The sequence below is a fragment of the Elaeis guineensis genome, chromosome 5 (genome assembly GCF_000442705.2).
Source record: "Elaeis guineensis isolate ETL-2024a chromosome 5, EG11, whole genome shotgun sequence".
NCBI lineage: Eukaryota > Viridiplantae > Streptophyta > Magnoliopsida > Arecales > Arecaceae > Elaeis > Elaeis guineensis.
The window spans coordinates 124,103,778-124,175,866 of record NC_025997.2 but is presented as its reverse complement, the minus strand read 5'-3'; the positions used below and the strand labels follow the sequence as shown (position 1 = coordinate 124,175,866).

The 72,089-nt window shown below is 36.9% G+C and overlaps 5 protein-coding genes across 5 annotated transcripts; 4 read left to right on the top strand and 1 right to left on the bottom strand.

The window, feature by feature from the left end:
* The first annotated feature begins 17,466 nt into the window (after positions 1-17,466).
* Positions 17,467-22,478, top strand: LOC105045979 (probable serine/threonine-protein kinase PBL1). Its single transcript, XM_010924440.4, has 5 exons — positions 17,467-17,669; positions 18,512-19,187; positions 20,084-20,341; positions 20,940-21,059; positions 21,637-22,478. The coding sequence occupies exons 2-5, from the start codon at positions 18,549-18,551 to the stop codon at positions 22,264-22,266; spliced, it is 1,647 nt and encodes a 548-aa protein (XP_010922742.1). The 5' UTR covers positions 17,467-17,669; positions 18,512-18,548; the 3' UTR covers positions 22,267-22,478.
* A 16,156-nt stretch (positions 22,479-38,634) lies between these two features.
* LOC105045981 (taxadiene 5-alpha hydroxylase) lies at positions 38,635-42,063 on the top strand. The gene is made up of 4 exons (XM_010924441.3): positions 38,635-39,460; positions 40,387-40,955; positions 41,242-41,435; positions 41,564-42,063. The coding sequence occupies exons 1-4, from the start codon at positions 38,973-38,975 to the stop codon at positions 41,894-41,896; spliced, it is 1,584 nt and encodes a 527-aa protein (XP_010922743.2). The 5' UTR covers positions 38,635-38,972; the 3' UTR covers positions 41,897-42,063.
* A 1,079-nt stretch (positions 42,064-43,142) lies between these two features.
* Positions 43,143-45,291, top strand: LOC105045983 (taxane 13-alpha-hydroxylase). The gene is made up of 4 exons (XM_010924443.3): positions 43,143-43,546; positions 43,836-44,404; positions 44,686-44,879; positions 44,965-45,291. The coding sequence occupies exons 1-4, from the start codon at positions 43,143-43,145 to the stop codon at positions 45,289-45,291; spliced, it is 1,494 nt and encodes a 497-aa protein (XP_010922745.1).
* A 1,443-nt stretch (positions 45,292-46,734) lies between these two features.
* LOC105045984 (vicilin-like seed storage protein At2g28490) lies at positions 46,735-51,627 on the top strand. Its single transcript, XM_010924444.3, has 6 exons — positions 46,735-47,664; positions 47,877-48,061; positions 48,165-48,245; positions 48,338-48,742; positions 49,367-50,717; positions 51,177-51,627. The coding sequence occupies exons 1-5, from the start codon at positions 47,325-47,327 to the stop codon at positions 49,814-49,816; spliced, it is 1,461 nt and encodes a 486-aa protein (XP_010922746.1). The 5' UTR covers positions 46,735-47,324; the 3' UTR covers positions 49,817-50,717; positions 51,177-51,627.
* A 1,137-nt stretch (positions 51,628-52,764) lies between these two features.
* On the bottom strand, positions 52,765-61,804 carry LOC105045985 (uncharacterized). The gene is made up of 8 exons (XM_010924445.4): positions 61,060-61,804; positions 60,688-60,967; positions 59,425-59,506; positions 58,710-58,767; positions 55,099-55,187; positions 54,889-54,984; positions 54,741-54,811; positions 52,765-53,214 (listed from the first exon to the last, which is right to left on the bottom strand). Exons 1-8 carry the CDS (start codon positions 61,517-61,519, stop codon positions 53,088-53,090), a joined length of 1,263 nt encoding a protein of 420 aa, XP_010922747.1. The 5' UTR covers positions 61,520-61,804; the 3' UTR covers positions 52,765-53,087.
* Positions 61,805-72,089: the final 10,285 nt, after the last annotated feature.

The following is a 72,089-nucleotide window of genomic DNA, read 5'->3' as shown; positions in this document are numbered from 1 at the left end:
TGTGAATATATATTCACAGGAAGTCATATATATTTACAGAAAGTCATATATATTTATACGAAGTCGTATGACATCCTGTCGTATGGCAAGAAATCATATATATTCATACGAAGTCATATAGCAGGAAGTCATACAAGATATCAGGAAGTTATGAAGGATATTTTTATCATATAAAATTTTTAAACGAAAATACTTAACTTGTAGATATTAAATGTGCATCAGAAAGTGATGGCTATATTATTCAATCAAAGGAAATGGTGTACTCTACGTCAAATTTTCTACACTGCAGGCAGTGTACAAAGAATTCCTTTTTTGAGGGGCAGCCTAACAATTTTTTTTAGCAAACCATATAATGATTTACTTGAGAGAATTTACTAACTCTATTAATGCCTATATGTGATCAAGTTCTATTAGTGTCCTTAAAAGGTTCCCATGATTTTTAAATGAAAAAAATACCTCCCGAAAAACTTGATAATATTGTCTAGGAAGTATTTATACAGGACGTGGACCGACAACAAATTTCTCAAAATCTATTTATGGGCTTAGAGAGTGTGTTTTCTTTGCTTGTACGTCTTATCCTTCAGTCAAGACGAGGAAAAGTGGTGTCCATAAGAAAACCATTTGCGCCGGGACGGCCTAATAATCCTTCTTCATCCAATGTGATTATTAATTAAATTAATTTTTTATATATTATATACAGTATAGTAAAAATATATCATCTTAAAAGAAAAGCCTGAGAGATTCAGAAAAAGGAGGAGAAACATAAAAAAATGGAGAAGATATCTTTTTCTTATATTTCACTATGATATGTACATCCATATATAGAGATGAAGAAAAGAGAAACAGACAGGAAATTGGAGAGATCACGGTATCAATCACGTGATCTTCCTAATTCAAAAACATGCCATAGTAATTATAAAATATTCTAGACAATATTCTAGACAATGTACATTCCTAATATTCTGTAACATGCCATTGTAAAAAGATATTCTAGACAATGTACATTCCTAATATTCTGTATATTCCTGATATATGGGCAATGTACATTCCTAATAGTCCCCCTCAAGTTGGCGCATAGAGATTTCGAATGCCCAACTTGCATAGAATCTCTTGAAAATGATCACAGCCGAGAGCTTTGGTAAAGATATCTGCAAGCTGACAATGTGTAGGAACATATCGTGTAGCAATGTCTTGAGATTGTAGTCGCTCTCTGACAAAATGACAATCAATTTCTATGTGTTTGGTCCGCTCATGGAACACAGGATTTGCAGCAATGTGTAAAACTGCTTGATTATCGCAATAAAGGAACATGGGACCATGATGTGAAACACTGAGGTCGGATAAGAGGGCTCGAAGCCATAGTAATTCACTAATAGTGTGTGCCATAGCCCGGTATTCGGCCTCTGCAGAGGAACGAGACACTGTTGTCTGCTTCTTAGCATGCCAAGAAATCGGAGCATCTCCTAAGGAAACATAGAAACCTGTAGTAGAGCGCCTTGTCATGGGACATCCTGCCCAGTCTGCATCACAATAGGCATATAACTGAAAGGTGTTGACACTTGAAAAAAATATGCCTTGACCTGGAGACCCTTTCAAATATCGTAAAATACGGAAGGCTACGTCTAAGTGTGGTTGCCGAGGAGATTGCATAAACTGTGTCAGAATATGAACCGAGTATGCAATATCAGGCCTAGTGATAGTCAAATAAATGAGTCGTCCCAGCAATCGACGATATGGACCTGGATCATCAAGTAGTTTTCCATCATCCGCCGTGAGCTTGAGATGTTGCTGCATAGGAAATTTTGTGGGCTTGGTCCCAATCATTCCGGTCTCATGGAGAATGTCAAGAGTATATTTTCGTTGTGATACAAATATATCCGAAGGTGATCGTGCCACTTCTAATCCAAGAAAATATTTTAAGTTGCCCAGGTCTTTAATGTGAAACTTGTGTTGCAAATATTGTTTCAGTGCCTGACATTTCGAAGGGTTATTCCCTGTAATAATCATATCATCCACATAAATAAGAATGGCAATAAAAGAGTCCTCATCCTGTTTGGTGAACAGAGAGTGATCGGCTTTAGATTGAGTACAACCATATTGGAGCAAGGAGTGGGAGAACTTTTCAAACCACTGTCTTGATGCTTGCTTGAGTCCATAAAGAGACTTACGCAACCGACAAACACGTGTGTCACTTGGTTTTAGAAATCCTGGCGGAGGTGTCATGTATACTTCTTCATGAAGATCGCCATGAAGGAAAGCATTGTTGACGTCCAACTGATGTAACTGCCAATGTTTAGCGGAAGCAACAGCTAAGAGACACCGTACTGTAGTCAATTTAGCCACCGGAGCAAAAGTCTCAGTATAGTCAAGGCCTTCTATTTGTGTGTATCCCTTTGCCACTAACCGAGCCTTGTATCGCTCAATAGAACCATCGGCCTTGTATTTAATTTTGTATACCCATCTCGATCCAATGGGTTTCTTTTCGAGTGGTAGATGCTCCAAAGTCCAAGTGCCATTTTGCTGGAGAGCAGTGAGCTCAGCCCCCATTGCTTCTCGCCACTTAGGATCCTTAATGGCTTGAGAAAAGGTTTTAGGTTCTTTATGAGAGGTAATAGCTGAAATAAAAGCTCGATGGGAAGCATTAAGCTTAGAATAAGTAAGGTAGCAAGAAATAGGATAAGGCTTACCTGAGGTCACTGAATTGGCGGATGTGTCCGAGGGGTCTCCCCACTCCTGGGGCATCGACAATGTAGTCCTGTAATCGAACGGGTTGCTTCCTATCTCTGACGGGCCGTGAATTAGGTCCAATGGTCTTAGAAGGTGAAGCCTGCTCAGGAGAGATAGTGTCGATTGCATCAAGAGTCTTGTTCAAACTTGACATTTGGTTCGAATCAATGGAATTGGTTTGTGTTTGATCTGACTCATGAGAAAGAATAGGGTTTGAAATATGTCCTTGGGTCTGACCCAAATTAGGTACATGAGGTAAATTATTGGTTGCCAAAAGAAATCCTACATCATAATCAGTCTGATTTGGTTGTGAAAAAGAAGGTATAATAGAAAAAGAAGGTAATGTTTGAGAATAAGGAAACATCTTCTCATGAAAGATAACATCTCGTGAAGTAAATATTTCATGAGTTTCAAGGTTATATACACGATAGCCCTTTTGACCAAGAGGGTATCCAACGAACACACAAGCACGAGAACGAGGTTGAAATTTATCACTGGACGTCTCATGCACATAACAAAGGCTACCAAAAACTCTCAGATGATCATAGGTGGGTGGTTTATGAAATAAGAGTTCGTAGGGACTCTTGCCATTCAATTTTGGTGTAGGTGTCAAGTTAATTAAATAGGCGGCAGTCAAAACACATTCTCCCCAAAATGACACAGGCAAGTTGGCTTGAAATCTTAGAGCACGGGTAACATTTAATAGATGTCGATGTTTACGCTCAACCACCCCATTTTGTTCTGGTGTCCCAACACAAGAAGTTTGTGATATAATCCCATGTTCTAGAAGATGTGATTTCAATGGTCCGGCTACAAACTCTTGAGTGTTATCACTACGTATGTGTTTAATGTTGGCATCAAAATGATTTTTGACCATAGCATGAAAATTAACAAAGCATTGGTATGCCTCGGATTTTCTTTGTAATAGATAAACCCAAGTAGCCCTTGTGCAATCATCAACAATAGTGAGAAAGAAATGAGCTCCTGTGTGTGATGGGGTGCGATATGGTCCCCATATATCAATATGAACTAAATTAAATGGTGAAGCAGATTTATTAATGCTCAAGGAAAAAGGCTTTCTTGTCTGTTTTGCACGATAGCAAATGTCACAACAATTATTTATGGAATCAAAAGAAGTATTTGAAAGAAAAGGAACAAGTTTCAAATGCTTGTAAGAGCAATGTCCTAACCGAGCATGCCAGAGATTAATCGAAACATTGACTTTATTTGTCCGTGCAGGACGTATTGCCAAGCCTTTGAAGTAGTAAAGACCATCCCGGAGTTCACCCAATCCAATCAGCTTCCTCGTGGCAAGGTCCTGTAGAGTACAAAATGTGGGAAAGAAGAGAACAGCACAATTAAGTTCTCGAGCAAGTTTGCTTACTGAAACAAGATTGCAAGTAAAATTAGGAGCATATAAAGTACGATGCAAGGTAATATCATTGGTCAAAGTAACATCACCATATGAATGTACAGGCATATTGACTCCATTAGGTAAAGTAACTGGGAGTGCATTGTCAAGAGGTTCAATATCATGAAGAAAGGACTTACAAAAGGTTAAGTGTTCGGAAGCACCACTATCAAGGATCCAAGAATGATGAAAAGAATCAAGAGAGGCCTTACCAACAAAATTTACGGCACTTTGAGTCTTATCTTGTCCAAGAAAGAAAATAAGTTGCTGATATTGTGTAGGAGAAAGACCCGATATTGGAGAGATTCTGTCTGTATTCAATGGTGTAGTAGCATTCACGGCAACCCCTCCTTGGTGCTGACTACCGGTCTCGGCTCCATTGCCTCTACCCTTAACTCGATCTTTGGATTGCCATCCAGGTGGGTACCCGATTAGCTCGAAGCATCTATCACGGATATGTCCTGTCTTCTTGCAGTAGTCGCATCGAAAATATTTTTTATTCCTTTTCTTGGAGCCGATCTCTTTATTCGCCCTTTCTGTCATGGGCTTAACAGCGAGAGCTGCGGCTTCAGGTTGAGAAGTTCGAACAGCGGCGACTTCCTTCTGCTTTTCACCTCGAATCAATAAGGCATATGCCTTATTAACTGTTGGTAATGGCTCCATGGACAGCAACTGATCTCGCAACGTGTCGTAGGAGTCCTTGAGACCAAAAAGAAACTGATGTAGTCTCTCTTCTTCTTTCTCAACTTGGATCTCTCTAGTGGCTCCACATGAACAAGTCGGCACCTTGGAATAAGCCGTAAGTTCCTCCCACAAGCCACGAAGATGGGCATAATAAGTGGCAATAGTCATATCATTGCCTTGCCTGAAACTCCAGATTTGAGTCTTTAACTCATGAATGCGAGGAGCATTACCTTGAGAGTATCTTTCCTCAAGATCGACCCAAATATCTCGAGCACTTTCAAAAAAAGAGATGCTATCATAGATTTCTGGTACAACAGAGTTGTAGATCCATGACATCACCATTGAATTGCACGTATCCCAGAGAAAATGATCCCGCGATCCATCTATAGGTCGTGCAAGTGTCCCATCAACGAACCGAATTTTTCGTTTGGCTCGAAGAGCAGTGATAATGGCCCTTCGCCATGCAGGATAGTTCGGTCCCTTGAGTAGAGATGTCACAAGGGCATTCCCAGGATTCTCTGAAGGTGAGATGAAATAGGGAGATGCCGGATCATGCGCAGTATTTAAGGTCGATGACGAACCATCCACCATAGATTCGATTGTGGTGCTCTGATCGATTTGATCGGACATGTTGATGAGGACAAGATGTAGCAACTATTTGCCTCCAGCTACGTGCAAGAGGACGCTTCAGCAACAACCTGCTGTAAGCGCTTAATCGAGGAAAAGACTTGGATCAATGACGACCCCGCTCTGATACCATGTAAAAGAAAAGCTTGAGAGATTCAAAAAAAGGAGGAGAAACATAAAAAAATGGAGAAGATATCTTTTTCTTGTATTTCACTATGATATGTACATCCATATATAGAGATGAAGAAAAGAGAAACAGACAGGAAATTGGAGAGATCACGGTATCAATCACGTGATCTTCCTAATTCAAAAACATGCCATAGTAATTATAAAATATTCTAGACAATATTCTAGACAATGTACATTCCTAATATTCTGTAACATGCCATTGTAAAAAGATATTCTAGACAATGTACATTCCTAATATTCTGTATATTCCTGATATATAGGCAATGTACATTCCTAATATAGATCACATAATCATCACTTTTCAATACGTATTTAATGTTTATAATTTTATTTTTTGATTTAAAATTTTAAATAACGAAAATATTCATCTTTTTTTAAAAAAATTATAACATCCTGTGGTCATATTATAATATCCTGAGACCATATTAAAATATCCTGCGATCAAATTATAATTTTCTACGTAGCAGAAAGTTATAATTTTTTTTCTAAAAATTATAAAAAGATATTTTTTTATTAAAAATTTATAAAATTTTTAAATGATGAAAATATCTTCCTTCTTATATTTTATGATCAAATTATTATTTGTTGTTGTATAAAAAGTCATAATTTGACAGTAAGATGTCATAATATGACTACATGATGTTATAATTTTTTTTAAAAAAATAAAAATATTTTTATTATTTAAAATTTTAAATAAAAATTAAATTATAAATATTAAATATATATTAAAAATTGATCGTGTACAGGATGATATATTTTTGCTGCATCATATGCGGTGCACAAAGACTTCCACTTGTTAACCATGAGTCTATATATGGGCTTAAAGCGTGTCTTTTTTGCACTTATACGTCTTATCCTTCGGTCAAAATCAGAAAACCTGGTGTCCATAAGAAAGCCACGTGTGTCAGGCCCAATAATCCTTGTTCATCCAATGTGATTGTTCAACTTTGCACTGCAGGCAATGTAGAGGAGAAATTATTCTGTGCACTGCAGGCAACATAGAAAATTCTGATGTACATTATTATTTACGGTTGATTCATGTAACCATTATATTTTAATATATATTTAATTTTTATAATTTTATTTTTTTATTTAAAAAATTTATATGATAAAAATATTTTTATTTTTTAAAAAAATTATGATATTTTGTAATATATTATAATTTCTTACACGTAAAATATCATAATATGATCCAAAAAATTATGACATTCTATGTCAAATTATGACTTTTTACACACAGAATATCATAATATGACCCTAGATGTCATAATATGGTCTAAGATGTCATAATATCGAAGAGACATTTTTATCCAATCATTTTTCAATACGTATTTAATGCTTATAATTCTGCTTTTTTGTTAGAAAATTTTGAATGACGAAAATATTTTTATTTTTTAAAAAAAATTATGACATATTGTGACATATTATGATATTCTGTATCAAAATTATGATTTTCTGTATACATGATATCATAATATGAACATAAGATATCATAATTTTTTTCAAAGAACAAAGATATTTTCATCATTCAAAATTTAAAAAGAAAAAGTGAAACTAAAAGTATTAAATGCATGTCGGAAAGCGATGATTACGTGGATCAATTATGTAAAATAGTATGCTCTATATTGAATTTTTTACATCATCCACGGTGCACAAAAAATTTTTCTGACCAAGAGATTTTAGGACCACAGCATTAAAAATATAGGAACATCACTTGAATTCGGCATGTGGCTTGATTTGGCAATAGCATGTAACATTACACCCTTCCGGTTCTGGGCCACATAATTTTCTTGAGCTACCTAAGGGCCGGGACCACAACACGTAATTTGAGCCTAGCTTGATTTGAAATTAATATCCAGCTTGAAAGTTAATATCAAGCTTGATTTATTTATAACTATTTCAAGCTTGATGCGAGTTTAATTTTGGCAAGTTTAATTAATCAGCTTGAAAATGCTAAATCAAGCTAGAAACCAATTCAAGCTCGGTTCAAATTTGAATTAAAACTTTTAACAAGCTTGGTTGAAAACTGGATTGACATTTGATGGATTCAAAAATTCAAGCTTTAAACAATCCTAATAACAACCCTAATACCATGGGCCTGCTGATCTAAAATTCAACAACCACCATCTAATATATGTTTTGGTTAGGTTTACTGCCATCATGGGCACGGAATATTATGTCTCAGCTATAAATCCTTCCCAGCAAGTGCATGGTTGGAGCATTTTGGGTAAGGCCGGTAATCCATCCGAATCTGATCTATTTGTTAAATAGCTCAAAAATTTAGATTTAAATTTCTTTTATTTATTAAGATAATAATTCGATGTGATCTACTTAATTAATTTATTAAATAAATTAAATTAAGTTAAATAAATTAAATAGATTTATAATAAATTTAACGGATTGGATTAAACATGTTTTAAACAAGTCACACGTATGGTAAACTGGTTAAATAGATTAACAAATTATCTGACTCAAAATGATTTAAATAGAATTGAATAGATTAAATGAGTCAAAGTTCTGAAATTCAGATTATACCTAAATATTAAATATATTTAATAGATCAATCTATTTATAATCCAATCCTATTTATCCTAAATCCAAACCTGCTTATGCAACTTTAAATTTGGGAGCAGCAGGACTTGGGAGAGGCATTCAATTGCAATCTAATGTAAACCAACCGCAGGCCTATGCATTGCATGAGATTTGCTATGTATGCTTCTACTTGGTCATGTGCTCAAGCATAGGTTACATGCACTCCCATCTACTTGCTGATGTGGTAGTGCATGATTGAAAGTAATTTTTAAAGATAAAAATTTTTTTGTGCATCACGAGCTGTGTAGAAAATCCAAAATGGAGTGCACCATTTTGTCCAATTGATCCACGTAGCCACCGCTTTCCAACACGCATTGAATATCTGCAATCCCACTTGTTTATTTGAAATTTTAAATGACGAAAGGACTTCTTTTTTTTGAAAAAAAATTATATTATCTTGTGATATATTATGACATCCTACGTCAAATAATGATCTTTTGCATGTGAGATATTATAATATGGTTCAGAAAATTATAATATTTTGACATATTATGACATCCTATATGCAGGATATCATAATATGGTCCAGAAGATTATGACATTCTGACATTTATAACATTCTGCGTCGAATTATGACTTCCTGCACACAGGATGTCATAATATGGCCTAGGCTATCATAAAATGGGAGAGATATTTTTATCCAACAACTTTTCAACATGCATTTAATGTATGTAGTTCTGCTTTTTCGTTTAAAAATTTTGAATGACGAAAAATATCTCTATTCTTTGAAAAAATTATAACATCATGTAGCATATTATGACATACTGCATCAAATTATGACATCCTGCATCAAATTATGACTTTCTGTACGTAAAATATCATAATATGAACATAAGATGTCATAATCTTTTTCAAAGAGTAGAGATATTTTCGTCGTTCAAAATTTCAAATAAAAAAATAAAACTGTAGGTGTTAAATATGTATTAAAAAATAATGACTGCATGAACCAATAAAATAGGGCTGTAGGCTCTACGTCAGATTTTTTATACTGTTTACAGTACATAAAGAATTTCTCTTTTAAAGACTTTCAGCATGGTTATATTCTCTTAAATCTTTCCCGACTCATCGTAGTCTCGGGGGTCTGGGCGGTAACCTTATGAAAAATCCTACATAACTCTTGAGTGAGCATTGTTTGAGGTTAAGCAATGTACACAAGTAATATGCAACCCCTACTGGAATGCCTGGTCTTTGTATTATATTATATAGATATATGCCAAATTTAGCATAGCTTAGGCTATACATGGCTAGTCTCAAATACATGCAGCAACTAGTGTAATTAAGAAAATTTGAATATTTTTATGAATGAACTTTTACCCTCAATATTTATACTATGTATCTTTCTAGATTTTCTCTGCGTTATATATCACGCTAGAAGGGTTTTATGGCTGGCTGGGAGATCTTAATATCATGCTTAATTTGTACATGTAACTATAAATATTTACAGTCTTTATTATAATGATGGAAACTTTAGGAATTCATAAAGATCAACTCTTTTCACTCCAGCACAATGTGTTACAAAAATACCAATGACGCATTTATGAGAACCAGGGATGGCAATGCGTTGGCATAGGTTGGCATTGAGTTATATCAGATTAAAACAAAGCATTTGAAAGCATGACCAGTAGCCGACAAATCCGACATCAAGACTCTTCAATGGTTCAACCCAAATTTGCTGGTGGCCTGTCGGATCCATCTTCTCCAAAGAAAGAGGCGAGTGATACCTACTGTCTGTTGGTTTTGCTCTGGCGTGTTGGGACTGCATGTTATCCTTGAGAGCCTGCTGCTGAGGATATTGAGTCACTGCATAGTTTGGTCGTACTAGGATTATTTCCTAGTTTGTTATCTTTTTACAGTTTTTAGTTTTTTATTCTAGTGCTATTCTAGTTGGAATAAAATTAATTGTCTTGGATTTGAGTTGGAATGGAATGGTGCCCTCCATGGTTTGTGAGAGAACAACAGCATCTTTGTTCAAGATTTTATCCTGCAGCGCAGAAGAGAGGCTGGCATGTTCCGGAGAGATTTTGCACCCAAGGACTATTGAGTCTTGCTGCTATATTTTTCTAATAAGGATTTGGGCCGAGATCTTTTTTCTTCCCATAAGATTTGGGCCGGCCCATTCTCAAGCTATTCTTTGACATTTTATGAATATAAACCTAATCCAACATGTAGGATATATTCTTACTGGTTGTATTGGACTAGGTCTAATGTATAAATCCTACAGGATTCTTAGTATAATTTTATAGAACAATCCAAACAGGCTCTAAGAAAATCATTTTTTTCCTCCAAAATTATTATCCCCAAATTATTTTCTTCTCAATTTTTCTTCTTCTTGTATATAAAGTGTTGATGGTTGTTTTGGTGAACCTGGTCCGGCCAATCGTATTCCAAGAATGATCCTGTTGTTATACAGATTATAGGAAAATCTATAAATTTCCTATAATGGTGTGTTTGTGGTGTTAGGTATTATTAATTGTTTAGATGTATGGTTGTGCCCCTGCAGAGATTGGTTTAGTTGTTGTCTTTTGGAGATAACCCAACCTTAAGACAGCCGTGATTAAGCTGAATGACACAATCAAACCTGATGGATTTCCAAAAGTCGCCTCGGCTCAAGTCAATCATTCAACATGCACCTAATTTATCAATACTTGGGTTGAAAAGTCTAACACAAAACTAATCAAAACTTAAAAACTCATCGTAACTAACCCGATGGTGCGGACATCAGCCATCAAAAAGTCGACAATATGATTTAAATTTGATTTAGACCGAAGAAGCCTCATTAAATTGATTATACTTTAATTATTTATTTTCAGTCAATAAATTTTTAATGTATTTAGCTTTGGGTCCATAGGGCCATATTTGGATTTATCCACGTCATCTTTGGAGCCACCACTCTCCACATGCCAAGAGAAGAAATATGCATGCCAGCGTGTGCCGTGCTCATGCCAAATTGTATCAAGCATCAAGCACCCACATGGAGTTCCATTTCTTCCCTAAAATTCCTTAAGAGTTCTTGACTACTTACTTATTTTGTTGAAGGTTGATTTTTTTCCCATAGTAGATTGTTTTATCACATATAATGCTTTACTTTTTTGTGGAGGGCTGATTTATTTCTTGTAAAAGATAAAAGATTCTTAAAGAAACAGAACCCTTAGAATCCTATATAAATCTTTGTATCTTTCATGAAGAGGACGATGAATGATTTTACAAACTCCACAAATACTTGTGTCAATCACTAAGGAGAGGGTGTGAGACCCAAAATTGCCTCACAAGGAGAGGGTGTGAAGCCCACTTTCTATCCTACTTCTTCTACTTAAGATCCAATGTTCCTGCGACTCTGATTCGACTCCACCATCTACCCATGCAAGTCTATCCCGCCAAGAGAAGATCTATCTCCTCCAGAATTTTCATCTATCTTGAGAGAAGGAGTGATTTCTTATTTTACAGATCATATGCTGTCAAGGACCTTCGTTCCTTATCAATTGATTTTTGATTTTTTTTTTTAATCCGATGTTGGTAAAGACCTAGTTCTTTATCGATGGATCTGTTTAGTTAAAAGATTAAGAGCCCTAATCAGAGTAATTCTTAACTACCACGATTCGGATTCTTATCATCTTCTTGAATTTTTCTCACGGATTTAATGTTTTATTTTCTCTCGTTTCATTCTTCTTTTTTTTTTGCATTTACTCGTGAGCATGTTTAATTTCTGCTATCTGTTTATGAAATTCTCTATTGCTAGTTGTTTACTGATCTCTCGAATGGCATTCGTCTGTATCATTTAGATTGATCTTGCTTTAGTTTCGTATCAATCAATCACGCCTCCTGAGTAGAGTATAGGCAACTATACTGTCTGTCATGGAAATAATGAGCCCATGGCTGGACGTAATTTATTGTTGATGAACAGAAGAGAGCTTGATTATTAGAATTGATTTTTTTTTCTCTTCTTTAGGATTGTCCCGCATCACCCGGCCTAAACAGATTTGGCTGGGTCAGATCAATTTTTGCCATCATTGATGCAAGAAAATAAATTGTAATTATGCAGGGACAAGTTGGAGCCTTTTGAAGCTAAATCATGTATTGTGGTGTAGAGTAGAGAGTTTCATTAGTCCTATATTAGTTGTAAGTCAAGAAAAATTCTGGTTTATATAAGAAAGAACCATCCTTCTCACGTGAGACGTATTTTAAAAGATAAAACTATGAGGTCCATAGGTTAGAACGGACAATACCTCATATGCGAAGCATGAGCTCTTGACCATAACATTGACACCTACTATGGGGCCAATGCATCTCCTTTGGACAGTGAGGCTCCTCCTGTCCATGTATCAGTCTGTAGTAAAAATAAAAAAAAGAGCACCTCCCATCCATACACACTCCCAAAGGCTGTGGTAAAAATGAAAAGAGCACCTTCCATTTATACACGACTCCTCTAGAGACTATGGTAAAAATAAGGACTTCTCACATGAGGTATTTTTAAAGGACAGAATTGTGAGGTCTATAGACTAGAATGAACAATACCTCATATACTGAGCCATGAGTCTTTGATTAGAATACCATCTATTCTACGTAGCTGCATCATCTTTACGCCTTCGCTCTCTCTCTCTCTCTCTCTCACACACACACACATGCACAAGTAGGGGTTATGCCCTTCTCACGTCTATTCAAAGATTATTAATGAATGTTGTTACAAAAGGAGCCTCACACGGTCCGGCGTAACAAATTAAACCTGACAATATCTGAGTTCATTTCATCCCCATAGCCAAAACAAAGAACCCAAAAATCATAACTAAAAGCAGAGACATTAATTGTAAGAACCCAGTGAGAAAGATGCCACAATTAACCCAGTAGTCAAATGAAGCAGGTTCTTACAAATATGCTCACCAGTGAATTCTTTTTGAATAAGTGAAGGACTTCCTAGGTTTTCCTCCCATGATATCATCTTCCTGCTGATATTTTCTTGCGGAGAGACTCCAAGTGCTTCATCTTCTCGTTTGTCATTCATATAGATCTGGACCTGACCTTACTTACATTAAAAGAAGTCTTTGGGAGACCAACACGTCTTTGATTGCAGAAACTTTTGGCTAAAATTCAAAAAAAGGAAGTCGACCCAAGGACTCTCGTACTAAATCCAAACATGACGGTTCTTGCAAGCCAAACCTACCATGTTCACATTTTTGCCTAGCTGCCTGAATTAAAGGCGTGTAAAACCTAGATTGTGGAAAATTGGACGATGGCAAAGTACACCTAGCTCTCATTATTCTTTCCTTCGGTAGATAGCGATCATTATTCTTTGATACTAAAAGACTTATAGTGCTTTGGATTCAAACCTCAGTTCGAGCTTTGACTTAGGTTGATGGAACTTTGAATTGGACCCATGCAAGCCTTGGCAGCTGAACCAAACGAAACTCTGTGGTCTACTATATGGCGCTGGAGATAGGTGATCTTTTGCTCATCGCTTTTATTAAGTATTCATTATGGGGGTAGGTGAGGATGATGCATCCATAAGTTTTTAGTATTAGTTGATATATTAATCAACAATTAGGGTTTTATGCATGTTGCCAAACTTCGCATCCCTTCTAGATGGACTTCTTAGATAACGTATATTTTCTTGGATTCATAGGCAATTTATGGACCACATGATAGGGTTTGCATCCTGCACTGACGTGTGTGGGGACTCAATCATGGGCTAGAAAATAAATGCTCAGAACTTGGCTGGGTATATCATAAGTGGTCAAAAACAGAAATGCTAGGAAAAATCCTTGTAATTAGACAAAACTGACATTTTCAAGGGACATCTATGATAAGGAAGAAGACTCTGTAGTACATGCATCACAAATTAATCCTCGTTTGCCAATTAAAACTATTCGAAAAAGTATGTCATTACTGTTACCAATTTGTCCATACTGCTCGCATTTCTATTGCTATATTTTGGAGAAATACTTCTAATACATTAAATATATTTTATTTATACATCAGTAATGTTTATAAAATTACAATGAACTCGTGACAAGCAAAAGGGAAAAGAGCAAAACGTACTATAGCCTAATTGTTGCATCGTTCCTCCAGTTGGAGTGCACTTTCAGGTTCAAATCATATGAGGTGTGCCCTAACGTTTCACTTAGGCTAACCTTCATCAATTGATGATTTCTTTTTTTTTAATCTAAAGAAATATAATTTAGATAATTTAAAGGCAGAAAACTTTAGCTTCCGTTATCTAGTTGCCAATTTCTCTGGAGCTATCATCATTAAATTTGATTGTTATTCAAAATTTAAGTGGAGAATGCATTCAAGATTTATACAAGAATAGCTAAAGGAGGAGGTAGGGTGGGGAGTAAGAGAGACATAAAAATGAGCTTAGGATAGCCGTATTACATTTTTTTTCTATTAAATTGTAAGACCTTTGATCATTGACTTTACAAGCCGTTGGAATTATATTCTTGTTATGCACATGTTCTCATTGAAAATATTGCTCGTTAATGATGTTATTATTTTAAACAAGTCATACTAGATTAACAAATTCTGAAATAAAATATTTTCGGAGAAAAAAATCTGCTTTCCACTGATAGAATACGGCAAGATCCAGTGACAAAGCCAAATTGCTCCCAAAATACAGTAATGTTGAGAAAGATAGAATTTTTAATAATATGATATAAAGTTACTTAGCTGTGCTTTCCGTAAAAATTTCTAAACTAATTTCTGAATTGAATTGAAGCAACATATCATGTATTGAAGGTCTCCTTTCCATAAGCATTTCTTTAGATTGAAATTAGCCATGTAACACCTGTGAGTGTATAAGAGAATTTGAAAAATTTAGATAATTATAATATGAAAATACTCCTTAAGTTAAAATCAGATCGATCAAATTTGGATTCAGATCTAATTAAACTAAAACTCTATAATAGAAGTCCTATATCGATGATCCAAACCGTTGAATCTGATCTAATACCTCGAAACTATTTGCTCACAAATAATTATACAATTTAAATATTTCTAATCTATACATAAATAGTTAAAAATTGGACAATCTAAATAAAATTGAATTAGATGTATTTTTTTGATCACTTAATGCATAAACTAGGAGTTTTCAAATCATATAATTTTTGAGGTACAAATATTTTTGGAGTATTAGATCATATCCAACAGCTTGGATTATTAATGTAGGACCTTCATTATTTAGTTTTGATCTGATTGAATTTGAATCCAAATCCGATCGATCTTATCCAAATCTACTCCTATATATATATATAATATTTTCAAAAAGTTAGGATGGCCGCTATCAAATGATTTATATGGTGAAGCTTAATTAACAAAAGAGAAGAATATGGTCATCTTTGACTTTTACTATCATGGAATCACTAGAATACATCCATTAATTTGACATAGAAAAATATCCATCAGCAACAACTTGCAGCTTGGAAGGGCCTTCTATTCAACCATAATGTCTCCCCACACAAGATAAATATAATATAGCTTGAAAATAATTAAATCCATCACAATCCTATGCATGTTCCTCGTATTATAGTGTCTACCCCATTTGCATTCTTCTCCCTACGACTGAAAATTATATTTGTCATTCTCTCTATCATATATGCTCTCTTATCGTATTTGAATGTATAAAATGTCTTATCAAAATTATAATAATAAATATCAAAATGATACCTATGAATAAAATAAAAATGCATGAAGATGGTGGTAGAAGCATAATCTTAGACCCTCAAATGATGACTCACCTCTCTCCCCTCAAAATTGGTCTGAAGGCTTTTCCACGCAAGGATACTTACGGCCAAGTAAGATACAGGTCATACGTATCGTGTCCACACGCATCTTCTTTGTCTAATTCCAGAGCACCGTATGCTCCAAGCGAAATCTATGGTATTAGAATGTAAGGTGCATACACCGATCTCAGATTTCCGTGCGGCACATGATCCATCGATTTGACGGCTGTGATCAATGTTACATCAACCGCTAATGATTAGATCGAGATTAGCTGGAAATTGTTTAAAATTTTGATTGATATAATCTAATCATGCTTGCATTGAATTGGCGGTGCCCATCTCGCCATCGTGAGACACACCGCTATTTCAGGCCAACTAAAATGGGTCCCACCGTGGACGATGGGAAGCCTGGGCCGTTGATTCCTCCGTCCGACGACGATCCAACGGATAGAAAGCGGTCAAAAACCATCATTCCTGCGTGGCTTTGACTACACCCAAAACGGCTTGCGAATATAATTTTCCGTCTTTGACTGGGTTGTCACATCAGCTGCATCGACCCCCGGAATATGTGCGGAGGATATTCCCTACGCCCTTCCCATTGCACAAAATTACAAAAATGGCATCTCCACTTCTTGTTTACCCTTCCTTCCTACTGCACATAATTACGAAAATGGCATCTTCCCTTCATATTTACCCTACGGTCCCTCATAAATCTAAATTAATTTGTACAAGAAAAAATAAAAATTACAATAGACTTGCTATAGTTTTTTATAAATTTAAATAAAATATTTTTTCCATAATATCAAACAACAGTGGCTTCTTATATCCCATAAAATATGATTAATGGATTATCTCACTTTCAATAATTTTTATATATTGTAAATATCCAATTGTAATCTTTATTTAACAATTAAGCCAGTTAATGCTCAAAACCTTAACAAACTAATTGTTTAAAATAAATTATTAATATTTTATAAAAATAATAATAAATTATAAGCTCTTGTGACTTTATATTTTTAGATAATATGTAATTTCAATAATATCAGTCAAATTTTAGTAGTAATTTTTTTCTAATTATTTTAATTTTAATTTTTTAATATTAAATATTTGATTATAATTTATAGGTCATGAGTGAACTAAATGCATCATAATAGTTTTAAAAAAAAATCTATACACAAATATTGATAATAGTTATTAGCTTTTTTTTTATGTCTAAAGTTTTGAATTATTAGTATTTTATATATGACTGTAATATTAAAATTTATATTAAGGTTAAAATCATGAAATAATTTTATGGCCACGCAAAATTATCCAAAAAAGAAAAATCTATCAAGTACACAGCGGATGGCATCGTTGAGATTCAGCGCAAGTGGTAGGGGCATTTTTCTGAGAGGGGTAGGAAGGGCAGGGATATAGCAAGACGTCTGGCTATTGCAAAATTTGCAATATCGCTGGCTTTGACCAGTGCCGCTGCGTCACCATCATCTTCGCGCCCCCCCCCCCCCCCCTCTCTCTCTCTCTCCTTTTCTTCTTTCCTTTTTTTTTTTCCCGTCTGACTACTACTTCCATTCTCCCCCAATTTAGTTTCAATTTTATTTTAATCATCCTCTCCTCTCCTTCTCCCATCTTCTTCTGTCTCGATTTGTCATCTTAGGGTTTCTCAATCCCTCCGCTGAAACATTTGCCTCTGGAACGGTGTCGCTTGGCGAAGCTGAAGGCCTTCCTCCAAGGTTGGATTCTTTTCTTCCCTTTTTTACTCTTTTTTGGCGACGATTCGGGGAATTTTGATCAAAAGAGAAATCGGGGTTTAGGAGGGATTTTTGAATGTTTTAAGGTTTTATTCGCCTGGTAAATCTATAAAGGTAGAAGCTTTATCTGGAATCTTGTTTGATGGGTTTAGGTTTTTATTTGTTTCCCTTTTTTATCTAAGACTTGCTGATGGGCTGGTCTGAATCATCGATCTTCTTGCGTAATTTTACGGAGTTTTGGGTCGAATTAGAATTACAGGTTTTTATTGATCGCTACTTAGAATTTTGTTGGTGGGGAGATTCGAATAAATATTTGGAGGCAGTTGGGGATTCGTCCAATGAAGATGCAGTAACTTGGTCTGGTCAATTTGAATAAGAATATGCATCCAATCGTCGATTATTCTTGAAATAATTATGGAATTTAGGGAAGGAATATAAATTGGTACTGAGTGCCTCTTAGACGCTGGGTTTCTTTCTTTCTTTCTTTCTTTTTCTTTTTGGGTGCGCGTGGGGTGGGGCGCGTGTGTTTTGGGGTGGAGCTTGTAGCATGACATCGTCTTTTGTTTGTATTATTATGCGGGATTAGCATGAAATTGTGTCCTTAAGTTATCATCATCCAATTTAGCAGATTCTATCCTTAAGTTACAGTGGAAGCCATGAAATTGTGTGTCATTAGCATGCAATTATACAAGTAGTTCTAATTGTTTTGCTGATGCAAACCAGCTGGGTTGGTGCTTTCTCTTAACTGGGATAACCAGTTTTCAATTTCTGTCGCCTTAATTAGTTCTAATTGTACTTGATTATGCTTCTCTTTGGTCTCACAGAAAGCAGGATAAATCTGATTCTTTAGCGCTCGACAAGATGGGCTGCTTCACCGTCTTGAAAAATAAGAAGAAGAAGAAAAGCGGGCACTTTGTGAACAAGAAACCTATTATCAGTCAGGAGAATATGGCTACCTCTCTTCCTGAACCAGAATCTCGTGGTCCATCGCTCCAATCGGCTCCTCCAAGTTTCAGGAACAGAACCGAATTGGCCCAATCAGCTAGCCGAGTAGCTAACAGCAGAGCCCGAGCATTGTCAGCTCCTTGTAGTCTTGTTGTGGTGGATCACGATGCGTTCTCATCGATAGAATTGGATGACCAAGAAGAATTTAAGGGTAGAGGAGGATCAGTAAAAGAACAGCGCTTTTCAAATCCCCTGCCTCTCCCTTTACCATCACCTCAAGCGACCTCTGGCTTGAAGAATAGGGGTAGTTTCAAATTGAGCAATGTTAGTGGCCCTATTCTGACTTCTGGTCCTTTGCCTTTGCCTCCGTCAGCAGGAGGAGGGCTTCGAAATTTCTCCTTCGAAGAGATTTCCTTAGCATGCCAGCAATTCTCTGTTGATCGGTGTGTGTCAGAAGGTATCTCATCCACAGTTTACAAGGCATCCTTTGGTGATGACACCACAGGCTTCAAGAGGATTGAAGCCACAGTCACTCGTTTGCTTCCTTCCTCGCAGGTAACATATGCTCAGATATCATACTTGCCCATAGTTATGTACCAAGGCATTCTTCTCATTTATACTTATTTTTTTGTCTATTCTGACCTTTGCCTTGAAGGTGCAATCCATCGATTTGAAAGTACCCTATTTATTGTTAATTATGAGGATTCATGTTAGTTACCTAGGACACTAAGACTAATTTGCAATAAACACAAAACCACATGCTTGTAAAGAGAATCATATAACAACTTGAATTAGCCAATGAAGACTTCATGGAACTTCTACAATATAACACAAGAAAAACCTCCACCATCTAGAGCCAGTTAATCATCATCATAAGTGTTCTCAACCATTCTGTATTTTGCCCAAAGACTAAGACTACTGCAATTTGCTTGATATCACTATTTGCTTCTTAAAGGACACCATATCAATAAACTCTGACAGTATACTTGCACGCCATGCATGTTCATTTTACACCAAGCAGCAATATTATCGTGACATCCTGGGAATCATAATCTGCATAATTGAATCCCTTTTGCACGTAATTTCCCGAATCAGAGTGCTAGTAGCAGTATAACTAATTTTTTTTACATGGTTATGTACGGTTTTGTCACACTGCCTGCAATGAATTTATTGATGAATTGTATTTTGCTTGAATTCAGCTGCAAGTGCCATGTTTAAGGCTGAAAGTACCACCTGTATTTAACATTCTTGTGATGTTCTGCATGATCTGACAATTACTATAGTCTAAAACTGGTCAAAGAGTTGGGAACAGATGCAAATTACTTGCTTCAGCTGTATGCATATCCAGTCGAAAGTTGTGCTTTTCCTACCTGTTTGCATATTTATGATCTGATATCTGATTGAATTGCCGGAGGATATCTGAAATAAGATGCATGCTTCAAATCTTCCAGGGGTTGAAGGAATTTCTGAATGAGGTGAACACATTAGCAACCTTACAACATCCTCAACTTTGTAAATTGCTTGGTTTTCATGCACGTGAGGGCTCTGATGAACGGATGTTGGTATATGAGAGGCTTTATTATGGAAGCTTAGATCGACTTCTTTATGGGAGATCTGATGGTCCTTCCATTGACTGGAGTACACGGATGAAAGTAGCCCTCTGTGCTGCACAAGGCCTTGCATTTTTGCATGAAGAAGGACCTTTTCAGGTTAGTGAACTTCATCCTTGACCTGTTTTATTGTTGATTTGAACATCATGATTTGAACCTTAGCTGTGAGTGCTATTTTTCCTGTAATACATGGAGCAACTTGATTTTATTTCAGTTGGCTTGCTCTGTATTCAAAAAAAATTCTGTTCATGACATATATTGTTACCAGAAATTTTTGAAGTGGTTTTACAGTATACAAGAATGACTTTATTTTTTGTAATTTGACTGCTAGACTAGTCTGTTATTCGATTTTTCTCTTCTAGTTAGCCATACTATCAGGTGAAATTTGAACTGCAACAAACCTGAAGTCCTTGATGTTAATTAAACATTAATGTAGAATTCAGAAAATATATTTAGAAACTAAATTTACCGTGAAATGACATAAATGCTAAATCATATAGCCTCTGAAAGGCAGGTTCAGCAAATTTTCATCTGATATAGTTAATTTTTTATCATCAAAAAATAGACGGGATTGTGGCGCCCTTTTCTTACATAGGGAATTGTGCATGGGAATCTAAGGATGATCAATTTTATTTCTGTTTTGAACTGTGGGTATACTTCTGATTCTTGTCTTATAATTTGTTGCTAATTTTTATAGGCCATGTACAACGAGTTCTCAACTTCAAATATACAAGTTGACAAAGATTTCAGTGCAAAGCTATCGGGATATGGATGTGTGAGCTCCAGTTCAGAGATAGAGATTACAAATGCAACTGCTGTAAGTGCCACTTCTTTATTATGATAACAAAATGATCACCAATTTGCGACACTCTAGTAAATTATGGCATGTGCAGATGCAATATCTTTTTGTATTTTAAGGGTGTATACTGTTTGTAACTGTTAAACATTAATTTTGTTTACATCCATAGATCAATTTACATCCCAACCAATTCATCTGCACTGACCTCATGGGTGCATATCTGGAAAGACTTTTGCACAAAGAATACCAATCCGGGCAACTCCTTGCACTTGAGTGATCCTGTTGACTTTGCAGATTAGCAATGCATTTTTCTTATTAAATTAGAACTACATTTACCCCTATTATTTCTCAAAAAAATCATTACCTTTTATTTGTTCTGATTTCTTTCCAGAGATACGTTATTTTCTCCATCTGCTTGGAGTATGTCAACTTGCAACACCATAAGAACTTTGGAAATCAGATTATAGGGAATTTAATTATGATTTTGTATGGTTATTGCATTTGTGAATAATCTAGAAATTATTTAAGGAAAAATTCTCTTTTTAGTTGTGCTTTCTCCCTGGTTTATAATCTTGGGTAAACCTCCACCCTTCAGGCTACTGCAAATCTATCCGTGGAGACCTTGGAGAAAGGATTGCTTACTCCCAAGAGTAATGTATGGAGTTTTGGCATAGTCCTCCTTGAACTGCTGACTGGCAGGAAGAATCTCGACGCTCGCTATCAGAAAGAAGAACGGAACATCATCAAATGGAGCAGACCTTTTCTCACTGATGATTGCCGTCTATCCCTTATCATAGACCCCCGCATCAAAGGGCGTTTCCCTCCCAAAGCTGCCCGGACTGTTGCTGATATTGCCTTGAAATGCCTTCAGAAGGACCCCTCGGAGAGGCCTACCATGAGGGCCATCATGGAATCCCTTAAGAATGTTCAGGATATGAAATACCCCTGCCGCTATCCTCTGCAAGAACCATCTGCTGTGGCAGGCAAACAGATGCTGAAATCCCCTAGCCTCAATGGAATCACAATCCCGCCGCCACAATCAAATTTTTCACCTTCACCCCCCTCAGGATTCCAAACATCATCGTCACCAAGAACATCCATGAGCATGCCTCTTCCCCCTCGAACTTGTTCTTTAACCATCTCACTGGAAGAGAGTAGGATCAATGCTGTTAGGAAATCACCTTCTCCTGTGCTGCTACGGAGGCCTGGGGTGGAAGGGTTTTAATTGTTCATAGTTTTTTCTCTTATTATTTTTTTGGTATTTTTATTAGTTTGTTTACATTTCGTAAGTTGTATTTCGATTACTGATATACAAAGTGGATGATGTCTGTTCATCTGCCCATCTAACCCACAGGAATATCCATGGGGTTATGATGACAAATTGTGTATAAAAGAAGTGTAAACCTTCTCTTGTGAATGGATTTCAGCTTTTTACAAGGAGTGAGGTGGACCTTGTTTAGCCTCTCCATTGTGACCTGATCATGGGCCCTCCCTGTCTACAGATTCGTACGATCTCTGCTCATTTCTGGAGAAAAACTTGTATGTTGGCTCCAATCACCATTAAACACATCATGAAACAAAGCAGTCAGGTTCAAGTTAGGCACAGATTCTCCCTTTTTATGATAAAAGATGTGGGAACGCTCTTGATTTCAATGTTCTCAGATTTCAGCTATCCGTAATGCCCAACGAGTACTCGTGAGTACTGAGTGCTCTTGGTTTGGTCTGTGGAGATGTCATTGTTGACCTATGCCGCTGCTTTTCCATTTGCCACTTTGTTCTTGTTTTGGTCCACAATTGAGGCAGCCTCCATGCTTTTCAGTTCCTTTGGGCCCCATTAATGCCTCAAGGTTTTGCATTAATGTTCATTAGACCTTTCCTTTCTTCTTTGGCTTCGCTTGGCTGCAAGTTAGACACGCAACCTCCATGACCGAACTACGTCTTCAGTGACCGCTGTCTTGCTTACACGTACCATAGCTAGTCTTTCCTTTATTATCTGGACCTTCTATGGTTTTCACTCAACTTTGGGTGTCATTTCTGGCAAATATGTTAATCTTGGCCACCTGAATAACTTTACGAATCTCCAAATCATACAAATTTTTAGTACCGAGTATTTCAAAGATGGTGGGTCACATACAGTAGCTGGAAGTATCAGTTTCTTGTCCAGGTCTGACCTTTCCCGGGATAGTGTGCGGACTCCACATATTAGCTTTATACTCTCTCTTTCTCTCTCGGTATATATGCACATGTGTATGTATACATATGTATGTACGTATGTGTGTATCATTACAAGATCTGTTTCTATTAGAGTTGGTTTGATTACCCAGCTGTGATCATGCAGTTCTTTTAACACCTATCCTGTTGGGTGCTTATCCTTTGTAGTGCTCGTCCAATCTTGTAACTGTCTTATACTATTCATTTACCAATAATAATAAATATGTGACAGAAATTTTACATGAGATTAGGATAAGAACATCATATTATTACCTTTGAGCAAGCTAAAACAAGAAGTAATTACTTCTTGTTAGCAACATCAAAAAAAGAATATGCTAATTTGTTTTTGTTCTGCAGGTATAAATTTCTGGAAGATGGTATCGTTTGTTAAACACCTACTGCTCGGTGAAACAAAGGGGAAGTTGGTGCCATTTATGAAGCAGCTCACTTGACGTAACATTCAGCATATTCTTTGGGTGGCACCATAAGCCCACAAAGGAAGCCTTGTTCGAGGATTTCTGCCAAACCTTCAGAGGTTTGTCGCCAAGGACAGCCTGCTGGTGAGCTTTAATTACACACGCCAGATCCCAAATCATGAGGCTTGTCCTGCCCTTCTTGCAGAGCAGAACGGAGCAACCTATTGAGGGGACTGTGAGGGCTAGCTGTCGATGGCTTAGTTTCTAAGTCTACTCGCATTGAGGGATGAGAATGGCGAGCCCTCGAGTGATGATCAAGGTGATGGAAGATAATTTTGTTTCAGTAATTATCTCTAGTCATTATACAATGGCCATCCATTTGACTTTGATGTTTTGGAAGGTGGCTGGAGGTACGTAGCAGATAACATTTTATGGTACCATATATAGAGTTCTCATGCCCTCTGATCAAATTTTTTCCCCTTGTAGTAGATGTACTTGTTTAGTAGGCTAAATATGATAGCTATGATATATCTAGGTTGTAATGCAGCTGATGGTACTCAAGCTGCAGTTGTTATATATAGACATTAAGTTCTCAGAACGAGATTTAAAACAAAGCTGATTCCTATTATTCTTTGTATATTTCTTCCTTGATACCTTTTGTTCTTTTCTACGTATTAAAAATAGGACCTTTAGATCTTTATATTTTATATCTTTATAAATTGCTAAAAACTGTACTTTTCTTTAGAAAGAGAAAAAAGGGGATAAATTTCATATGTCAAGGTGCATCAACTCATTTAACATTTCAAGGTTGCACAATTCATCATTTGCTATATTCTTTCTAGATCAGGCCACAAGGCAATTCTCAATTTGATTTCGGAATTTAGTCAATAAATGCTTGTCTCTCTATGATCCAGTGCATGCTAAACTGAATGGATGGGCATCTTAGTAATAATTAACGAGAATAATACCCACACAAGACGCACTTTTTCTAAGATTTTCCATGGCTTCCTTGTTTTTACTAGGCATGGTGACATTTCTTGAATTTTTTTTTTTTTTTTATTGTGCATGGATGATTTTTCTTTCTAATTTTCCTGAATTTTGGAGAGAGGTTGAGTTTTCTCTCTCCTCTTCATTTAATAAGTATAGAGATGCTATTTTTTATTTCTTCACTAGTGCAAAGGGAAATTCTAAAGGAGACAATATGAAACACAAGGGATTGATGTGGAGTGAAATATAAAAGATGAAATTCACATGGAGAGTTGCTCAGGAGTTGATAAGAATCACCCTCCAATTTTGTGTTACTTTAGATTAGCTCGATAAGAGATCAGCTTTGGAGGCTATGACATCCCACAAAGTTAGCAGGTACTCCCCACTCCATTAAAATTAAAGTCTGATAAGCTTAATATTCAATTGACTAAGTGGTTGGTGTTGTTGTTTTATTATTTTTTCCCCTATTGGAAGTCTAATGGAACACACATGGAGAATCCTACCAATTTTGATCCATCTGGATTTGAGATTAATCCATCAAGACCTCAAAACTGATAGCACCATTTGCTTACATTCCCTCTGGAGCTGGGTCTCGTTTGTGTACAGGCAGTGAGAGTGAGACTGCTAGAGTTGAAGTCCTGACTGTTGTGTACCAGCTAGTCACAAATGTTCAATGGTCCCAGGCTCCCAGCTATTTCCTGAGGAGTCCATCACACATCCACCATTTCCCTGGCCATCCAAGGGTCTCCCCAGTCCATGGGAGCTCTCAGAAATCATCTAAATCATGTGATATTTATTGTAAGTTTGAAAAAAGAAAAAGTTGGCATGTTACATCATGCCTTCCAAGTTCATAAGCGGACCCAATTTCTGTTGATCATGCTTTTTGTGCTGCTATCTTGTTATAATAATGGTTATAATGGGGAATACTATTTACTGTTTCTACAATTTTCCTTTCTTTTTGGAATTTTTGTTTTGTTTCAATTATAAATTGATACTGCCATCATGTCATTTATTTATTGTCTCAACACAGAGCATCAAGTCTAGGAATTCAAATCATCAGCTTCAAATCGAAAAGTACATATTGTAGGTATTTAAGATGTTTCATGCTTTCCAAAGGTACAGAATCACAAGGTCAGACATTATATTCAAGGTGGAATTTCAATTCTCTAAAACCCTAGCTGTGGTCTGTTTTTAAAATCTGGTGACAATAACTGCTTCTATTAGACTGAAAACAAGTGTAATTTAATGCAATTCGCATTATTATACCAGTCAAAATGAATAATAGAACATCTGATCTTTGTTGTTTAATATGATCCAAATAGAAAGAATAGTTTATTATCCTACAATTTTGTGTCATGTATCAAAATCATTAATAACTGACGATATCAACAGGATCATCAGACTGATTGATCAGATTCTTAATAGGCACATATCGATGGTGGAAGCTATGTCTGATAGAGGATAAAGATTGATTTTGGCACTGCACTAGAGCTCTTCTGCGGCATATTTCAATCAAAATGTCTTTTGAAAAAAAAAATAATCTCAATGTATAGCAACCTAATATCTTTGAATTGCAACGTATAATGGTTCAGCAATATATCTAAACCAATTGAGTGCCAATATCTTTGAATTATTCACGCAATGAAAAGGTGGCGCAAGGGTCCCTTTGTAGAAATCGACCGCACCAAAAAAAATAAAAATTTTTATATGATTAGCAATTAGGAATCACATCCATGCGGTGGAAGTTTTTCACAGACAGAAATGGGTGGTCTCTCCAAATTGCGCGCTTTGTGGTGCAGCAATGGAAACAAACTCACACCTTCACAACCTGTCTTTTCGCAAGAGTATCCGATTTGCAGTTAAAACTTGTTTGGGTACGAGGAGACACCCTGCCACTTACGGCTGCAAATAGATCGAGTTGATCCATGAATCGATTCGATTCGATCTGATTAAATTCGATCTGAATTCATTTAAAAGATTCGGGAAGTCAGGTCGGATTCAAAAATTGGACCCGTTCATCTTTACGGATTCGATCTAAATTTTTTGAATTTGGATCCGACTCAATCCAATCCGATCCGTAAAGATTTTTGGGTTAATTTGAATCTCAAGGTACATGACTCGATCCAAATCGGATCCAAATATAAGATCCGAATTCAGTTAGAATGGCTTACCCAAATAAGAATTTGGGCTTGGACCAAAAAAGTGACTCACCCAAATTCTTTCTTAAATCTCTTACTAAAATCTTTAATACTGTCACACTGCCACAAGATCATTAATGCACTGCACAAGAAATGCCATTCTTACAGCTAATCTCGAAACTTCTCTAAAAGTCCTTTCACAAACATAAAGTAAACTGGGGACATATCAACAGTTGTTCATAATTAAAATATCCAATTACTTGTTTACTGTTGTACATTACTATGGCCTTAGGGATGATATACAATATCCACTATCAATGGATGAAGTGAGAAGACGTGGGATGAGAGGAGATGAGAGAATATCTATATGAAAAGATAGATATGACCATGCTATTTTACCGTCGACGTGACCGCTAATTCCACTTTATATAGATTTTTAAATCCATGATCCGATCCGACCCGAATTAGATCCGAACCGGATCCGTATTTCATAGATTGGAATGGGTTATATATGGACCCGATCCGACCCGAATGATCCAATGGGTCAATAAATTCGGCCATGGATTCGACCCGATCTGATCCGATTTTTTATTCGGATGGATATGGGTCCAATATCAAGACCCGATCAAGAAACTGGGTCGAATCAGGATCACTCAAGATCCGGTCCGATCCGACCCATTTGCAGGCCTACTGCCACTCCTTTCTAGATGACTCTATGGAGAATCGGAAGGGTGAAGAAGACTCATTAAGGAAAGATGGGACTACCATTGGGAGATCTGACGTGGGAGGAATGCTAGAGATTTTCTTCAAAAGAAAAGTAGCATTAACTTGGTCCTCAATATTGATCTTATTCATGGAGATGGGCAGCTCCTCCAACACTAGCAATATAAGTTCATGGAAGTTGGCGGCATTGAAGATGGCTTCTCTCATATTCAGAAATTAGCCTCTTTTCTGCTTTGTTCACTTGTATGAGGGTAAACCTTGGTGCATTGATACCGTGGCTTAGAGATTATGGGTTTGAAATATAGAAACAATCTCTCTATATATAAGGATAAGGCAATATGTATATATATCTGATATTTTCTAGATCTTGCAATAGTAGGGACCACATGCACTAGGTTGCCCTTTTTGTATTTCAATTTTCGCTTCTTTTATTTCTTTCTTCCCCTTCCTCTGTATTCTCTTTCTTAATAAAGTATTGGGTAAATTATGCTTTTGGTCCTTCAAGTTTAGGCCGGATTTCTATTCAGTCCCTCTATTTCAAAAGCTCAAATTTGGTCATTATTTTTCACAACCATTTTAATACGGTCCTTCTTCTAGATTTCGGTCACTTTTTCTTATAGGAAGTCTCTAGCGGTATTAATTGATGATTACATGTTAACAATTGGTAATGATATGGCATATGGATAATGATGTAGCATATAATATAAAAATTTTTATTTTTCATGATGAAGTATATAGGTGATAACGTGATATCTGGGCGATGATATGGTATATAAGTGATGATGTGGCACGTGTTGTAGAATTGTCCATCCAAAATTGTCCAAGTGTCAAGTGCAAATATCATCATCCATATAATACATCATCACTCATATATCATGTTACCTATGTACCATAAATTATGACTTTGGTCCTCTAAGTTTTATAAATATTTTTACATGGTATATGTGATACCCAGTCCAAAATTTTCTTTGCACAAATCTTAGGGCATTACAAAGAAAAACAACAACAACAACAAAATAGAAAAAAAAAGAAAAAAAAATGTTGAAGACTCCCGCTAGGAGTCTTCTTCCGCGTGAACCCATCAGAGAGGAAGGTGAATCCGGGAAGGATTCGGCCTCCTTTCCACCATATAAATCCCCTCCTCCCTCCTCCAAAGCCGGCCACGACAAACATTGATTTTTCCTCTTCCTTCTCCTTGTTTTTCCCATTGAAGTCGTGGATGCCCTCACCATGCCCATCCAAAATTCCTGCCGGAGAAGTCATCGGAACCTGAGGTAAACCCTGGCTCTCCTTTCTCTCTTTTTTCCTCCTTCTCATGGCATCGTGCACCCTCGCCGACCGTCGGATTGGCCGAAAAACCTATAAAAGCATAATAGCCCTGTTTTCCTTATTCGACCGAGCCCCCTCTTCTTTGTTTTCGGCCACCGACGCCGTTGCCCGCAGTGCCACACCCCTAGAACATGACCCCCGCCTCATGTCTATCTTCTCTAAGGATCATGGCCGTCGGTGATCGGCTGATGATCGAAGAAATTTCAAGAAAAGAGATGGATCCCTTGTCTTCCATGATTTTCTCATGATTTTCTTCACTAGCTGATCCTCGTCGTCGGTTATTCTCTATCCCATCATCATCGGTCGCCTGCTGCTGCTGCCCATTGCTGGTCTTTCGATCAAGAACCACCAGCCCCCATCCATATTTCTCCCTATTCGGTCAAAGAAAGAAAGAAAGAAGAAAAAGGAAGAAAAAGAAAAGAAAAGAAAAGAAAAAGAGAAAACTTCTCTCTCTACTCTCTCTTTCTCTCTCTACTAATCCATGGGCCCCAGTATGAATCTAAGATGATCTTTTAAAAAAAGATTAGAACTCGCTTTGATATCCATGTAGTTTGTCGATCACAGTCTGATCCTTCCGTATATTTATAGATCTGATCACCATTAACCTCTATGGAGTCATCATGACATGCCCTCGATGATCTTGATCATAAATTTCTCTTTTGAGGAATACGAAGATTTTCTCTTTATTTTTTCTCTTTATTTTTTCTCTCTTCACCTACTTTCTCTCTTTAAAAAGACTTATCGATCCTATATCGAGTCATGTCTTCCTTTTCTAAGAACTCACATTGAGTCCAATAAGATGACTTGAATCTGCTTTGATATTCATACCATATATCAAATCCATATCAGACATGTCTGGTATCTTTGAAACCCACTATTAATGAACTCTGTTGATCGATTTTGATCTTAATCCAATCTATGCTCCATGATTCCTTGATCGAGTTGCTTAGATCTAATCAACAGTCCTCTTTTCTTATGATTTAATTCTACTAAATTCATCGAATAAAAAATTAATTATATTTTTTATATTTTAATAGGATTAGTCGATTCTTCTAACGAAGTCTAAAGATGTAGGATGAGTGAGGTAAGTAGATTTTATGCTCCTTATTTATTTTTAAATAATCATATTTTTTATACAAAAAATTACTGTTAATGAAATCATATCTTTCATAAAATAAAAATTAGCATATGTGATATGAAAAAATATATTTGATTATGAGCATTGATTCTTTTTATGAAAATAATATGGTTATGAAGTATGAATTTTATGATTTTTTCACCTATGTATATGTATGCTTTAAAAAAAGATGTAAAGATTTCAAAGACTCTCAGATAGCTATAACCAAATCTCTATGGAAAGGTCAATACTAGGAGCTAGCATCCATACGAAATATGGTCCCGTCAATGGGTATAAAGTTGACACACGAAATAAGAACTCTGTCGATTAAGAAACATGATCCTATCATGGATATAATAGTGATCTTAGCACGAATATCTATAAACAATATTTTCAAACATGATACGAATACATGACAAGAATGATTTATGATTCATGTTTATGAAATATTCATAATTTATGCGAGCATGATCTGATTTATAACTTATTTTATTATATGCTCTATGAAATATTTATTTTTATAATATCTGTTACTTTTTAAATATTGCATTATCATAGAAAAACTTATGCTTGATCTGGTAAGGAAGTACCAGTTCTACTTACTGAGCTAGTGTAGCTCATACTTTTTTATTTTTATTTTTTTTTTACAGAAAAAAAAAGTTAGGATCGATGAAGGATTTAAGCTGAAGATCTACGTAGCAAGCTTGAAAATTTGGTAGTGAAAGTTTAGTTTATTTTATGATCATGAATTTGTAGTTATCTATTTACGAATGTTGAGATTTGAGTTGGTACTTGCTTTTGGATTGAGATACTCCGAATCAATATTGATTTAATTATTTGTTAAATAATAAAATTAAATTTTTTATTATATTTTTATTTATGAAGAATTTTAGTTGATTATGATTGATTGATTTCGTATTATCGTGGGCTGTATCCCTCGGTAGCATGGTCGTGTTATGTCTTGAATTTGAAGTGTGACATTTTATGGTATCAGAGCCTAAGTTATGATTACTTAAGACTGTAGATTAAGTGATTAGGATATGATATAAGTAATATCAGAGCTTAGGTTATGATCATTAAGAATTGTAACTTCAATGATATTTGAGTATAAGATTATGCTCACTAGAGACATGATCGATGTAGCTTAAAGGATTCAAAGATTGGATTTTAGGTCAATATACATTATAATAGAATTTATTTAGTGGCATATGGTGTATATAATAGAATTGATGAGTTATGTCTTGAATTTCAATAAGTACGTTTGATATAAATTTAAGAGGTGTTGATCTTTGAATATAGAATGTTATTTCGATAAGTTATATTATGTTGTATATACCTATTCAATTGCTATTTAGATAATTTTAAAATTCTAAACTCGATATAGTGAAGATCTTGTGACTTTTGATGTTGATTGTCTGATCATTACAATTTTGGGAAGGAAGCTTTTGGGATGTGACCTAAGAAAAGAAAATTGTATCATACAAGAGAGAAATAGTTTTGAACGTTGAACCTATAAGAGAATCATATATGAAACTTGTATATAAATGAAAATATATATTTGATCTATTGCTGGATTGGATTACTTGATCTTCTTTATGTTTGTTGAAGATATTGTGGTGTATTAATTATTATAAGTTAAAGTTTAGATTTCTAAGCTGATCTAAAGAATTTTGTTATTGTTGTTGAATTTAAAGAAGGAATTAGTTTTGGGAGACTTATATGAGATTGATATTTGAGGGACGAGACTTTGGTGGATTTATTGATTAATATTAAGGATTATGATGAAAGAAGCTCCCAGAGAAATAACCGAATTGATTTTACTCATAATGATATCGACTTAAGATTTTCTAATTTGTTAGAGATTTGAGTTAATCATTTTACAAAAAAAGATAGGCTTGAAATCGTCCTAATGATTGTTAGGTAAATCTAGAATTAACTCACTCCAAATTAATTATATATGTATTGGATTCTAAATGAGTATGTGCAAGCTTATGCAATGATTCCAAATATAAAAGTGGATCAAGATTTAATTTTGATATAGTACACTCGAGGAATAGTTAAAACAAAGAAACTTAAAGCTTTGTTTTACTTCTATCTATAAAAAAAAATTGAAAGGTTGGATCTTTTGCCAGGATTCATCCGATAGCCTTGGAGAATTCAATGGGTTCATATCAGAGTGCATAATAAAAGTGCAGTAGTTGAATTATACTAAAACTAGTTAAAAATACTAATGCAATAAGTGATATGAATGAACATTTGACTTTTGTAAAAAAAGACCATCAATGACAAATGAAAGGATAAGGTTATTGATTTTTGGGCTCGTTTAGATGTTGCAATACTATCTTCGGTAATTGGTTCTTTTGTTATAGAAATGGTCAAAAAAATTTTGAGCATCTTAAGTGTAAGGTTAGTGGATTGATATTTCTTGGTTGAGCTTGGATGTAGAATGTTTTGAATCTAAATATTTTTTTCTTATTTTTGATATTATTACTTCATTTGTTTGAATGGATTTGAGGATTTTCTATAATAAAAATTTAATTGTCACATCATATATAAAGTTAAAAGGATAAAGAAGGTTATAGATTATGGTGAGCATCTAATGTTTCAGATTTTTTCATATTTATTAAAAATAGCTAGGGTCGATTATGATTCTCATGTGAAATTAGTTAGGAGCAAATAATTTCATAGGAAAGGAATTATGAAATTTTAATCCAAAATTAAGAGATTAAAGAAATTCATTATTTAATGGATAGAAAATATTTAGTTTCGAAATACGATAAAATTATTTATGTTGAGGACTCATGGAATAAATAGATAATTTGGAAGCTTAAGGATAGCATAAAGGTTATGTATTTTCAATGTTTAAGATCTCAAGTATGCCAAGTTTCGAGGATGAAATTTTTTTTAGAGGGATAGAATGTGATACCCAGTCCAAAATTCTCTTTGCACGAATCTTAGGGCATGACAAGAAAAATAACAACAACAACAACAAAATAAAAAAAAAAACGTTAAAGACTCTCGCTGGACGTCTTCTTCCGTGTGAACCCATCAGAAAGGAAGGCAAATTCGAAAAGGATTCGACCTCCTCTCCACCTTATAAATCTCCTCCTCCCTCTGCCAAAGCCGGCCACGACAAACATTGATTTTCCTTTTTCCTTCTCCTTGTTTTTCTTGTTGAAGTCGCAGATGCTCTCACCGTGCCCATCCAAAATCCCTATCAGAGAAGTCATCGGAGCCTGAGGTAAGCCCAGGCCCTCCTTTCTCTCTTTCTTCCCCTCCTCATGGTATTGCGCACCCTCGCCAGCCGCCAAATTGGCTGAAAAACCCACAAAAGCATAAAAGCTTAGTTTTTCCTGTTCGATCAAGCCCCCTCTTCCTTATTTTCAACCACCGACGCCGTTGCCCGTAGTGTCACACCTCTAGAACATGACCCCACCTCTATATCTATCTTCGCTGAGGATCATGGCTGTCGATGATCGACTGATGATCGAAGAAATTTCAAGAAAAGGGGCAGATCTCCTATTTTTCATGATTTTCCCATAATTTTCTTTGTCGACTGATCCTCGTCGTTGGGTGTTCTCTGTCCCATCCTACTGCCGCTGCCCATTGCTGGTCTTCTGGCCAAGAACCACCAGCCCCCACCCATATTCCTCCCTATTTGGCCAAAGAAAGAAAGAAAGAAGGAAAAGGAAGAAAAAAAAAAGAAAAGAAAAAAAGAGAGAGAGAAGTTCTCTCTCTCACTTATCTCTCTCTCCTTCTCTCTCTACTTCCTCTTTCTCTCTCTACTAATCTATGGGCCCCAGTATAAATCTAAGACAATCTTTTCAAAAAAATTCAGACTCACTTTGATATCCGTGCAGTTTGTCGATCACATTCTGATCCTTACCATATATTTATAGATCTAATTACCATTAATCCCTATAGAGCCATCATGACATGTCCTCAATGATTGTGATCATAGATTTTTCTTTTGAGAAATACGAAGATTCTCTCCATTTTTTCTCTTCACCTACTTTCTCTCTCTAAGAAGACTTTTGGATCCTATATTGAATCATGTCTTCCTCTTCTAAGAACCAATGTTAAGTCCGATAAAATGACTTGAATCTACTTTGATATTCGTGCCATATATCAAACCTATATCGGACATGTTTGGTATCTTTGAAATCTACTATTGATGAACTCTATTGATCGATTTTGGTCTTAATCCAATCTATGCTCCATGATTTCTTAATCGAGTTGCTTAGATCTGATTAACAGTTCTATTTTCTTATGATTTAATTCTATTAAATTCATCGAATAAAAAATTAATTATATTTTTAATATTTGAATAGGATTAATCGATTCTTCTAACGAAGTCTAAAGATCTAAGGCGAGTGAGGTAAGTAGATTTTATGCTCCTTATTTATTTTTAAGTAATCATATTTTCTATACAAATAATTACTGTTAATGAAATCATATTTTTCATAAAATAAGAATCGACATATGTGATATGAAAAAGTATGTTTTGTTATGAGTATTGATTCCATGAATATGTTTTATGAAAATAGTATAGTTATGAAGTATGAGTTTTATAATTTTTCCACCTATGTATATGTATGTTTTAAGAAAAAGATATAAAGATTTCAAAACCTCTCAGATAGCTATGAATAAATTTCTATGAGAAGGTCGACATCTGGAGCTAGCATCCACACGAAACATGGTCCCATCAATGGATATAAAGTTGGCATATGAAACAAAAATTCTGTCAATTAGAAAATATGATCGTGTCACGGGTATAATAGTGACCTTAACACGAATATCTGTGAGTAATATTTTTAAACATGATACGAATACATGATAAGAATAATTTATGATTCATATTTATGAAATATTCATAATTTATACAAACATGATCTAATTTATAATTTATTTTATTATATATTTTATAAAATATTTATTTTTATAATATTTATTATTTTTTAAATATTACATTATCATAAAAAAATTTATACTTAATCTGATAAGAAAGTGTCAGTTCTACTTGTTGAGCTAATATAGCTCACACCTTTTTATTTTTTTTTCTTTTGCAGAGGAAAAAATATTAGGACCAATGAAGGATTTAAGCTTGAGGATTTGCGCAGCAAGCTTGAAAATTTGATAGCTAAAGTTTAGTTTATTTTATGATCATGAATTTGTAGTTATCTATTTACGAATGTTGAGATTTGGGTTGGTACTTGTTTTTGAATTTAGATACTCTAAACCAATATTGATTTAATTATTTGATGAATAATGAAATTAAAATTTTTATTATATTTTATTTATGAAGAATTTTAGTTGATTATGATTGATTGGCTTCGTGTTATCGTGGGCTATACCTCTCAGTAGTATGGCCGTGTTATATCCTGAATTTGGGGTGTGACAGTATATGGGCAATGATGTGGCATATAGATGATGATGTGGCACTCGATGGCCAGATATTTTTTAGGTAAAAAACTTTTGTAGCCCGTACATATGCCACATCATCACCTATATACCACATTATTATCTATGTATCATAAATTATGTTTTTGATCCTCTAAGTTTCAACAATATTTTTATATATATGGGTGATGATATGGCATATAGGTGATTGTATGATACTCGATGATTGGATACTTTTGAGGTAAAAATTTTGTTTGCAGATGCCATATCATCATCCATATACGATAAACTATATTTTTGGTCCTTTAAGTTTCATAAATATTTTTTTATATGATATATGAATGATAACATGATATATGGATGATGATATGGCATATAGATGATGATATGACATTTGATGACTAGATACTTGTGGGCAAAAAATTCTATACTATGTACACCATCGTCCATATGCCAATCATCACCTTTATGCTGCATCATCAAAATAAAATTTTCATCTGATATGCCATATCATCATCCATATACGATATTATCACTAATTGACCACGTAATTACTTATCTAAGTGGCTTTTGTTATTTAGTAAACCATGTAATTATCGATTAATACCAATAGGAACTTCTTGTGAAAGAAAGTGGCTAGAATCTAGAGGAAGGACCGAATTAAAATAGTTTAAAAAAATGATTAAATTTGAGCTTTTTAAAGTTTAAGAACTTATTAAAAATCTGGCTTAAATTTGAAGGATTAAAAGCATAATTAACCCTAAAGTTTTCTTGGTAGGAGAAATTTAACATAGTTCTCCTAGGAAAAAAAAGAGGTGCATTAAAGAGCTAGTTTAAATAACAAACAAATCAAGGTGCTTTTTAGGAAGTTGGGATTTTGTATCTTTCGAGGAAGTTGATGGGATCTCTAATCCCTGGCATTAGGCTAGGGTGCATGGTTGTATGATTATATTATCTTAACAAAAACATTTCAGATCTTAGGAAAAATAAAATAATTATTATATATTTTGAAGAAAAAAATCATTATATCATATCTTCAAAATCATCGGTTAGATGATGACAATGAGATTGACGATCGAGTAAGCTATTCATAATCTAACTTGGTTCAGTTCGTCCAATTAAGAAATGAGTTAAGCTACGCTAAGTTCACACGAGCTCAATTCGAATGGGCTTGAAATAATTTATAAATAATTTATATGATTTTAATTTTTTATCTATATAAATATTTATTTTATAATTATATAATTTACAGTTATTTATTATAAATTAATCTATATTACAGGGAGCAGAATGTATTTTGATTATCAGAATAAAACATAGCCAAGAATCTTGAGATTGTTACTTTTGATTAGATAGATGAAAGTCTCCGATAGTTTTAAACTTTCATTAGATTTCTCAAACAAGTTGTTCCTATGAATAGTTGAGCTAGGTTGGAAACTAAATGAGCGAGCTTTAAACTTTCACTAGATTTCTCAAACAAGTTGTTCCTATGAATGGTTGAGCTAGGTTGGAAACTAAATGAGCTAGCTTGAGATCTGCTCGATTATTAAATAAAGTGAACTGGAGCTACGTCTCGCTCCGCTTGAGTTCTAGTTGACATCATGATGATATGTAAAACTCAATGATCAGATTCCCAATCGGCATCATGGCTCATTATTAAAGATAAAAATAAAAATAATATCTCTCATGGAGGTAAGTGAACCATACGGACCTCAACAAATAAAACCTCGAAGTCATCAATGACAGTTGGAAAAATCCACTACGATGGGTCTTGTAGAGTTCGATGCCGGATCCAAGGCTTGCTGCACGAGGATGGATTGAAAGGCCAAAATCTCCAATCCCTTGCGCCGAATCATGGGAAACTCGCACGGGTACTGGAGCCGTCCTCGTTGTCGAAGTGGCAGATAATGGAATCTTTGCACGGGAGGAAAAAAATTCAGTGTCGTCATCCGATTCTCTTTCTTGGATTTGTCTGTCTTTTTCTTCCATTATCACCAGTCTCTGCTTTCACGTTGATTCCATTTCCCATTGCTGAAAACTACAAGATGCAAGGAATATGCCATGGCCAAATTACGTCAGAATGATGTGGTGAGATGTCTAAGGCTCCTTGTGCATCAATTATTCTCTTTTGACCTAAATTCGGCATAGGATTGGCCAATTAGATATCTGACTTGACACAATCAAATAACTCAACAAACATGCTAAAGAAGAATGGAACTTGATGACTCCCAAATAATTTGGTATCTATTCTTGAAATATACAACATGTGCACACTCTTTTTTCTAAAAATCAATATACCAAGCACCAGGGGCGGCTCAACATCTTTAGAGGCCTAAAGCTAAAAACGAAGACGGGACCAGAGAGGAGCCTTCTTTCGGGCTCCGGCTTTCGAGAAACGAAGGCGGATCGGTGGGCCGCCGGCCCGACGCACAACCGGAGTGGAGGAGGAGTGTCGAAAAACAAAAAAAAATAAAGAAACTTATCGGTGGAGGCCGGGGGGTGGACCGGGACGCCGGAGGCGGAGGCTGGACGCCTGGACCGAGACGCCGGAGGCGGGAGGCGGAGGCTGGACCGCGATGCCGGATGCACGCGAGCGAGGGGCCTCCTGGGGGCGGGAGCCTAAGGCAAGGGCTTCGGTGGTCTTGCCCTTCAGCCGCCCCTGTCAAGCACCACGGTCTATATGTAGATTTATTGTATTAATTTGTTACTAAACTATCGATATTAAATCTTGTTGTGGTTCTACTCTGATAGGCAGTCGATAGAGATCGATATTGTCTGATTCGGTAGAATGGAATTATCGAGATATCATATCTTCATTTGGTATAGTCGATTGTTAACCAATCATTAAGTCGGTTGTAGGCCGAGCAGTCGTGGGAGGCACATTAATTTTAATCAGGATAGTGCCGACTGATCGGGACGTCCATCCCTTCGGCTGGATGTCAGCAATGACGCCCGACGTCTATCCGGCTAGGAGAAAATTTTGTATAACAAGATCAGATTGATTGTTGGTCCGTCGATGTAGTTTCCTTAATCGGCTCATGGACGAGAAGACATGATAGTCGGCTAAGTAACGAAAATCTGTCCCAACAAATCTGAAACTCCATACGGATGGCAAACCCTATGACCTCATATAACTCGATGATCTAATTAATGATTGGAGATGAGATTGGAAGTAAGATTTAGACTTGTGAAGGACATGTACGCTCGCATTGGTCATAATCTAATTATTGTTGTAGATTAACAGAAATTGGCTGATCGGCCTACCACTCGGGACAAGCACAGTCTCATAGGATTCCTTCACTCATATAGATGTAATGATCAGGTCTGCCACAAATTAGATACACAATCTCTAGTTTGTGAAAGCGTGGCTTGAGAAAAGTCGCCTTGAAGATTTTCATAGATTCCTACCGTGTCCCCATCATTCACCTCAGACAAGGTGTTGGCAGTACAGCATTTTAGCATCTAATGATATATATCTTTTCTTCTTGGTGGTGGATGGCCACGGGGCCCTCCAAATAGTTTCCTCCCAATGGCTAGGTGTCGTGCCAGTGCCCTGAACTTGCTAGGATGAGGTAGCTTAAAAGCTCAGTTACACTTACCGGAGGTGATCATGTCTGGTTGCCTCTATATACATGGTGTTGGGCTGCACCACAACTACAACTGTGATCATTTTTCTGCTCCACCAGCCACCATGTTGACACCATTCCAACTCTGCAACCTTGGACTGCCTTCCCTCATCTTAATTGTTGTCACTTTGGCTTCCTCCTACCGTTACTTCTTTGGTTGTCGCCGTCGAAGGGACCTCGCCGGAAAGAACGTTCCTCCGGGATCGTTTGGCTTCCCGGTGGTAGGCGAGTCATGGAGCTTTGTGAGGGCTCTGAGGGAGAACAAGGGCAGTGAGTGGATACAGAGGAGGGTGGCGAAGCACGGCCCTGTGTTCAAGACCTCCCTCATGGGCTGCCCCACCGTGGTTATCACTGGCCGAGCCGGCAACAAGTTTGTGTTCAGCTGCGGCGGCGAGGTCCTCAGCATGAAACAGCCGCCTTCAGTCGTAAGAGTCACCGGGAGCCAGAATTTCGTTGAGCTCACAGGCATGAGGTAACAAATGCTGGTTTTTATCCGCAGAATATACCCAGATATATATACTTTGGAGAGAATGGATATGGATACATGCACACATATCAATATATTTATCATATACCTCAACAATTTTGGAAATAACATATACCGATCCAATAAAATTTGAGTGGCTAAGTTAGCCTCTCTCTTTCTCTCTCTCTCTCTCTATCTACACACGCGCGCCACATACATGCATACGTACATACATACATGAATGCATGTATACACATAAATACATATATATACATATACATACATACATGCATACATATATATGTGTACATATATATTTATCATATACATATATACATACTATGGATGACTGTGTTGCAGAACAAGATCATCAAGTTTATGCCTAAATTTGAGATATCTAGACTCCAAGAGGATATTTTCATGTTGATACTATCTAAACAATTAATATACAAACCTCAACCAATCTTTTTTTTTTTCCTTTTTTGTAAAAAGATTGTAGTTGGGAATGAAAGCCAACTAAACTGATGGTGGAGTCATTAGTCCTTTTCCGTTTACCTCCCTTTTTTTTTTTAATTCTATTATTTCCTCTTCTGACTAGATCACACCTTTATTATTTCTGCTGTATTTTGAACTGTAAGGTACTAGTGCTACAGTTGAGTTGATAGGAGCATATTCTGCAATTCAATTGCAGCCTCTTGGATGTTCACCATTTGAACTCTGTTTTGTTGTCCCGTCCGAGCTAGCTAACATCAGTGGAGCAATCCTTATCCCACCCTCAAAAGACAATTAATTTTGGGAAGCGCCATGTGATTACTTTCCATTATACTGACATTCTATGGATTAACTGCTACTTAGCAATATCAAAATATTTATGAAACTTATCTAATTTGTCCAATTATTAATTATTATCATTTTTGGTGCATTGTCTGCAGGTATAAAATAATGAAGGGTGCATTAATGAGCTTCCTAAGACCAGAAAATCTTCAAGACTACATTGGGCGTATGGATGTTTTAGTTAAACACCTACTGCTTGGTGAAACAAAAGGGAAAAACACCATTTTGGCGGTACCGTTCATGAGAAAGCTCACGTTTAAGGTAACATGCAGCCTCCTATTTGGATTGCACCATGAGTCCACAAATGAAGCTTTCTTTGAGGACTTCTCCAAAACCTTCAAAGGCTTGTGGGCTTTTCCTCTCAGTCTCCCAGGGACAACCTATCACCAAGCTTTGCAGGCAAGATCTCGAATCACCGAGTGCATGTTGCCTGTCCTGCAGAGAAGAAAGGAGCAACTTATAGAGGGGACTGTGACTCCCAAAGATGACATAATTTCTTCCTTGCTCACATTAAGGGATGAGAACAACGAGCCATTTGGTGAGGAGGCCGTAGTAGATACCTTCGTTGCATTATTAATCGCAGGTCATGATACAACAGCAACCCTTTTGAGTTTGATGGTCTGGAAGCTGGCTAGAGACTCTAAGATCTATAACAAGGTTTGGGAAGGTAATCGAACACTTCGTGGTTACATAGAATCTGTCCTTCCACTTCTCATCTATGTACATGTTAGACTAGCTCTGATTTGTTTAGGTTTTATATATGCTGCATTTCATTTAAATTATTATGAATAAAATATATACTTAAGAGAAAAACTTTGGGGCATTTTTTGGAGTCATGTTTTAAGAACAAGTTTTTTCTGAAAAAAGAAGTTTTAAGAATGAGATATTTAAACACAAGCTGACCAGAGGAAAAATTAGTTTTAACTAATGTTATTTTTCCTTCCTTATGCTAGAGCAAATGGGAATTGTAAGGGAGAGAGAGGATGAAACACAAGGTAAGCTCTCATGGAGTGAAGTCCAAAAGATGAGATACACATGGAGGGTTGCGCAGGAGCTAATGAGGATGGTTCCCCCAGTGTTTGGCAACTTCAGAAAAACCCTCAAAGACATCAGCTTTGAAGGCTGTGATATTCCCAAGGGATGGCAGGTACCACCATTATCTCCTTTTCCATTCCCCCGAGAAGAGAGGAAAAAAAGGAAAAAAAAAAGGAAGAAAAGGAAAAATAAGCCATATATCATGTATTTGGCTGAGTTATTTATTTTATTTTTCGACAGATATTATGGGAAGCTAGTGGAACCCACATGAACAAGGATATCTTCGAAGATCCTAACAATTTTGATCCATCTCGTTTTGAGAATCTATCAAAACCAATTCCACCATTCGCTTACATTCCCTTTGGAGCAGGACATCGCAAGTGCATAGGCAATGAGTTTGCTAGAATTGAAGCTTTAGTTACAATGCACCACTTAATCACCAACTTTGAGTGGTCTCAGCTAATCCCTGATGAGTCGATCACATACCAACCAATGCCATATCCATCCAAGGATCTTCCCATCATGCTCAAGCCAAGAAAACTTTCAGAATTGTGTGATTTGCTGAAAACTTGAGTTCATGTTACTCAAGATTGGATGCTACCTTTTTGTTTAAAGATGATTATTGTAGAGTGAATTCCATGGGCGTGCAATTTCAGTATTACACTAATATGTATGCTTTTCGATATAAATCACTATTCTGTATTTAAGGTATGTCACATTGAGGCCTAGACTAGAACATTTATATTTTGAAATCCGGAGTGTATTCCTTCCGGATTTCCAAAAAACAAAAAAGAAAGAAAGAAAGAAAAACAACATAAACCCAGTGGCACAATGTCATCTGAAGTCTATATTGAAGGCCAGCAGAGTAGTTTAACCAATTAGCTGTGTTCATTAAAAATAAAAAAATAAAAAAAAAATGTTAAGAGAAGTAGCATCATGTCATGCATTAAAAGCATAGTTCATTGATATCAATGACAAGATTGTTAGAATCATCGATTAGATTGATAACCAGCACTAGTGACCATGGAAGAAAATACAAAGGGTGCGATATAATTAATACATGTATCTTTTCCTATATGTAATAGCTGCAATTATGGACAATGAGAACAGTTGTAACAAATGTCAAGAATATTTCATATCAAATTGATTTATGTCTTAAACTAATCTATATAGTTTGTGGTATAACGTGATAGATTAACAGGACAAAGCGTGGCCAACAATGCTAAGAAAGAGTGATGATTAAGAAGACATTAGAATTTAATACTATATCTAGATTTGTTATAATATTCCCTTACGTTGGATCTTGAGAAACTTACGAGCATGAAATTTTCCTCTTCATTGAGGGGCAAAAGAACAATGGAATCTTTGTATTTTAAGAAAGAGTTTTATGGCGTTATCCATCTTAGCTTGTTTCTGTTTCATGGCTATGTGTGTGTCTTCTTCTTCCGTTGTCATTTTTCCATCTCAAATTATATCGTCCTTGTTGAAGCGTGCAAGAGCATGGAACTTTCCATGTCCAAAATACTTTAATATCGACTAAATAGCAAGTGTTAATTTAAAAACCTGCAGCAATTGCAAAATTATAACGGCTGTCGTAATCCAAATACCTATTATTTTTAATTCATGCATTCACATCCAATTTTGCTTCGATCCATATAGGAAGAACGCAACAAACTAAAGGATTAAAAAAAATGTCAAGATTCATCAAATTTTGGTGTATTTCTCTTCTTGAAGGCTTTATATATATGACCACCATTAGGCATGAGATTACACCACCAAGACATCTGCAGACTGCAATCTTTCTGTTACCATTCCAACCATGTTATCACTTTATGAACTCTCCAACCTCGGACCACCTTTGTTTATCCTAACTATTATCACTTTAGCTTCATTCTTCTTCTACTTTGGTTTTCACCACCAAAAGGACCTCACCGGCAAGAAAATCCCCCCGGGATCACTTGGACTGCCGTTCTTTGGGGAGACATTTAGCTTTGTCAAGGCTCAGAGGGAGGACAAAGGAGATGAATGGATAAGGAAGAGGGCAGCCAAGTATGGCCCTGTCTTTAAGACATCCATCATGGGCTGCCCCACTGTAGTTATCACCGGTCGGACCGGCAACAAGTTTGTGTTCACCGCCAACGACGAGGCTGTCAGCATGAAACAGCCGCCGACGATCGTAAGGCTCACCGGAAGGCACAATTTGTTTGAGCTCACTGGCACAAGGTAACATAAAAATAATAGTCTTAAACATGATCATGGGATTCATTCTCCATGTATGTGCTTGTGTTTTTGTTTTTTTAGCTAGGGGACTAGTTGTGTGTATTCAACTGGTTTGCAAAGACTAGCAAAACAAGAGAAGAAAGCTATGAAGTATAAGGAAAACTGGCAAATAGAATGCAATGAAAAATTTAAGCATGTTATCAGCTGAAAAAATAAGAGAGATCATTACTTTCAATATATAACAATTAAATTTCAAATTAAGCTATCTACCACTGACAAAATCTTTGTACAGGTATAGGCTAGTCAAGGGTGCGCTGATGAACTTCCTAAAACCAGAAAGCCTTCAAGACTATATTGGACATATGGGTGCTTTAGTTAAACACCAACTGCTCACCAAAACAGAAGGGAAAGACACCATTCTGGCAGTGCCTTTGATGAAGAAGCTCACGTTTAACATAACTTGCAGCCTACTATTTGGATTGCACCACGAGCCCACAAATGAAGCCTTGTTCGAGGACTTCGTCCAAGTCTTGGCAGGCTTATTTACCATTCCTATTAATCTCCCAGGAACAGCGTACTGGCGTGCATTGCGTGCAAGATCTCGAATCGACCGGCGAGCATTGCCCATCTTGCAAAGTCGAAAGGAGCTACTCACTGAGGGTATTTTGAAGGCCAAAGATGACATAATTTCTTCCATACTCTCACTGAAAGATGAGAATAATGAACCACTTACTGAGGAGGCGGTAACAGATAATTTTGTTGCATTGATAATAGCTAGTCATGATACAACGGCGATTCTATTGAGTTTGATGGTCTGGAAATTGGCTAGAGATCCTGAGATTTATAGCAAGGTCTCGGAAGGTAATAGAATGTTCTCTGCTGCCACATGGATCTCTCATTCTGTAGATTTAGTATATTGTTCGGCTAATTGTGTTCATTTTTGTTAAGAAAAAAAGAAATATGAGCTTTGCAGGTAATTCCATGGCATCGAATTAACTATCAGTTGGTTGTCTGATCAATCCTTTTGGACGTTAAGCCTAATCATCTCGAAACAAAATATCATGACTCAATTTCTTATTCCAGTATGTCTTAAAAAGACAAACCCTCACATATTAAATAATACTATTTTTCTTCTTCACTAGAGCAAATGGCGATCTTAAGAGACAGACAGGATGATGTGCAAGGGAAGCTTACATGGAATGAAGTACAAAGAATGAAATACACATGGAGAGTTGCACAAGAACTGATGAGAATCATCCCTCCAGTGTCCGGTAGCTTGAGAAAAGCTGTAAAAGACCTCCATTTTGGAGGCTATGACATCCCTCAAGGATGGCAGGTATCACATCATTTTCCTTATCTGATCAAAATATATAACAAGCTTACCATCCAACTAATGGAGCTTTTGATGTTATATTCTGCAGCTGCTTTGGGAAACCAGTGGAACCCATATGGACAAAGATATCTTTGAGGATCCTACTAATTTTGATCCCTCCCGTTTTGAAAGTCCCTCAAAACCAGTTCCACCATTTGCTTACATCCCATTTGGAGCAGGATACAGGATGTGTATAGGCAACGAATTTGCGAGAGTTGAAGTCCTTACCGTAATGCATCATTTAGTCACAAAGTTTGAGTGGTCTCAGCTGTTTCCTGATGAGACGATTACACGCCGACCCCTGCCTTATCCATCCAAGGGTCTCCCAATCAAGCTCAAACGAAGAAAGCTTTCAGATTTTGAGCGACTTGTTTAACACTCTGTTTCATGTTGGGCTCTTCAACTGGGTGCTGTAATGATGGTTGCTCCTTTGGGTGCATTCAGTTATACTAGTATATGTATTGAAATGAAGTAGGCATACCTCAGTTTAATGTTTCACTGGTACATTATATTAAACAGACCCAAGCTTGGTGAGACAAAATCATGGAAATCATTTTGATAACTGAAGCTATGTCGATAAAGGAAATAGAAAAGAAAGAGATGAGGAACATTATGCCTACCAGTGCAATCCCCTGAGGTATGGTGAATGATCCCACTTTCCAACTTCAAGAGATCCTCTTCTGCTCCCTTAACCAACAAATGCATGCAGAAAGAAAAAAAGGGACTCTCTGCCTACACAAAAAATACCAACTTCTTTTAAGTAAAGGAAAAAATGAAGAACCTCAAAATAAGAGTTAAGTTCAGAAGCAGGAGAATCACAGAAGCAAGAACTCATACAAATTAGAAACCAAATCCATGATCTCCTTAAAAACAGAGCAAAAACCGATAATAACCGAATTCCACTGCCAAAAGGAACACCTTCACAGCATCAGGACGAAGCCTATAATCACACAAACAAAGAGAAAGTATTACAATCAAGCAAGGCGCACAAATTAAACACAAAGGATCCAAGAAAAAGATATATAAATATACATACACACATACATACTCAAAGTTGTCGCAGAGATTGGTGAATCCACCCGATTTCAACCCCCATCCCTTCACTCCCCCTCGCCGACCGGCTCCATCGCCGACACCCAGCATTCATACAACGCTTTGACCCCATCCCAAATCTCTGAAATCCCCCCTTGTTACTAAAAAATCGGACAACAAAAAGGAACAAACTGTTTCGAAGAAGATAGGAAGAACCACCTCCTCATTATCCTCCTCCTTCTTAGTAGCAAGCTGAGACTCCTCGATCTTCTGGTTTGAAAGAGGCTTAGAAGACAAGAAGCCATGGCAGGCGGAGAAAAAACGAGAGGTATATCCGGCGGATGAAGCGCCGAGATCGGGGAGTGAGAGGAATTCCGGCAGGCGGCGAGGAGACGACGCGGAGGGAGAGGAGGAGAGAGCGGTCTCGTGCCTTAGGAGAAGACCTCTCCGAACTCCATTTGGATGATGAAAGAAAAATACGTCGTCTCATCAAATCATGTGCGAGTGTGCGTATACATGGCGGTGTACGAATGATCTCTGCCGCTTTATGGATAACTGCCGAACTAGTTCTCAAACAAGTAGCTCGAGATAGGAGGAGGTGAGCGGAGTGACATGGGTCCCATGAAAGCCTCCGCCCACTTCCCTTTACCACCATTGGCCGATCCTATGGACCCTTCTACTTTCGCTGCATACCGCGCCTGTCCCCATCGTGCGTGTGGGTTCGCTTCGGACGCACGCTTCGTGTTTGGTTTGGTGTTTCGATCGTGTGCCTTGGTAGGTCTAACCCTTGCTATTCGTGTTGCTTGTCCTGTTAGCTTGCTTGGGGGCAGCAGGATGATGTGTCTGTCACATGTTTGATGTAATGTTAATAAGAGGATTTTCGCTTCCTCACGTGTGGCTGCCTCGTCCCAGCATTTTAGGTGCGTTGCTTATTCTGTTGGGACTTCTTCTGGCGCGAGGAAGATGCTAGGAGATACAGATATAGGTGTCATTTTGTCAATAACGAGCATTTGTTCGCAAATTTGAGTTGTAAAGGATTTGTACGGTAACCAGTGTCGCATAGGAGGCCCGATATGGGAGGCCAGCGCACTCTAACTCGGTAAAACTTCCCCACGTAGAATGGTCAACAGTCACCTCGGTATATAAACAGAATGAGATCTCTTCGCAACCTCCTTGCGGAGTTGGTCAAGCCCCTGAACCCCACGTAAGCCCCAAATCTTTCACGCATGCAGGATACGTGTCAAAACCTCACTCTCCCTCACGCCCTTCTTAAGCCCACCTCTCGGGTCAACCAGCCTCACCTCACTAGCACTACTGTGCTAATTAAGCAGAGAGCAAAGAAGAAAGGAGAAAGGAGAAAAGAGAGAGTCAATTAAGATGGTGAGTGCCATGGGAGATCGGACGGCATCAGCGATCCTTGCACTGTTGCTGCTCTCCTCCTGGTGTCTGATGGTCGTGATGGCAGGGAGAGGAATGGAAGGAAGAGAGAAAAGGGTGGAAGAAAAGGCGCACAGATCCCCAGAAGACAGGGGCCTCTTCATACTGAGGAGGTCCAAGGAGGTGTTGAAGACTGATGCTGGAAAGGTGCGGCTGGTGATGGGTTACCGTTATAGGGGCAACCACAGCCCCATGCATATTGGCTTCATCACCATGGAGCCTAACACTCTCTACATCCCCCAATATATTGATGCCAGCCTCATTCTCTTTGTACGCAGAGGTAAACCCCTCCCTCCCTCTCTCTCTCTTCATCTCTTTTAGACATCACAATAAGATGGCCTTTTGCATGCATGCATGTCTTCGTGCATGAAGATGTTTCGTTGATTCATATTTTGGTTGTAACATGACACAGTCTAGTACTTCATAACATTATCATTGCCGCATATATATGCCATCAACTCATTTATGCTGACTTTGTATGTGGTGGTAAAGGGGAGGCAAAAGTTGGATATATCTATAAGAATAAGTTGGTGGAGAAGCGGCTTAGATCGGGCTACATTGATGCAATTCCGGCCGGGTCGTCCTTCTACATCGTTAATTCCGGCAAAAGCGAGAGATTGCACATCATTTGTAGCATCGACAATTGGGAGAGCATGGATTATGGCGCTTACCCGCAGGTTTGTGTCATGGAGTTGTCCTTCCTCCTTGATTTCACTACAGGAAGTTCTTCAGTTGAGTTAAAAACGTTGGATTAACATCCTTCGTTCTGTCAATTGGCAGTCGTTCTACATTGGTGGAGGAGTGCACCCAAGATCGGTGCTTTCTGGGTTTGATGCCAGCACGCTTTCAGCTGCTTTCAATGTGAGCAAATTATATCCGATTCTCTTATGATCCGCTACAATTCATGACACATAACAAAATACTTATTCTTTTGGAGTCATGGATTCCCACAGGTCAGCTCTGATCAACTAGAAATGGTCTTGAACAGGCAGAGGGGTGGTCCTATCATTCGCCTTAGTGGTGAGGCGGCTGACCAACCTGACTATTTGTCTTCCATAATGCAACTGAAAGAGAGAATGGTCCAAGAGAAAGAAATGGATTCCGATGACGATGATGAAGCTGAACAAGAGGAAGATGATTTATGGACATGGCGATGCCTTCTCAAATCTCTGCTTGGAAAGGGCGACTGCAGGGTGCAGAGAAGGCACAGGTTGGTCCACTCACCAGCATCATACAACCTCTATGACACAAAGCCGAGCTACCGGAACGACTATGGGTACAGCATTGCCATTGATAAGCATGACTATTCCGCTTTAAGACACTCCAACCTTGGGGTCTATCTCGTCAACCTCAAAGCGGTCAGTAATTCCTGTTAAGATGTTGTCATCATTATTCTTAGATTTGATAATAAGATTAAAGTTGATTAATGCAGATATACACTGCACAATGTACAATATTTTTGATTGCACAATGTATAGTAGTTTTAAATATCTTCTACTATCGCACTAGTTCTATTTATGTTCCAGCATCAGACGAGGCTTTGTGAAAATAGGATTACAATTGAGCATGTCTCAAAGTCGAGAAAGCTTCATGAAAAGATTGACTAAACTGTTTTTTTTTTTTTTTTTTTTGCAACAATATAAATAAAATTTATATGGTATTTTTTTTTTTAACTGAACACAAATTATAAACAAGCATCACACAAACCTTTGTGAAAATTGGATTACAATCGAGCGTGTCTCAAAGTCGAGAAGGCTTCATGAAAAGATTGACTAAACTTTGTTTACAACATTAATGTAAATATAATTGATATGGTCTTTTTTTTCTTTTTAACTAAATAGAGACTGTATATAAACGTTACATCGGAAATATGGATCATCACATATTCCATTGTGTTTATCTCAACAAATTCTTCATGTCACGTTACTTTGTTCTACAACAACCAAAGTATATGACCAATCGAGCATGACACTTTTATGCAGGGAGCGATGCTATCACCGCATGTGAACCCAACTGCAACAGAGTATGGCATCATACTCCGTGGATCAGGGACTATTCAAGTTGTGTTTCCCAACGGTACAGCTGCCATGAATGCTAAGGTGTCAGAAGGGGATGTCTTCTGGATCCCTCGTTATTTCCCCTTCTGCCAGATTGCATCCGACGGAGCACCGCTTGAGTTCTTTGGCTTCACCACATCAGCGAGAAAGAATAGGCCGCAATTCCTCGTCGGGAAGAGCTCACTGCTGCATGGCATGAGGGGTCCGGAGCTTGCGGCGGCATTCGGGGTGAGCGAGGAGCAGCTGGAGAGGCTCGTCAAAGCGCAGCGGGAGGCGGTCATACTTCCGACTTCGCCTCATCGAGAAATGGAGGAAAGTGGGAAGAAGTGGAAGGGGGAGGAGGTGTTGGTGATGAAGAGGGGGCTCTTTGCATGAGCTTAATTGCTACGCTTAGCTCTCTTTTGGGATTTCTGTTTTCTTTCGTTTGTTATTGGTTTTAGTTTTCTACTTTTATCGTTAGGGCGTTGTTGACAGGTTTTGTTATTTTGACAAAGCTTTTTGAATTCCATAAATTATCTAAAAATGATGTTCCATCTTTTTCTAGTCTAAAGTGAGGTGCCATCTCTACTGCTTGTGCCAGCTGCAATTTTTTGAGAAAAATGTTGGCAAAGACCAGCACCATAACTCTCTCTGTGTGTGTCTCTGTGTGTGTGTGTGTGTGTGAGGATTCACCTTCACACGAATCAACTGTTGGATCACAATAGTTACTTTGAAATTTGTACAAATAGATGAATGAAAAAGTTTAGAGTAATTTGACATCAATATACGGTACAATCCAACGATCGATGCTGTGAAAGAAGACCAACCATTAATTGTTTCCGAACCTTTATTAGGGTTGGTTGGAGTGGAATTACTCTCTGTAAATAATATCATGATATCTTTTAAGCATTCATCTGTGGCTGTTTGTTTATTTCATCAGAATATATATGTGCAATGGTGGAACTTGAAATTTTATTCAGAGCTGCAACCAAGTAAGCTGACCCAGGATCCTCTGTGGTACACATATAGCATTGCCATTGACAAGCATGACTATTCCTTTATTCCCCTCTGCGACAGTCCGGCATCAGGATTTATCTTTTTTTTTGATGAAAAGAAGGGTGAACCTTCATAATTTATTAATATTTATATTGTTTAGTTTCAAAGAACTGTAACTGTTCAATACATCAGTGTAACTGTTCAATACATCAGTTGTATGCTAATTTAAGCTCTCCTTTTCAGTCTGAAGGGAAGCCATCGTCGGCCTGACTTTAGCTCTCTAATGGTTCTGAAAATTAAGGTGATCCCAACTCTCCCCCCAGTCTGAAGCTCTGCTTCTGATAACCGGCAACCTTATTTTTGAAACCGAAACCTGATTTACTTGATCCATTGAATCTCTGAGCTCTGTTTGAAGTCTGTTTTCATATACAGTCCGGCATCAGGATTTATCTCGTCAACCTCACAGAGCTCAGTAATTTATCCCTAGATGTGATGATCAGATTAATGTTGATTGGATATATATATATATATATATATATATATATATATATATTGTATAAGATAGAAGTTTGACATCTGAGAGAAGGCTCTGTGATTATGAAAGGATTGAGAGCAAAGTTATATAATCATATATATAGTTAATATAGGCTTTTATATAGATCAAAACTACTTTTCCATTTTCTTAACATCTCCATGTCACGCTAGTTTTTTTAAGCTATACTAAACTGACTAAATGAGTATGCATGTAACTTCCATGCAGAGATCAATGCTATCACCGCATGTTAACCCAACAGCGACGGAGTACGGTGTCATCCTGCGTGGCTCGGGGTACTGTCCAGGTTGCGTTTCCGGACGGCTCAGCAACCATGAATGCCGAGGTGACGGAGGGGGATGTCTTCTGGATTCAGCGCAACTTCCCCTTCTGCCAGGTGGCATCCCTTGGATCACGCTGGAGTTCGCCGGCTTCACAACGTCGGCGAGGAAGAACCGGCCGCAGCTCCTCGTGGTGGCGAACTCATTGCTCTTGAAACAGCGTTCTAGGTGAGCGAGGAGGAGCTGGATAGGCTGGTCAAGTCTTGTCGGTTATAAAGAAGAATTTTTTGCTTTTAATTAATCCAATTAGATCATTTTATGGCTCGCAGTCGAGCATGATATTTGTACCATGCTTCTTCAACCGGATCTTGATGCGCGTGCATTACACGTATGAAGTAAATGGATGGCTAATTAGGACTCTAACTTCTAAGAACATTGTTAAGTTGGATCTCTTGGCAATAATTTTGTTCCTGTTGTCCACTCCCATATCCCCCACCAACTCCAAAGCCCATCTAACCTCCTCTGTTTGTTCTTTTAATTTTTGCACCTCGCTGTTGTCTTTTTCCTTTAGTATTGATTCGTTTACTTGATAAATTTGATGGATTACTGTCTTCAGAAGAAAGCAAACAAAACATCTGCAGCTGCTTGGAAACAGCCTTTTATCTACCTCCACCTACACAAGATCCAGACATCCAGATAAATCCATAGTAATGGAATTAGCTCTGTTTCGATGATGCCATTTCAGGGATCGGAACATAATGTTTCATGGATTTATTAAGCCAGTATGAGAGTTGCATACTGGATCAATATATGTGCATCCAAGCTTTGGACTATGGCATGATTCATCTTATGCACATAATTCATAAGTATGCTTTACTTATTTATTTATTGGGGGTTGCAAACGTATGCATTAATGTTTATTAGAATGCAAAACTTGATTTGGTTGAAATCAGAAAAAGGTCTGTGAACCATGCTGGTTTAAGAGATGCAATGAAATGTTTGCCAGAAACTAATATTTCTCTTGCTAATCTCCAACTTCAAATGGAATTTCCAATCATAAGAAATCCAACCTGCGCATGGGACCCCTTTAGAACTGCAAGTTATATCAGGAATACTATTTTTTTCTGCCTGAGAATCCCAGAGGGACAATGACAAGACTCTGTTTCTACACCATATAAGAAAAACAATACCAAAAATAAATATCATTAGAGACACATTACTGAATCCAAATTAAAAAAACAAACAGCCCCTAAAAAGGAAAAATGTTTCATAATATCTCCACCACAGGAAAATCATAACATGCACTATGAAACGGTAATATCAGCATTTTATGTTCCAATAAAGTTTTGAAAACTCATATTCACGTGTCATCCATCTGCATGAGTATGAAGAGCCAATTTGCTACGTTAAAATAGTTCTCACCTGCCCAAACAGCCAATAAGACACTTTATTTTGGGCGAAACCAGTTTGCAAACACCCTATCCTGCAAAGCCAGTTTGCAAATTCCAATACATGACAAAATTCAACACCATGTCTTTGGCCAATCTGAAAATCAACACTCTATTGTTTCTGTCAAATCAGTTGGATACAAAATAGTTTGGCCAAACGGCCAAATGATACCAGACTTGCTTTAACTATTCGGGTACAAAAGAGTACATCTTTATATATGACCCTACTTTTCAGACCCCGACCATAGAGCACTTGCCAATAAGACAGGACAGCAACTTATCAAGGTCACTTGTTTGGTTGTACAGAATGCTGTATGGTTAATTGTGTCTCACTAACAAAACAAATAGGGCTTTCAGATTTCTCAGCAACAGTTCAACATTTTGCATGACTCCATCTGTACATCATGGCATTAGAGCCAATTTGGCGCATGAGCTTTATTTGAGATCATATTTGACACTTGATCATCCATAACCTTTGTCAAAGAACGATACTGCAATTTGACACTCTCCGCGTTGTCCAACGTCTTCACTACATACCTGTTTAGGATGGAAATGAGGATGGCATCAGTTCCACAATACTACATATATTGCTACTTCCATGTAAAATGCTTTCCACAACACAACCTTGTATGCAGTTATGGTGTCAATAGATGCTATTGGTGCAATACGGAAAACTAAGTACAACCTATCAGACTGACACCAAGCATAGAGTAACTGAAATTGTAATACTACCAATAGTTACTGAAAATTTATCCAGATATTGCTCAATAAACTAATAAACAAATTTAGCTTCTTGCTCTTTGAATTTGAAAACAATTTAAAGTTGTTGAGGCCACACTTCAAGTTTAACATGTCATTCGATGGGATAATTGGTGATTATGTACAAGGTGTTTTATATTATGTTTAAGTACCATGCAATGAATCTATATTGTTAATTGATACATAATGCATAGTGAATTGGAATGAATAGAACCAAATTGCTCTAATTTTAAGTTACGAAATGGAGTGCATCAGGATACCAAAAGAAGGGAAATCACCATATTTTCCCTTGGTCAATGCATCTATTGTTATGTCAGTCTCAACGTGACCAACAATCTTAGTATTCAATCCGTCACCCTGAAATGGCGAAGTCAACCTAGGCTCCAGAACATTCTGCCAAATTTGAGTCATTTCAGTGACAACCAATCTGAAAAGAAGGCAACAAGATTTGGCTGCTTCCATCAGTTTTAACTACCTTGGCTGCATTCTGACTTTGGTTTCAAGAAGATTCATTTCCAGACAAAATTTAATTGGTTATATCTAAAGCCCTCACAGAATGGACTTGTTTTATCACATTTGAAGCTGAAACAAGGAATTAACAATCTAGTTCACATTTCACTTTGTGCTCGGTGGTGGGTTCGTGGAGAATAAAAGAAATCTTTCATAGAGACATCACATTTTCAGTGAAGTTTTAGACCGTGAAATGGCCAAACTAACTAACAGTAAACCATGCCATATCGTATCTTAACAGTCCACATTTGTCATGCACCTAATGCATAGACCTACTTTAAGCAAAATCATCATCATGCATGCATTAATGCATGTGTTCATGTACATATGCGCATTCATGTGTACATATGTATATAAGTGTGTATGTGCAATCTTAAAGAAATTAAAAAAAAAAAAAAAAACATTTGCCTTAGGTTTTACCGAGGCTAAGTTTATCCATATTGCTTCACAAACGAAACATTGTCTTAAACTCATAGTATCAATGAAGAGACCTTACCCTTCTAGACTAAACTTCCCTCACCATACTGATTCCCTCGCCCTTTAAAAGCAGTGACAGGATCGGTTCTCAAAAAGATCAAGTCATTCTAGAAAGATAAAGCGAGAGAGCAAGAGAGTGACAGGGGGGGGGTGGGGGGGAGAGAGAGAGAGATGAATGCTCATCAAAATGGTGAAAGAGAAGAGTAAAAGTTGCAATATATGGATGCAAATGCCGGGCATCTTAAGTGGTGCAACAGTATTATGATAAGCAGTCCTTCACAACAAAATAAATCAAAATGTCTGGAAAAACAACTGACCATCCATTTAAGCACTGTGTTGTCACAACTGCCACACGTCCAACAAACCGCTGTGGTGTCCTCTTGTTTCCCTGATGTGGACAGTATTTAAAATATTTAGTGCAATGGAATTTAAAAAAAAAAAAAGGTTAAGAAGTTGCTATCTTACCTTGATTATAACCCGATCAGAAACTGAAAATGGAAATTGAACACCTTTACCCCGAGAAAAATCTACCGGAAAAGGATCGACATAACTACATTTGTCCTTCATGAGAGAGGAAGTGGATGATTTCAGAATGCCAGAACATCATTGAATATTAAAAGAAAAAAAATCCCAATTTTGAAAAGTTCAATGGTTCAACCCATTGAAAATTCATACTTGTTCAAACCTATCTCTTCTTCTTTTGGATGCTTTTGATGACTGTGACTCTTCTTCCCTGCGGAAAGCCTGAATTGCACAACGAAGAGCTGAAGAAATGCAATAAGAAAGTAAGATAAGATGAAATTAGTGGTGAACCAAAAAATCATAAGCATCACCAAATTCTGTATATATAGAAAGAAAAATACAGGAATAAATTAAGAGCCACCAGTTGTGCCAAATCAGGAAAGAGCATCGTAGGATTATTGCAATGTAACTTAACTCAACAAAGCCTTAATTAGTTGGGGTCTACTACATGAATCCTTTTCCTACATTCCACTCAGTTTAGGGATTATCGCAACGTACATGTTGCTAAATAAAGTTATATGAAGATGCTGGCAAGAAAGTAATTATGATTCAGTAACACAAGAACCCTTGTAGAATAGAAGTTTTAATTTTTTATGAAGACTTCCCAAACAGCACCAAAGATTCAACGGATTTGATCCCAATAGATTAAGGTATGTAAAATTCTATACATTTCAAGGAGTGGAGCATAAAGATTTCAAAAGTAGAATTAAACTAGCTATGCACCAATAAACATGGACCAGAGCCCAGGACCCAATACAAACAAGACCAGTAGAGAGAATATGTAAACCACAACCATCCACAATCCACATAACTTCAGGCCTTTGAACATTCACTCTGGTCAAACACTACCCACCCCTTACTATAATGCAGATATACACCTCCAGAAGTCAATCGTTATGCATCAATGTCTATAAGTTTGATGTCCTCAAACACTTCGAGAACTTACTATAATGCAGATATCCACATCCAGAAGTCAATTGTTATGCATCAATGTCTATAACTTTGATCTACTCAAACACTTCGAGAACTTTAACTGTAATATGTAAATGAAAGCTCTCTGATTCCCAAGTTTTTTTTTTTTGGGTTTAGAAAAAAAAAAAAAGAACTCTCTTTCCAACTACACAGCAACTTATCAATCCAACTTAGCAGGGCAATTGGTCTATTATGTTTAAGTTCCACCACTTCAGCAGAAACAAACACAATGAAGGTTGTATTCTTGATCTGCAGAAACAATATCATGGTAGAAAATAGAAATCACTGAAAAAGCTTATCATCTTTCAAATTAGCATTATCTGGTAGAAAAGGAAACTTAAATGCCTGAAGAACTAAAAATGTCTTTGAAACGTGCATGGAAATTGTTAACACTAGAAAGAATGGTATTTTATGAGTACGAGACCATGCAGTCTTAAAGACTGTCGAATGGCAAAGGAGGTTTACATTTATTATGTTGCATATTTGCATGGAAATATAAGTTTATGTGCATGAAAAGGAACAGCAGACCAAGTGGTCAAAAATTAATGAAAATCATCTAATCTAAGAATTAGGTTGTCAATTGTATTGGAGCTTTCTTATGTGTTCGTCAGGTGGACAGAACATGGTTTGTCATATAACTAGAATCCGCATCCTTCAACATGATCCATGCTATTGAAATTCATGCAGAACAAATCTCATCAGGCTTGAACTCTTTCATCCATATATCAGATAAAAATATTTATTATCGAAAATGTTTAAAGAATTAAAGTTTTTGTTTATTGATATCTTAAACATTGTAATCATAATTACTGATGTCGAATGATGGCTCACTGTACTTTGCAGCAATAGAATTTGGTTTAACAAGATACTAAAGAGCCCCACCCTGGAATCCTATTCCAACTTGCCTCACCTTCTAATTGGTGGAGGCCAGTTGGATCTTGATGTGAATGGATAATTGATAACATTCCAGAACTATGCATCACAAGTCATCATCCAAACTGATGCTCTGAATCCAATTTTCCGCTCCCACATAATCTGTTCTGTTCTTCATTGTTCCCTCCCTTCTCTTACACATACCCGATAACTTAAACCATATTTTACCACCCACCCCCCACCCAAAAAAAAGATATTCCATTCATATGTAAAACAATGATTAGAGGAAAACGAAAATCAAAATGACATCCTATCCTAGATAAAGTTGAGAGAAGAGTTCAGCACCTTCCTCATAACAAGATATGGGAAAGAAGTTCAACACCTTCTCATAAATCCTTTACAAATGGAAGGCTGTGAAATGGAAGGCAATGAATGAGTCAAAGGAAAAGAGGAAAGATCTCTCCCTTTTACTACAGATGAAAGTTCCTTTCTTTTTCCCTATCTTGAGAGGCATCTGTTCCGTCCAAGTCCATCTCATTAGATGTCACATGAGCAATGATGCTTTTTCCTCTGAGTTTTATGGCCATCAAGAAAGTGGTCTTTATTTGACAAAAGCACCAGTTTTTTTGACAGAAAGACCATGATTTGTCATCATCATGGTTCCATAGTTGTTTGCCAGAAAACCACAAGGTTAGTGATGAGCAAGAGAGCTCTGCACAATAAAGAAAGTTCTATTGCAGACTGTCCAATTCAGAAAGTCCCGACTAGAACAAACAGCAAGCTAAAAAATTGATTTGAAGAAGAAACTAGAGCAGCAGATGGGGAGTACTGATAGATTTCAATATTGACTGGATGATGATGACTGATGAGCTCTGACTCCTAGAATGGAGATGTCTCTGTTTACAATATCTCCAAAGAACAGAGGGAACTGGAGGTGAAAAGCTAGAAATAGAGCACAGTGTAAACGATGATACACAATGAGTAGTTATGAGGCTTCGTTAATTACTGGTTCTTATTTAGATCCAATTGGGATGGCTTGGGATGCCAGTGCATGATTCCTCTAAATTAATAATAGGATAGAGAAAAACCATTTGGTGATACACCAAGAAACCTAGCCATTCAACTTGAAACAAGTTTGAAAGCATTAAAAAAAATTTAAAAAAAAAAATCAGATAGCATGAAATAAGTGCAACTTAAATCTGCCTAAAATGTGAATTTCACTTCAGTTTGTTGCAAATGGGTATAAGATGAAAAATGATTCAAAGTCCAACAAAGAAACCATAAAAATATCCATGAAACCTTACTCCAAACGCTTCGCTTCATATATCTGGATTTTATTACAACAAATAAATCAATGCTGCCTATAAGTTGCCTCTCACTAGTAGATTTACTAACAACAAGAGGTAAAGAAAATAATATATCTGATTGAAAAGCAATTACATATAACACTTATTGAAGTTCCCAAATGAAATAATGCACAATGCTATTACGCAGACATATGAACAAAATATTTTATGCAGCCTCCAGGTCTGCCATTTGCCATATCACCGTTAGCTTATCATTTGCTATGGAGATGACTCATTCCAAAGGAAAAGTGATGCTTGTAATGATACCCATTCATGGATATCAAAGATGTGTTTCAATAGACAAAAAAGACAGCATCCAGGCCCAGCATATAGTTTTCCATGCAAATATCCAGAAGATAGAGTTCTCAACAAATCCTGCTCAATCTTGCTGCATGGCAACTACAGCAGTAAATCTAACAACAATCAGAGGAACACGATGATGAAGCAAAAATTGGAATGACAGAAAGCTTCTACCACTGCAAAAAATAGCAATATAGCATAATTATCAAGCCTTCACCCATCTGTCTTTGTCAGTCTCTACTTCCTAACTACAAGCAACAAATGATGCCATACCCAAGTTTGGTCGGACGGAATCTTCTGAAACTGGCTGAGCACATTTGAAACAAGCTTTCTGCATGTACAAGACAAGACTTCTTAGTTAGAACCTTTAATGGTTCAAGCTGTGTTAAAATTCTTTTCACTTAACAATATAATGTTATCAATGCTAATTTATGAGTACGATTAGCTAATATTTTCTTCTGTACATATTTATGTTCATTAGCATCAGCATACATGATTCATTAGACTAAGGGCATCACTTTTTGGGCATGACAAGCATGTTATCAAATTCTATAGCACAAATTTTATTACTCAAAAGCAACCCATGTTCTTTCACTGGTACACACTAGAAGCCGCCTACTGGTGTATAATAAGCCAATTAAAATATTTCAAACTGGAGCTCGCGTCTAAAACTGGAACTCTGGGAGCTAATCCTGGAAGAAACTTTAACAAGGTCTTGCATCTTGAAAAAAAAATATACATCGTAAGTTTCATTAAAAATGATGATATTGGTCCCTAGAAAGATTTCAGGACAGAAAATATAACCGCAAAACTTTTTCCGCTGAATCTCAGACTTGAGCACTTGCAACTATAAACAGCAACTGAAAGACAAGCAATTGATTTATTGCCACAACACAGGAAACTGATGACAATCTTCTATATGACCTTAAATGAATAGTTAACTTAGGAAAAAGAAAATATATAGAGTATAAATTCTTCTAGAACGCACCATTCTATATACATGCTGCATTCCAGTACTTCCAAAAGAATGTCCGCATGATAATATTATTGCATCGTCCATGAGAGCACCTCTAAACATGCAATAAAAACATGTAAAAGTTAGCAGTCAACAAACCAATGACTTTCACTTTTTTTCCATTAATACATCTCAAGATAGTCTCCAAACATGCATAATTTATCCCACACTGAATATTCATGCAAAGATTAGCATAACTTCTAGATAATTGTACTAATGCAAAAGTTAGCAGTCAACAAAACAATAACTTTCTTTTTTCCCCCCCTTAATACATCTCAACATAGTCTCCAAAAATGCATAATTTATCCCACAACATTTATTCACGCCAAATTGCCAATATTATCATAACTTCTCGATAATTGTACTAATGACCATCAACATTTCTGGATGGATAGTGTATGCTGCATTTGCAGATCAATAGTTCTAGAACTGTGACTATTGCTTTTAGCAAAATTTGAGAAAAAAAACATAAAATTTGAGTTCTAATAACTACTTAGCTTAAAAATAAATGGAGGTATGTGAGATGAAGAAGATGGACTTGGAAAAGTTTACTCAAGAAATTTCGGACATGATCCTGAGGATATGAATTTTCATGACACAGCAAAAGACCTAATTATATGTAATCATAAACTATAATTTCAAATAAGTGCAGGTTAAAGTAATGAAATACATGGGTCTTTGGTCTATCTTTTTTTTTTTTTAATAATAAGCTATACAAAATCTCTACACATACTAGGGCTAATGATGGCCAAACAACCAAGCAGAACAGTTGCAGCGAAGGTCAGGCACAGCTCCACTGCCTTAGTAGTTACTTCTTCATTCATACAAAGCCAGTTCTTTGGCCTTCAAAAGGGATATGTACCCTATCCAAGTTTTCCCAAGTAAAAGTTGCCTAATCAGCTTAATAGCCAAGTAGTGGCATTCAAACAAGTTTACACCCTTGACAGAAAACAGAGGGAAAGAATCCACCAGCTGGCTCCAAGAAGATCAAGCAAAGTTCATTGAATTAGGTTTTGACATTCGTCATAAAAATTGTAATGAATTCCAATTACCAGCAAACTCAGAACAACAAACAAACACACAGTCTCATCGAAATGCAAAGGATGCTTCAAGTCAATTTGAGTACGGAAATACATAATCCACCTTTACACACTACCTAATAAATAGCATGGAGTTTCTAGAGTACACAAACAACCACAGAGCTCTTAGAATTATAAAGACAGATCACAAACTCACGTTATTGGATCTGAGAGGTGTGCCCTCAAAGACTCCCAGTAACCAGCTGTTAACCCAACTTCCCTTCTACCACTGAACCCACATCCATTCTCCCCTCCCACCTCCTTCTGTGCAAAACTTGATCCCTCTCCCCCATGTATTGCATGGGTGGAGTATGGGTGAGGATCAACGACAGCAATAGCATTCTCGTAACCATCCATCCGACCCTGCTGGTATTGCTGCTCCCCAAAATTTCCTCTTCCTCCATTCCCATCCTTCACCACCACTCCTCTACTCAATCCTAAAACACCAATAAACATAAAACAACTAAGAATTATAGATTAAAGAAACAAAAACACGTAAAAAGATGGCTTTTTTTTTTTTTTTTTTTACCAAAAGATGAATGACGCTCCTGTGAATTTGCCCTGTCGTCGTGAATCTTCTCCGAACTACTCTGTACACTACCGCTGCTATTGTTGTTAGCTTTGTAATTGCCTTCGTCCACTGACACCAAGCCATCCCCCTCATCGACATCCTCATCATCGTCATCGCCATCATCCTCCTCGTCCTCTTCTTCCCCATCCGATCCGTCACCACTAGGCGAGCCCCCATCCCTCACGGCGCCCCAACTCTGGTTCGAAAAGAATCGCGGGTCTCGATCGCCAGAGAACATCTTCTCGCCGTCGACGGCGAACCCGGATGCGGGGGCGCCCACGGCACGCGACTTCCGCGCGACGGCATGGTCTCCGTCGCCGCGGGCGAAGGGAAAAGCGTCGCCTTGGAACACCATGCGCGAACCCAACCCGTTCTCCACCCTCCGCGGCTGGACCAAATCCAGCTCCTCCGACGCCATGATCGTCTCCTTAAACCCTACGCCACGGTGCCTCAAAGCCCATCAGAAAGCCACAAACCGAGCATCTTTAGAGAGCTCTCGAGATGGAGAACGAGGGTTTGGTCGAAGGATCGAAGAATGGAGGCGAATCGAAGTGGATTTCCTCTCGGCGAATCGTCCGAGAGGGGCTTAGGGTTCGCGGGATGCAATCGAGGACGGGGACTATGCGGATCGAAAGGGGGGGGAATTCTAGGGCGCCTCCATCAAAGAGGAGCTGCTTCGAGATTCGCGCAGCGAGGGGCGCATGAGTCTTGCCGGCTTGGCTTTTTGTCCGTACTCCGTCCGGACAACAAGGCGATGATCGCCGTTGATTAGGTATCTGCCGATCTAGTCCGTCTCTTGATACGATTAGATATACTGTCCATTTCATCCGCATAGAAAACAGAAAAGGTAACGATACGTCGCTGTCCCGTACTTTTCCGAGTTGCAAATAGATTCGTGTTCGAGTAATGGACGGTAGGTAGATCAAACGTTCGCAGATAATTTTATTTGCAGTGCAGCTGTATGGGTGGTGAATAACAGCCCTTGGCACCTATCTAACTTAACTGGTCCGTCGCGACAAGAATTTTAATCATGACCGCTCATGAATCCCGATTTTCTGAGAGCATGTGATTGATAAATATACTCCATCGTTTTAATATCACACTTTTCATGGTGGTCGATATGGGACGCAAAGTAAAAAACCAAACCAAATATTATACGCAATATTTGAATAAAATCAGAGTACCATAAAAATATTTGATATTGATGATCATCTCAAAATTAAAAATAATATAGATAAAAATGATGAGATCATCCTATTTAATTATATTAATATAATTTTATATGATAATAATTTCAAATTATTCAAACTCATCAAATTATCATCCAACCCAACAATAGAATAACTATTTTTTATATATAGAATTCAAAATCATAATGATCTTGAATTAAAATTTAATGATAAAAATATCTTCAATCCAGTGAAAAGAATTAATATATCAATATACGGTTAATATATTAAATTAATATTATATATTATATTTATGATATATTATATTAATATTATATATTATATTTATGATATATTATTGTCGCCCAGCTATGCAACTCAAAAAGGAAGGTGAATTGGGTTTCTAAAAAATTTAAACTTAACTTACAACTTATGAAGAATACTTAACAATAGCAAGATAAGTAAGGAGAGTGTAATTAATGCAAGGATAATGGTTAGATGCAAGAATGCAAGAAAATAAAGAAGTTTAAAAGGAGAACAATTAAGCACAACACAAACAAGAAGATTTATAGTAGTTCGGTGCCAACCTTGCACCTACATCCACTTCCCAAGGTCCTACTTGAGAATTTCAATCCACTAACTTGTATTCAACCTGAATACACTGGTCGGAAACTTCGACTCTAGCTATCCCAAGCTAGTCCATTTATTTTTCGGGTACAAGCCAATCTAACACAATTCGATTCAAGGTTCGGATCAACCTTTCCACGTTTTGTAACCCTTCCAAAACAAAAATAATAGCTCAAAAAGAGTATTACAGTTAACAGCACAAAAATACAAAAGAAGCTCCTTTAATGAGTGAATAAGGCATTAAATACACTTTACACAATTTGAAGGAAGCTCTTTCTGATTTTCTCAAGGTGGTTGGAGACTTGAATGAGCTCTTAAGGAGTTGGTGAACTTGAAATGAAAGCTTCTTGAATACTTTAAGTGGCCTCTTGCTTAGGATTAAAAAGAATGCTTGAAGAAACTTTTTCAAAATCTTTCTCTCTTTCTTTCTTGTTTTTGATTCCCTCCTTTAAGTTCCTTTATATAACTTCAAATAATGATAGAGAGTGATCTGGGCTGAAATAGAGCCGTTAGAGCACATTAAATGAGCATTAAATGCAATTGAAATGGGTTAAAAACTAATCGTTGCGAAACTTTCCCGTCACAGGGGTCGACTCATAGGGTCGACTCATGCTCATGAGTCAACTCATGGGGTCACAGGGGTCGACTCATGGGGTCAGCTCATATGGCACAGAACAAAAATTGACAGTTCTGTATTTTTGGCTTGCACAGCAACAGAGGTCGACTCATAAGGTCGACTCATGCACAGGGGTCGACTCATGGGATCGACTCAATTGGGTGTGCCAGCTAAAAATAACGTGCCGTTCAGCCCCTTTTGTCATGAGTCGACTCATGGGGTTGACTCAAATTTATAAACATGATTTTCTTTCAAAATACACATCCAAAAATATTGAAATTGCCTCCAATAGATTATAAATCTTGTGTTCTTGCTCTTGAGACTTCCGAATCAGAACTTGATAAAATTACGATTTTGCTCCTGAAATACAATAAATCTTTTTCCAAATCAGAATCATTAGTAATCCCCTCAAATACTTTGTAATCATCAAAATCAATTTAAGGAGCAACAATCTTCCCCTTTTTGATGATGACAAAATATTTGAGCAAAAGCATATAGAAAGCATTGAACATTAATTTCAAATTTATGAAGATGCATCACTTAGATATTATTGCCAAGTATTGGAACGAGATACATCATAAGCAGTTTAAGGAATAAATTTAAAATTTACTGTAAATCTGAAATTTGCTTATAAGTGCATTTGCCTGGAAAGAAAAAACTGATTTTGATTCTTTGGCATATGACGTATGTGTTGTTCATTCTTTAATGCTCTTATTGCTTAATCAAAATCCTCTTCTCGATTTTTGAATTAGTGCTTAATGTGCAATCTTTATTGCATTAGTGCTTAATGTGCAATCTTTATTGCTCTTATTGCTTTGCTCAATTCTTTATTGCGTTGGTGCTTAATGTGCAGTCTTTATTGCTCTTATTGCTTTGCTCAATCTCAATCTTGATTCTCTACTCCCCCTTTTTGACAGCATCAATTGAGATTCTCTACTCTCCTTTTTTTGAATATATTTTCTCTATTCCTTCCTTTTGATGAGATCAATTTTACATTTTTAGCTTCTTTCTTTATTGCTAGTTTCTTTATTGGTTATTGTTTTACTCTCCCTCAATATAGTAATCGTAAAAGATATATCAATTTGGTCATTGAAAATATATTGCTATTTAAGTATTTCAGACTTTAAAAGTAACTCCATTTGATCAGAGATATTCATTGAAAGTTAAAGTATATATATATCCAAAAGATGAGTGAATACAAAGATATTTCAATACATAAGTGTTGACTTAGAGTACAAAAGACATGGATAGAAACTATCTAAGAGTCAATCAGTCAACATTGCATTACATGGCCTACAAGATAGATCCTAGACAAAAACTAAAGAAAAGACAGACTACACTAGATCTAGTAGATATCATGGCTGGATGGATCGGAGTCTGATGAATCAGAGATGGGGTGAGGAGATGAAGGATCATGTCCACGAGCTCGACCTCGACCGCATCTGTCTCTGCCACAGATAGAGGTGCCAGCACGAGTGGACGGGTGAGAAGATCCTAAAGGCTGAGAAGCAAAAGACTGAGCTACAAGAGAGAGTCTGATGGTGTCCAGAAGGTTCAAAGCTCTCGAAACAGATTGTAGCAGTACAGTGAACTGAGTGGAAGCATGCTCACTAGAGCCCCTGATCTCTCTCCTCAGAAAGTCAAAACCACTCTCTAAGACTCCTCGCAGTCTGGCTGCCTCCGCAGATAGGTCTGAGACCTCAGTGATGTCCTCATGTGGCTGTGGATGGGCTAGAGCTGATACTTGCCTCTACAAGTCAAATACTCTGCCAGTTAGCCTCACTACACAACCCTCAAGCTGCTCGATGCGTACTGACTAATCAGAAATCATCTGAAATACAGTGGAGATGTGGGGGATCAGTGTCTGATCAGATACATCATGAGATGTCGATCCCTGAGCAAAAGCTGAAATACCCAACTAACGTGATAGTATGGAAGCTACACGCTGAGATATCATCTCTATCTGATCATCAGCCAATCTGATCTCTGAAGGATGTGCTCTGCTGTCTGGCTGCTGAACTGAAGTGTGCCTCCTCACAGACTCTGACGGCCCAGCCTCATGGTCAGAAACAAACTGAATATCTGGAGATGCAGCCCTATGATCACGGAGAGGTGATGATGGTCCTTCCTCCTCTGCTCTGTCCTCAGCTCTCTCTTCCACACCTTTTGTCCAACCACCATCAGTCTTGGAAAATCCCATGCGGTGCAGAGTATGACGGTTGATAGTGTCGGAGTGAGATAGTCTAGCTACTGCCTCCCCCTCAAAGCTAACTCCAAACCTCCTAAATACTAAAGTGAGAGCCATACCAAAAGGCAAATGTGCCTTGGACCTATTCAAGGTCTCTCTCATAGCCTCAATCATCAATGCCGGGAGGTTCAAGGGGGTTTGAGTAATAACATGATACATAATGCAGATATCCCGACCAGAGAGGAGATCGTGTCTACCACTTCTAGGGAAGAATAACTTAGTTACCATTTGATGTAGCAGCCTCATCTCAATGGAAAGAATCTTAGCCTTTAATTTGTTTAGGCTTCCAGTGAAGGTCCTCCCTAGAATAACATTTATTCCCTCCTCTTTAACTGGGAGTTCCATATTTGTGTATCCCTCACAAGGTAAATGAAGAATTTTTCTCAAAAGCATAGGATCAAGGCTAATTTCTATACTCTTTACTATGGATTTTACTGTTTCATTGCTGTATCCCAAATTCAGATAAAATTTTCTAACAAGATCCACATAAGTATTTTCTTTTAGGGAGCAGTAGAATTCTCAATTTTGATCCTTAATTTTTGATCCGATAGAGAACCTTTCCTTTTCAAAAAATCTGAAATCAATATTTTTGCCGGGCTCTACCTTCCTATCGAAAAGGAGTACCTTACTGGGGCTGATTGGAGATCGAGTTGTAGCTGGAGCAGATGCAGGAGCAGGATTTGAAGCAGAAGTGGCCTCGGTTGTTTGTCTCTTCCGCTACACACTTTCTTCCAACCCGCGAACTGATTTCCTCCTTTGTGGAAGCTTCATCTTCGGAGCTATTTGCACAAGCAGAGCTAGCAAGGAACTTAGGAGAGCAAATATGGGGAGAGATAAAGGATTTTTAGGGGAAGGATAAGGATTTTGGAGAGGAAAAGTCTCGATTTGGAGAAGACGGGTAGAGTCTAGGGTAAGCTCGACTCACTCCAAATGGAGAAGGAGAAACGGGAGGAGCTTGGTTCCAAGAGGACGATTTAGAGGGTGAGAGATGGTGGGAGAAGAGTTTTGGAGAAAAACTTGGGTTTGAGGAAGAAGAGAAGGAATCTTTTGGCTTGGTGGAAGGAAGAAGACGAAGAGTTGGATCGGCTCAAGGGAGGTTTTCCAACAAAAAGAAAGTACCCGAAGGATTTAGTCAATATTACAAGTTTACCATAGGATCGACCCTGGGGGTCGACTCATGGCATAGAGAAATTCAAAAAAATGATGAAATAATTTTAAAAAAATTTGAAATATTAGGAGAAGGATGTTTATCCAAAAATTGATCATGAGAATATTTATTTTGGGCTTTTGAACTCAAAGAAAAAAATGAGAATTAAGCTAAAAGAATTTTTGGCATTGATATCTTGGAATAAGAGAGACAACTAAGCAAATGGATCAAGGATTCCTAGTTCTCTCCTAATTTCACAAAATCTATCTTCACTTAAGGCCTTGGTAAAGATGTCAGCTAATTATTTTTCAGTGCAAACATAGTCAAGAATTATATCTTTATTTTGGACATGTTCTCTTATGAAATGATGCCTGATTTCAATATGTTTTGACTTAGAATGTTGAATTAGATTTTTAGTGAGATTTATAGCACTAGTGTTATCACATCTTATGGGAGTTTCATTAAGTTTGATACCAAAATCTTCGAGTTGTTGCTTAATCCACAAGATTTGAGCACAACAACTTTCGGCTGTAATGTATTCAGCCTCGGCTGTAGACAGAGTTACCGAATTTTGTTTCTTACTAAACCAAGAGATTATATTAACTCCAAAAAATTGACAAGTTCCACTAGTACTTTTTCTATCTAATTTACATCCAGCAAAATTGACATCTAAATATCCTATTAAATCAATTAGTGAGTCCTTAGAATATCATAATTCTAGAGTTTGTGTACCATTTAAGTATCTAACATTCAAGTGTGATTTTTTTGGATTTGATTGAAAATGAGCACATAAGCAAACACTAAACATAATATCATGTCTACTAGCAGTTAAATATAATAGAGAACCAATCATACCTCTATAAAATTTTAAGTCTACACTTTTACCTTCTTCGTCCTCGTCAAGCTTATATGTTGGGCTCATGGGTGTGCCAATCGGTTTGGAGTTCTCCATTCCAAATCTTTTGAGTAATTCTCTTGTGTACTTGCTTTGGATGATGGAGATTCCTTCCTTTGTTTGTTTGATTTGGAGTCCGAGGAAGAATGTAAGTTCTTCCATCATGCTCATCTCGAACTCTCCCTACATGAGCTTTGTAAAATCTTGACAAAGAGTTTCATTAGTAGACCCAAAAATAATGTCATCAACATATATTTGTATAACTAATATATCATCTTGATTTCTTTTAATGAAAAGAGTTGTGTCTACATTTTCTCTTGAAAAATCATTATTAAGTAAAAATTTGCTTAGCCTTTCATACCAAGCTCTGGGTGCTTGTTTCAAACCATATAGAGCTTTATTTAATTTAAAAACGTGATTAAGAAAAGTATGATTTTCAAAATCTGAGGATTGTTCTACATAAACTTCTTCAGTGATAGATCCATTTAAAAAGGTACTTTTGACATCCATTTGGAATAATTTAAATTTCATAAAGCAAGCATAAGCAAGTAGAAGTCTAATTGCCTCTAATCTAGCAACAGGTGCAAAAGTCTCATCAAAATCAATTCCTTCTTCTTGATTATAATTTTTTGCAACTAATCTTGCTTTATTTCTTATCACATTTCCATGTTCATCCAATTTATTCCTATAGATCTATTTTGTGTCAATTATTAAATAGTTTTTAGATCTAGATACTAAGATCCATACATTATTTCTTTTAAATTGATTAAGTTCTTCTTGCATTGCATTAATCCAATTAAAATCTTTTTCAACTTCATCTATGATTTTAGGTTCAAGATGAGAGACAAAAGCACAATGATTGAATGCATCTTTAAGAGAAGAACAAGTTCTTACACCATGTGTAGGATCACCAATGATTAGTTTCTTGGGGTGATTATGATCATACCTCCATTCTTTCGATAGATTGTTTGTACCTTGAGGTTGTTCTTGTCGTTCTTCACCTTCTTCATCTTGTTTGTCTTTATGTTCTTCATCATTTTGAATTATTGAATCTCTTAGAGTGATCTCCTTCATCCCTTCTATAAGAGGATCTGCATCATCAAAACCTTCATTCTTCCTTGAAGGAAGATCGTTAGTTTCATCAAAGACAACATGTATTGACTCCTCTACTACTAAGGTTCTTTTGTTAAAAACTCTAAAGGCTTTACTAGAAGAGGAGTAACCAAAAAAAATTGCTTCATCGGATTTTGGATCAAATTTTTCTAGTCTTTCTTTATCATTATTTAATACAAAATATCGACAACCAAAAATATGAAAATATGCAATGTTTGATTTTCTTCCTTTCCAAAGCTCATAGGGAGTTTTCTTTAAAATTTGTCTAATTAAAGCATGATTTAATATGTAACATGCTGTGTTAATTGCTTCCGCCCAAAAGTATCTTGGAAGGTTGCTTTTACATAGCCTGGTACGGGCCATTTCTTCAAGAGTTCTATTTTTTCTTTCTACTACTCATTTTGTTGGGATGTCCTAGGTGCTGAAAAATTATGGTTAATTTCTTTTTCATCACAAAACTTCTCAAAATCTTGATTTTCAAATTCGGTTCTATGATCACTTCGAATATTTTGAATTGAAAAACTTTTCTCATTTGTGACTTTTCGATAAAATTTAAAGAAAACTTGAAAAGTTTCATCCTTGTGTGCCAAAAAGAAAATCCATGTAAAACGAGAGAAATCATCAATAATTACAAAACCATATCATTTTTCTCCTAGACTAGTAGTTCTAGTAGGTCCAAATAAATTCATATGCAATAGTTCTAATGGCCTAGAAGTTGAAACAATATTTTTGAATTTGAATGAAGCTCTTGTTTGTTTACCTAGTTGGCATGCATCACAAATTCTATCCTTTTTAAAGTTCAATTTGGATAAACCAATAACCAATTCCTTCTTAATGAGTTTTGAAAGTGAGTGCATGCTAATATGTGCAAGCTTACGATGCCAAAGCCAACTAGTCTCATTAATCTTGGCATTTAAGGATACTAGGCATTGCATGTTTATTTTGGATAGATCATTCAAATCTACCATATAAACATTGTCATGTCTATGCCCAACAAATTTAATGCCTTCATTAGCAGGACTAGTTACAATGCATACAGAAGATTCAAAAATAACTTTGTATCCTTTATCACAAAATTGACTGATGCTTAATAAATTATGTTTTAAACCATCTACTAATAAAATATTTTCAATGTACTTGGAGGGAGTGATACCAATGTTACCTATACCGATGATCTTTCCTTTGCCATTGTCTCCAAAGGTGACCATCCCTCCATTTTTAGCATCAAGTGTGATGAATTGGGATTTATCACCAGTCATGTATCTCGAGCATCCGCTATCAAGATACCATTTTCGGTTTGCTCTTTGGGATGCTAGACACACCTGCAAGCAAAAGTCAAATTTTTACTTTAGGTACCCAAGCTTTCTTGGGTCCTTTTTGGTTAGTCACAATAGTTCCCTTTGGAATCCATATTTTCTTTGCATTAGAATTTAAGAAATTGTTAGAGAGACAAGTGTATGACTTGTGATCTACTTTACCATATTTGAAGCAAGTAATGTTTGAAAACTTATTGTTTGAAGAGTTTACATAGATATTTTTTAGAAACTTTTATTTCTTTAAGGGGTTGTAACCAAGACCAGCCTTATCATAAACAGCCTTTTGATTTTCAAGAATCATATTAAGTTTATTAGAACTTAAAGTAAATTTTTCAACTATTGATTTTAGCTTGACAATTTTATTCTTTAAGTTCAGATTTTCTTAAAGCAGGGTAGATTTTTCATTTGAAATGCTCTCATTTTGTTTCAGTAAAGATTGATTCTTTGATTTTAACTCTTTGTTCCTTACCCCTAGCTTCTTTAGTTCATCAATTAAATCATAAAAGGCTTCATGATGTTCTTCAAAGGTAAAGTCAACAGGAGTTTCAGAGTTTACCTCATTTTCATGTGCCATAAGGCACAAGTTGGCTTGTTCATTTGAGTCTTCCTCTTCAGAGCTTGACTCATCACTTCCACTATAAGTAGCCATCATGGCCTTCTTCTTGTACTTCTTGGGATCCTTCTTCAGTTGTGGGCATTCAGACTTAAAATATCCCGATTTCTTGCATTCGTAGCAAATAAGAGGTTGGTCCTTATCCTTTTCTTTGCTATATTCCTCTTTTGTGGGTGGCCTCTTCCTCATTCCTTGTTTCCTTTTTCTCAAAAATTTCTTAAACCTTCTAGTAATGAGAGTCATTTCTTCATCCTGCTCTTTATTTTCTGTATCATCAGTTTCTTCTTCAAGTTGAGCCATGGATTTGAGGGCGATTGTCCTCTTCTTTTTGACTTCTTCTTCTTGGTGTTGTTTCATGCTCAACTCATGTGTCATCAGTGATCCTAGAAGCTCTTCCAAGGATAGGACGTTCAGATCCTTGGCTTCTTGGATAGTGGTCACTTTGACTTCCCAAGTTCTTGGTAAGGACCTAAGAATCTTCCTCACGAGGTCACTGTTAGAATAAGACTTACCAAGACTTTTTAAACCATTTATAATATCAGTAAAGCGAGTAAATATTTCAGTTATAGATTCATCATGCTTCATTTTAAAAAGTTCATATTTATGCACGAGCATGTTAATTTTGGATTCTTTTACTTGACTAGTTCCTTCATGAGTTACTTCTAATCTATCCCATATTTTCTTAGCAAACATGCAAGTTGAAATATGATTGAATTCATTTGCATCTAGGGCACAATACAAAACATTCATGGCTTTAGCATTTAGTTGAGCCATTTTCTTATCAATCTCATCCCATTCTTTTTCGAGTTTGGTTGATTCCATACTGTCAATAATTTTAGTGGGTGTGTGTGGTCCGTTTACTATGATACTCCACATATCATAGTCAAGTGCTTGAATGAAAATTTTCATCCGAGCTTTCCAATAGGTATAGTTTGACCCATTGAAAAGTGGAGATCGGTTAGTGGACTGCCCCTCGGCTAGAGAAGTGCCAACTTGAGTTGCCATAGATCTTTAGCTCTTTGATTGGTTAGATCAAAGTAGGGCTAGAGCACCGGGCTCTGATACCACTTGTTGCCCAGCTATGCAACCCAAAAGGGGGGGTGAATTGGGTTTCTAAAAAATTTAAACTTAACTTACAACTTATGAAGAATACTTAACAATAGCAAGATAAGTAAGGAGAGTGTAATTGATGCAAGGGTAATGGTTGGATGCAAGAATGCAAGAGAATAAAGAAGTTTAAAAGG

Excerpts from the sequence above, each read along its gene's own strand:
- LOC105045979 (XM_010924440.4), top strand. The coding sequence starts at position 18,549 with ATGGGCTGCTTCACCGTCTTGAAAAATAAGAAGAAGAAGAAAAGCGGG. Across the intron at positions 19,188-20,083 it reads GTTTGCTTCCTTCCTCGCAG|GGGTTGAAGGAATTTCTGAA; the intron begins GTAACATATGCT and ends CAAATCTTCCAG. Across the intron at positions 20,342-20,939 it reads ATGAAGAAGGACCTTTTCAG|GCCATGTACAACGAGTTCTC; the intron begins GTTAGTGAACTT and ends TAATTTTTATAG.
- LOC105045984 (XM_010924444.3), top strand. The coding sequence starts at position 47,325 with ATGGTGAGTGCCATGGGAGATCGGACGGCATCAGCGATCCTTGCACTG. Across the intron at positions 47,665-47,876 it reads CATTCTCTTTGTACGCAGAG|GGGAGGCAAAAGTTGGATAT; the intron begins GTAAACCCCTCC and ends GTGGTGGTAAAG. Across the intron at positions 48,246-48,337 it reads CGCTTTCAGCTGCTTTCAAT|GTCAGCTCTGATCAACTAGA; the intron begins GTGAGCAAATTA and ends GGATTCCCACAG.
- LOC105045983 (XM_010924443.3), top strand. The coding sequence starts at position 43,143 with ATGTTATCACTTTATGAACTCTCCAACCTCGGACCACCTTTGTTTATC. Across the intron at positions 43,547-43,835 it reads TTTGAGCTCACTGGCACAAG|GTATAGGCTAGTCAAGGGTG; the intron begins GTAACATAAAAA and ends ATCTTTGTACAG. Across the intron at positions 44,880-44,964 it reads ACATCCCTCAAGGATGGCAG|CTGCTTTGGGAAACCAGTGG; the intron begins GTATCACATCAT and ends TATATTCTGCAG.
- LOC105045981 (XM_010924441.3), top strand. The coding sequence starts at position 38,973 with ATGTCTGGTTGCCTCTATATACATGGTGTTGGGCTGCACCACAACTAC. Across the intron at positions 40,956-41,241 it reads CTATAACAAGGTTTGGGAAG|AGCAAATGGGAATTGTAAGG; the intron begins GTAATCGAACAC and ends TCCTTATGCTAG. Across the intron at positions 41,436-41,563 it reads ATATTCCCAAGGGATGGCAG|ATATTATGGGAAGCTAGTGG; the intron begins GTACCACCATTA and ends ATTTTTCGACAG.
- LOC105045985 (XM_010924445.4), bottom strand. The coding sequence starts at position 61,519 with ATGGCGTCGGAGGAGCTGGATTTGGTCCAGCCGCGGAGGGTGGAGAAC. Across the intron at positions 59,507-60,687 it reads CACCTCTCAGATCCAATAAC|AGGTGCTCTCATGGACGATG; the intron begins GTGAGTTTGTGA and ends TTGCATGTTTAG. Across the intron at positions 53,215-54,740 it reads ACACAGTGCTTAAATGGATG|GTATGTAGTGAAGACGTTGG; the intron begins GTCAGTTGTTTT and ends CATCCTAAACAG.